At 42.9% G+C, this 72089-nt stretch overlaps 2 protein-coding genes across 2 annotated transcripts in view; both read right to left on the bottom strand.

The window, feature by feature from the left end:
- Positions 1–46313: 46313 nt before the first annotated feature.
- On the bottom strand, positions 46314–47131 carry LOC138369258 (uncharacterized). The gene is made up of 2 exons (XM_069332196.1): positions 47038–47131; positions 46314–46615 (listed from the first exon to the last, which is right to left on the bottom strand). Exons 1-2 carry the CDS (start codon positions 47129–47131, stop codon positions 46314–46316), a joined length of 396 nt encoding a protein of 131 aa, XP_069188297.1.
- Positions 47132–70799: 23668 nt separating this feature from the next.
- LOC138369145 (uncharacterized) overlaps positions 70800–72089 on the bottom strand; it is an 80865-nt gene continuing 79575 nt past the window's right edge. Inside the window, exon 6 of the mRNA XM_069332080.1 lies at positions 70800–72089. This exon is cut by the window's right edge and continues 99 nt beyond it. The gene's annotated coding sequence lies outside the window, so the exon portion shown is untranslated.

Genomic DNA, 72089 nt, shown 5'->3' with positions numbered 1-72089 from the left:
TCACTGCTACCACTCCTTATCCTCTCGCCAGAGTCCACCTGGATTGTCCCTTCGTGAACGGAGAAGTCCAAGTCGCCGTCAGGGAAAAGCCTTTTCCCATGCCTGGAGTGCAACTTCTCCTAGGCAACGACTTGGCAGAAGACCTGCAACCGACCAACCTGATCGTCATGGACAAACCCCAGGTGTGTACCTCTGTGCCAAATAACCCTATACTTGAGTATGTTCCAGCAAAGGTTCAAGAGAGTCATGAAGTTTCTCCTCCAGTTCTAGTGACCACCCGTGCACAAGCCGCACGTCCACAGCCAGCTGACTCTTCTGCTACCGCTGTCCCTCAAGACCCTCAGAAACTACCCCCGAATCTGACCAAGTTGGAGTTCCGTAAGTTGCAGAGGTAAGATCTTACCTTAACACCATTGTTTTTCCAGGCTGAGACTCAACCCGACAGTATTCTTGGGTTCTTCCTAGAGAACGACTTGCTCTACCGCAGATATAGACCCAGTAAACTGAAGTAGGAGGACGATTGGGCCAACATCGAACAACTTGTGATTCCTACCAGCCTGCGGCCCACTATTCTACACCTGGCCCACGGAGCACTCCCCCACTACGGATTCAACAAGACTTACCATGGAATTCGTCAAGACTACTACTGGCCAGGTATGGTAAATAGCGTCAAACAGTACGTAAAACAGTGTCATACATGTCAGATGGCAGGCAAACCGAACATCTCCATTCCCAGAGCGCCACTGATTCCCATACAGGTGCCTGCAGAACCTTTCCACAGACTTATTGTAGACTGTGTTGGTCCTTTACCTCGGACCAGTTCAGGTAACGCCTATATCTTAACCATCCTGTGTCCTACCACCAGATTTCACATAGCAGTTCCAGTGAAGAACATCACGGCTGCTACGGTTGTAAAGCATTTATTGAAGATCTTCACTCAATATGGATTTCCCAGGGAGATTCAGAGCGACTGTGGTACCAACTTCACCAGTGATCTCTTCAAAAGGACACTGGAGGAGTTCAACATCAAACAGGTATTGTCCAGCCCCTATCATCCTGCTTCACAGGGTTTTCTTGAGCGTAGTCATCAGACTATCAAAGCACTCCTGAAAAAGTTTTGTAGTGAAACCTCTAAGGATTGGGATAAGCAAATTGATTTGATAATGTGCATATATAGAAGTCTTCCCAATGAGTCCCTAGGAGTATCTCCTTATGAGATGCTCTACGGCCGTAAGTGCCATACTCCCCTCAAGGCTTTCAAAGACTCTCTACGAGATGCCACCTTCAGTGAGCATCAGAATGTGCCCCAGTTTCTTCAAAACCTTCAACACATTCTAGAGAGAGTCCACTGTTTTGCCCATGATAATCTATTGAAAGCACAGGAGAGGATGAAAACTCATTACGACCAGACCAGCAAAGTAAGAAAATTTAAGCTGGGAGACTTCGTGCTAGCATACTTCCCTATCCCAGGTTCTCCTTTACAAAACAGGTTTTCAGGACCCTACCGCATCAAGGAGTGCCGAAACAACCATAACTACGTTCTCGAGACTCCAGATAGGCGGCGGAAGACCCAGCTGTGCCACGTCAACCTCCTGAAGCAATATAATGGTACTCCTCCCACTGTCATGATAAACTATTCCACCTTCACAGAACCCTACATCCACAGTGAGACCTTCCCAGCTTCTCCTCCCGAATGCACTGACAAGGAGTCAGCGCTTTCTAATTCCGAAATCCTTAATGATCTTCCCAACTACTTTCAGGACAATAATAGTGCACCTCTTGTCAAGATCTTCAGAGAACATCAGGAGTTGTTCCGAGATGACCCCCAAGAGTGTAATGTTACCCAGCACGACATCCAACTGCTCCCCGACACCCGGCCGATTCGTCAACCCTTCTACCGAATCAGCCCTAGCAAGAAGGAAGTCATGCGTGCTGAGGTGCAGTACCTCTTGGATCATGGACTGGCTACACCTTGTGAGTCCCCCTGGGCCTCACCCTGTATCTTGGTGCCCAAACCCCAAGGTAAGGTGCGGTTATGTACTGACTATCGTAAACTAAATAACGTAACTGTCAAGGATGCATACCCCTTGCCAAGGATAGATGACATTATAGACGCCATTGGCAATGCCCGGTATTTGTCCCAAGTGGACTTGCTGAAGGGGGTACTATCAAGTGTGTCTAACGGAGCGAGCTAAAGAGATATCTGCCTTTATCACTCCTTTTGGGCTTTTCAGATATGAACGCCTTCCTTTCGGACTATGTAATGCCCCGGCCACCTTTCAGAGAGCTGTCAACCGTGTCATCCAGGGCTTGGATAACACATACGCCTACCTGGATGATATCGTCGTAGCATCCAACACCTGGAGTGAACATCTGCTCCAGCTGCGACGTCTGTTCTCCAAGCTCCTGACAGCCGGCCTCACCATCAACCTGGGCAAGTCCACCTTCGCGAAAGGTAAAGTGCGTTATCTGGGTCATGTTATTGGGAGTGGCAGCCTAGCTCCGTTAAACTCACACACTCAAGCCATCCAACATTATCCACAGCCTACCACCAGGAAGCAGCTCCTGCGCTTCCTTGGTCTTGCCTCCTACTACCGTAGGTTTGTGAGAAATTTCAGTACAGTCGCCACACCTCTAATTCTATTAACCAGTCCCAAGCAACGGTATAAGTGGACCATGCAGCAAACCGTTGCTTTCCAACAACTCAAATTCCTCCTCTGTTCTAATCCGATTCTCGCCTCGCCAGATATCACCAAGCCTTTCGTCCTTCATGTCGACGCCAGTGGTACCGGCATTGGTGGTGTCCTGATGCAGCAACGAGGCGAGGAGGTTCTACCTGTCAGCTACTACAGCTACAAATTGAAACCACACCAGAGGAACTACAGCACTATTGAAAAGGAGCTACTATCCATCGTCCTGAATCTCCAACACTTCGCTCCGTACCTACAAGGCGCCAGGTCTACCACCATCTTCTCAGACCACAACCCTCTCCGCTTCCTACAACAAGCCCAATTCACTAACCAGCGTCTTCTACGATGGGCTTTGTATTTACAAGATTTCAACCTGGAGATCCGCTATATCAAGGGTTCTGACAACATCATAGCCGATGCCCTCTCTAGAGTTTATGAAGTAGAAGCGACTCCATCTATTACTCCACCACATAACGACGTACTTCTTCCAGAACCGCAGGCTTCGGGGGAGAGTTGTGACGATAATCTCCTTCAAGAGAGATTGAGCCTGCTCTTCCCTCCTAAGTACGTCCCTAACAACAATACGACTAATATAGAAGATATATCCAACAAGTACAACACCAAGGTTTGCCCAGAGAGCAAACGTATTCGGCACCAGGAACACCTGCTCCACCTCCGCCACTCAAACCACCAAACTACCTGTACGTCGCCTGCTCATCGCTGATTGGCTGGTGCTAGTCGCACCTGCTCCCTCCACTTGCCACACTAGTTGATGTCTGAGCCACCACGACCTACAGACCTCAGAATATCCCGTGCTTTCCACAAGTTAACACGTCTCATTGGTAGACTAAGCCCTGGCTTACGTGTACTAAGGGAGGTGGCAGCTTGAAGCCAATATTCCTGCATCCATATATTATTCACTTGTATTAACGTAACTTTTCATTTTGCCAGTGATTATTCTTATTATTTTATTTGATTGATTTATGTTACAATTTTTATGTCCATTTTATTCATGTTTTGCTTTTCTAACGTAATTAAAATCTCATTGTTAAATTTACTTGTGTTTTGTGTGTCTTCCCATTACCTTACCACAGATGAAAGTTCCAGATTTTCTCTTTTTGTTTCTTTATGTGACGAGGCCATACCCCTAGCTTTTGAAACAGCCGAACACCAACGCGTTACCGTCACAATATATATATATATATATATATATATATATATATATATATATATATATATATATATATATATATATATATATATATATATATATATATATATATATATATATATATATATATTGGTGTATACTGGCAGCAGGTTTTCTTTCAAACATGTTTCATTGAATATGACCGCATATTCTATATTAATTATTTTCTGGTTTAGGGCTTCTATCCCTCTAACTATTTTCTTAGCATCAGGGCTTAATTGAAATAGGAGTTCTCCAAAACTCATTTTCGTACTTTTAAGGTGAAGAAAAGAAGTGATTTACTATAGAGTGTATTACACTTATTTTGTATAATTTGCACGACGTTTCGAACCTCCATGGTTCATTCTCAAGTGAACAGATCTTACAATACTAGTTGATTTTATACCCGCATTAGGTCAGGTGATAATACAATGAAGGTGAAAAACATGGGGGGATACATAAGGGATAAACATAGGGGCTGCAGAAGGCTTATTGGCCCATACGAGGCATCTCCTATCCAAACACAAAGATTAATCCAGTGTAATTGGCCTGTTATGTTGGACATTGTCTTCTGTGTTGGCATCGATATGTTCTTGTCTTGTCCTTACTCTCATGGTGGGTAGAGTAAATAGTTCCGTGATTTGGGTGTTCATGGTAGGTCGCTCTATTCTTATGTGAATTGCCTCAAGAATTTGTAATCTTCTTGAATCTTGGGTTTTGTCTATTATGCAAGTATTCTTGTTCAACATTTCTCTTGTTAGAGTAATGTCATGGGCTTGTCTCATGTGATTCCTAGGGGCACCAGATTGAAGATGGCATGTCAAACGCCTCGTCAGCTTGGTCGACGTCATACCTATGTACTTACATTGAAGGTTACATCCTTCGTGGGGGCAAGTGTACATGTATACAACGCTTGACTGCTGTAGAGGGTTCTCCGTCGGCTTCGGGCTGTTTTTGATAAGGAGTTCGGAAGTCTTCTTGGTTTTGTAGAATATTATCAGGTTTATGTTTTGGTTAGGAGTAGTGCTTTTTACTCCTTTGCGGATTATTTCTTTCATTATTCTTTCCTCTTTTATATGTTCACTGTGCATGGCTGATTTGTAATATAATTTTATTGGGGGTGTTGTGGTTTCTGTTCTAGGTTCTGAATTATACCAACGGTCCAAGTGTCTTCTTATAGCAGCGTTTATTTCCGCGTTGCTATATCCGTTGTTCACCAATACCTGAGTTACTCTTTCAAACTCTCTACTCACGTTGCTCCATTCAGAGCAGTGGGTAAGCGCTCGACGAATAAAAGCATTGAGAACACTGGCTTTGTATCTTTGGGGGCACTCACTTCTACCGTTCAGGCATAATCCTATGTTGGTGGGCTTGGTATATACGTTGGTGCTTAAAGAGGTTCCTGTTTTTGTTATTAGTACATCCAAGAATGGCAGACTGTTATTTTCACTATTTTCATGTGTAAATCGGAGTACTGACTCTCTCTCTAGGTGTCTTTTTAGGTCAGTTAGTTCATCTGAGTCTTTTACTATTACGAATATGTCATCTACATAACGGCAGTATACAGTTGGTTTTTGTCTGCTACTGAAGACCCTATCTTCGATGGTTCCCATATAAAAATTACCAAATAAAACTCCTAAGGGGGAGCCCATTGCTACTCCGTCTATTTGTAAATACATGTCTCCTTGTGGACTGATGAAAGGGGCTTCCTTTGTACATGCTTCGAGAAGACTTTTCAAGTGTGGCTCAGGTATGTCTAATTTGGGGGTGCTCTCGTCTCTGTATACTCTGTCCAGTATCATTCCTATGGTTGTGTCGACTGGGACGTTGGTAAAAAGGGATTCAACGTCCAGGGAAGCGATGATTCCATCGGGCTGGGTAGATTTGATCAATTCTAGGAAATCTGCTGATGATTGTAGACTAAACTTACTTGGAGTGTATGGAGTTAGGAGTTCATTAAGTTTCTTTGCCAGGTGATAAGTTGGGGTTGGTATTTGGCTGATTATAGGGCGTAGTGGGTTACCTGGTTTATGCGTCTTAACATTGCCGTAGGCATATCCTAAGCCATAGTCGCCTTGAAGTTTATTGAAATGCACACTACCTTTCTTTGCGTTGATTGCTGTAATTGTTTTGTTTACTTTCCGCTTAAGGTCTTCCACGGGGTTCCTCGTGATTCGTTGAAATTTGGAGTCGTCACTTAGGATGTCGCTAATTTTGTTCATGTATTCATGTATAAAATTATATTACAAATCAACCATGCACAGTGAACATATAAAAGAGGAAAGAATAATGAAAGAAATAATCCGCAAAGGAGTAAAAAGCACTACTCCTAACCAAAACATAAACCTGATAATATTCTACAAAACCAAGAAGACTTCCGAACTCCTTATCAAAAACAGCCCGAAGCCGACGGAGAACCCTCTACAGCAGTCAAGCGTTGTATACATGTACACTTGCCCCCACGAAGGATGTAACCTTCAATGTAAGTACATAGGTATGACGTCGACCAAGCTGACGAGGCGTTTGACATGCCATCTTCAATCTGGTGCCCCTAGGAATCACATGAGACAAGCCCATGACATTACTCTAACAAGAGAAATGTTGAACAAGAATACTTGCATAATAGACAAAACCCAAGATTCAAGAAGATTACAAATTCTTGAGGCAATTCACATAAGAATAGAGCGACCTACCATGAACACCCAAATCACGGAACTATTTACTCTACCCACCATGAGAGTAAGGACAAGACAAGAACATATCGATGCCAACACAGAAGACAATGTCCAACATAACAGGCCAATTACACTGGATTAATCTTTGTGTTTGGATAGGAGATGCCTCGTATGGGCCAATAAGCCTTCTGCAGCCCCTATGTTTATCCCTTATGTATCCCCCCATGTTTTTCACCTTCATTGTATTATCACCTGACCTAATGCGGGTATAAAATCAACTAGTATTGTAAGATCTGTTCACTTGAGAATGAACCATGGAGGTTCGAAACGTCGTGCAAATTATACAAATAAGTGTAATACACTCTATAGTAAATCACTTCTTTTCTTCACCTTAAAAGTACGAAAATGAGTTTTGGAGAACTCCTATTCCAATTAAGCCCTGATGCTAAGAAAATAGTTAGAGGGATAGAAGCCCTAAACCAAAAAATAATAAATACAGAATATGCGGTCATATTCAATGAAACATATATATATATATATATATATATATATATATATATATATATATATATATATATATATATATATATATATATATATATATATATATATATATATATATATATATATATGTCGTACCTAGTAGCCAGAATGCACTTCTCGGCCTACTATGCAAGGCCCGATTTGCCTAATAAGCCAAGTTTTCCTGAATTAATATATTTTCTCTAATTTCTTTCTTATGAAATGATAAAGCTACCCATTTCATTATGTATGAGGTCAATTTTTTTTATTGGAGTTTAAATTAACGTAGATATATGACCGAACCTAACCAACCCTACCTAACCTAACCTAACCTATCTTTATAGGTTAGGTTAGGTTAGGTAGCCCAAAAAGTTAGGTTAGGTTAGGTAGGTTAGGTAGTCGAGAAACAATTAATTCATGAAAACTTGGCTTATTAGGCAAATTGGGCCATGCATAGTAGGCTGAGAAGTGCGTTCTGGCTACTAGGTACGACATATATATATATATATATATATATATATATATATATATATATATATATATATATATATATATATATATATATATATATATGTCGTACCTAGTAGCCAGAACTCACTTCTCAGCCTACTATTCAAGGCCCGATTTGCCTAATAAGCCAAGTTTTCCTGAATTAATATATTTACTATAATTTTTTTCTTATGAAATGATAAAGCAACCCTTTTCTCTATGTATGAGGTCAATTTTTTTTTATTGGAGTAAAAATTAACGTAGATATATGACCGAACCTAACCAACCCTACCTAACCTAACCTAACCTATATTTATAGGTAAGGTTAGGTTAGGTAGCCAAAAAAAGCTAGGTTAGGTTAGGTAGGTTAGGTAGACGAAAAAACATTAATTCATGAAAACTTGGCTTATTAGGCAAATCGGGCCTTGAATAGTAGGCTGAGAAGTGCGTTCTGGCTATTAGGTACGACATATATATATATATATATATATTGTGATGGTAACGCGTTGGTGTTCGGCTGTTTCAAAAGCTAGGGGTATGGCCTCGTCACATAAAGAAACAAAAAGAGAAAATCTGGAACTTTCATCTGTGGTAAGGTAATGGGAAGACACACAAGACACAAGTAAATTTAACAATGAGATTTTAATTACGTTAGAAAAGCAAAACATGAATAAAATGGACATAAAAATTGTAACATAAAATCAATCAATCAAAATAATAAGAATAATCACTGGCAAAATGAAAAGTTACGTTAAGACAAGCGAGTAATAACAAGTGAATAATATACAATGAAATATATGGGTGCAGGAATATTGGCTTTAAGCTGCCACCTCTCTTAGTACACATAAGCCAGAGCTTAGTCTACCAATGAGACGTGTAAACTTGTGGAAAGCATGGGATATTCTGAGGTCTGTAGGTCGTGGTGGCTCAGACGTCAGCTGGTGTGGTGGGTGGAGGAAGCAGGTGCGACTGGCACCAGCCAATCAGCTATGAGCAGGCGACGGACAGGTAGTTCGCTGGTTTGAGTGGTGGAGGTGGAGCAGGTGTTCCTGGTGCTGAATACGTTTGCTCTCTGGGCAAACCTTGGTGTTGTACTTGTTGGATATATCTTCTATATTAGTTGTATTGTTGTTAGGGACGTACTTAGGAGGGAAGAGCAGGCTCAATCTCTCTTGAAGGAGATTATCGGCACAACTCTCCCCCGAAGCCTGCGGTTCTGGAAGAAGTACGTCGTTATGTGGTGGAGTAATAGATGGAGTCGCTTCTACTTCATAAACTCTGGAGAGGGCATCGGCTATAATGTTGTCAGAACCTTGATATAGCGGGTCTCCAGGTTGAATTTCTGCAGTTATCAAGCCCATAGTAGAAGACGTTGAGTTTAGAAGTGGGCGAGCTGCAGGAGGTGTAGGGTGATGTGGTCCGTGTTGATGGTAGACCGAGCACTTTTCAGGTGTGGAGTAAAGTGCTGAAGCTTCAGGATGATGAAGAGTAGCTCCTTGCCAATTGTTCCGTAGTTCTTTGTAGCAGTAGTCGCTGACAGGTGTATTCTCCTCGCCTCGTTGCTGCATCACGACACCACCAACGCCGGTACCACTGGTGTCGACATGGAGGATGAAGGGCTTATCGGACGAGGTGAGAGTGGAATTAGAATATGGCAAAGGAGCACTATTAGGGTTCTGAAAATGTTTGGGAATATCAGTATGGATTTTTGAATTAGAAAGCGTGGACTCCTTGTCGGTGCTTTCGGGAGGAGAAGCAGGGAAGGTCTCACTGTGGATGTATGGTTCTGTAGAGGTAGAATAATTTAACATGACAGTGGGAGGGGTACCATTATATAGCTTCAGGAGGTTGACGTGGCACAGCTGGGTCTTCCGCCGCCTATCTGGAGTCTCGAGAACGTAGTTATGGTTGTTTCGGCACTCCTTGATGCGGTAGGGTCCTGAAAACCTGTTTTGTAAAGGAGAACCTGGGATAGGGAAGTATGCTAGCACGAAGTCTCCCAGCTTAAATTTTCTTACTTTGCTGGTCTGGTCGTAATGAGTCTTCATCCTCTCCTGTGCTTTCAATAGATTATCATGGGCAAAACGGTGGACTCTCTCTAGAATGTGTTGAAGGTTTTGAAGAAACGGGCACATTCTGATGCTCACTGAAGGTGGCATCTCGTAGAGAGTCTTTGAAAGCCTTGAGGCGAGTACGGCACTTACGGCCGTAGAGCATCTCATAAAGAGATACTCCTAGGGACTCATTGGGAAGACTTCTATATATGCACATTATCAAATCAATTTGCTTATCCCAATCCTTAGAGGTTTCACTACAAAACTTTTTCAGGAGTGCTTTGATAGTCTGATGACTACGCTCAAGAGAACCCTGTGAAGCAGGATGATAGGGGCTGGACAATACCTGTTTGATGTTGAACTCCTCCAGTGTCCTTTTGAAGAGATCACTGGTGAAGTTGGTACCACAGTCGCTCTGAATCTCCCTGGGAAATCCGTATTGAGTGAAGATCTTCAATAAATGCTTTACAACCGTAGCAGCCGTGATGTTCTTCACTGGAACTGCTATGGGAAATCTGGTGGTAGGACACAGGATGGTTAAGATATAGGCGTTACCTGAACTGGTCCGAGGTAAAGGACCAACACAGTCTATAATAAGTCTGTGGAAAGGTTCCGCAGGCACCTGTATGGGAATCAGTGGCGCTCTGGGAATGGAGATGTTCGGTTTGCCTGCCATCTGACATGTATGACACTGTTTTACGTACTGTTTGACGCTATTTACCATACCTGGCCAGTAGTAGTCTTGACGAATTCCATGGTAAGTCTTGTTGAATCCGTAGTGGGAGAGTGCTCCGTGGGCCAGGTGTAGAATAGTGGGCCGCAGGCTGGTAGGAATCACAAGTTGTTCGATGTTGGCCCAATCGTCCTCCTCCTTCAGTTTACTGGGTCTATATCTGCGGTAGAGCAAGTCGTTCTCTAGGAACAACCCAGGAATACTGTCGGGTTGAGTCTCAGCCTGGAAAAACAATGGTGTTAAGGTAAGATCTTCCCTCTGCAACTTACGGAACTCCAACTTGGTCAGATACGGGGGTAGTTTCTGAGGGTCTTGAGGGACAGCGGCAGCAGTAGAGTCAGCTGGCTGTGGTCGTGCGTCTTGTGCACGAGTCGTCACTAGAACCGGAGGAGAAACTTCATCACTCTCTTGAACCTCTGCTGGAACATACTCGAATATAGGGTTATTTGGCACAGAGGTACACACCTCGGGTTTGTCCATGACGATCAGGTTGGTCGGTTGCAGGTCTTCTGCCAAGTCGTTGCCTAGGAGAAGTTGCACTCCATGCATGGGAAAAGGCTTTTCCCTGACGGCGACTTGGACTTCTCCGTTCACGAAGGGACAATCCAGGTGGACTCTGGCGAGAGGATAAGGAGTGGTAGCAGTGAGGTCAGTGATGAAGACAGTTTGTCCGGTGTAGGCGATGTTGGGCACAGCCGACTTCAAGATGATCGATTGAAGAGCCGCTGTGTCCCTCAAGATCTTCAATTTGAAACGTCCCTCCGGATTTGAACCGTTGGCAGAGACAGTTCCAGTATACAGGTGGTTACTGAAAAGAGAAAGATCATTAACATTAACACCAACATTCATCACAGGCTTACCGGACTTAGGAGGAGTTGGTTTGGGTTTCTGTGTGTCAGTGGTTCCTTTGTATTGAGACTTACCACACTTGTCTATGGTATGTCCATAGAGTCTACAATACTTGCAGTACAATTGCGAGCCAGCTTGATCGGTACTCACTTTCTCGTAACTGTACCACGACTTCTTACTGGAGGATGGTTCTGGTGTCAGCCGGTGGATGAGGCTGTAAGTGTCAGCCGACTTAGCACACTTCAGGTAGTCGGTTTCTTCTTTATCTGCTAAATATAGACGGACAGGAGGCGGCACACGCCTCAAGAATTCTTCAACTAGCATCAGGTTGACGAGTTCTGTAAAAGTAGAGACATGTGCTGCTTCCAGCCATTTCATGAAATATCTCCGTTTTGTGTTAGCAAACTCGAGGAAGGTGGTGGTACTTGCCTTCAGGTGGTCACGGAATTTCCTTTGATAACTTTCGGTGGAGAGAAGGTAGGCGTCCAACACTGCTTGTTTCAGAGTCTGGTAGTCATTCTCAGACGCCAGAGTACTGAGTGTGACTGCAGCTCTACCTGTAAGATGGACTCTGAGAAGTGTGGCCCATTGGTCGACAGGCCAACTGAGTTGATTAGCAAGGGTTTCAAAGGTGGTAAAAAACACGTCAACTTCTGCTTCTACAAAGGATGGCATTAACTTACTTGCATGTGATATATTAAAACTGACGGGAAGATTGGCAGTAGCTTGCTGGCGTTGAGCGAGGTGTGAAGTTTCCAACGCGAATTCTCGTTGACGACACTCTAGAGCCAGAGTCGCTTGTTGCTTGTCATGTTCGCGTTGCATCTCCAACTCGCGTTGTTTGGTTTCAAGCTGTACTCGTTCCCGCTCCTGGAGCATTGCAACCTCACGTTCCTGGAGGGCGAGTTCACGTTCGTGTTCTTCTTTCTTCAAGGCAGTTTCACGTTCCTTGAGGGCGAGTTCAAGTTCCTTGAGGGCGATTTCTCGTTCGTGTTCTTTCTTTCGTATGGCAGCTGCTTCCCTTTGCTGCTCGAGGGCTTCCCTTTGCTGCTCACGTTCAATCTTGGCCAGCTCTAGTTTGAGTTTCATCGTTGCCAAATCAGTTTTATCTGCAATATAGTAAGTTTCATGAGTTTCAGAGTCTATCTTACCTTGCTCTAAGAAGTGATCCAGCAACAGGTTGTGTATGTCATTTTTGTTGGCTTGGTAGGGAACTTCTAGTTGATACTCCTGTGCAAGAGTTTGTAATTCAGCCCTCTTGGCACGATTTAAAGTCCCTATTTCACCTGCTGGATCTGGACGGAAAGCTTGGAGACGAAACGTGGTGAAATTAGCAAATAAATGTACAACGAATATACCGTTGTGATATAGTGAATGTCAGAAACAGGACAACGTGGCAACTGGTACCTATCCTGTGGAATCGTTAACAATTAAAGTTGAATACAAGATGTTAAATGATTAATTTAAATCAAGGGCGCAGGAAATCTTGTACCCGGTACTCATGTAAGAGGATAAGGGCAAGAAAATCCTCCTAAACAAGTGTGTGACGATAATCTCCTTCAAGAGATTGAGCCTGCTCTTCCCTCCATAATTACGTTGTTCAAATTATATAAAACGACTATGGAAGACATGTCCAACAACGACAACAACACCAGCAAGGCTTGCCAGAGCGCAAAACGTTGCAGCCAGACACCTGTTCGGACTCAAACCGCCAAACTACATGTTGATCGCTACCGGCTCCGCTGATTGGTCGCCGGTCTGGCTGCACCTGCACTCGCCCCCCCCCCATACTACTTGATGTCTGGGGTCGCCACGACCTCAGACCTCAGAATATTCGGTGCTCTCGTTGTTACCACTCCTCCCGGCTAGACGCTAGCGTGTACTGAGAGAAGTGGTGGCTTAAAGCCAATATTCCAGCACCTCCCATTTAATTTTGTATTGCACTTCTTGTTATTTTGCCTTAACGTAACTTTTCATTGTGTCATTTAAGTATTCTTATTATTTTGATTGATTGATTTTATTATAAGAATTTGTTTGTCCATTTTTTCATGTTTTGATTTATTTAACGTAATTAAAATTTCATTGTTAAAGTTTACTTGTGTTTTGTGTGTCTTCTCCTTACCTTACCACAGACGAAGTTCCAGTTTTTATATTTTTTTTATAACTATGTGACGAGGCCATACCCCTAGCCTTAAACAGCCGGACACCAACGCGTTACCGTCACAAGTGAAACAGAGTTTCGAAAACAAATGAAACAGTTAATTGCCTCAAAAGTAAAATTGGTAGTCCAAGGATGTAGGCATACCTTGCCGAGTCTCTATAGGACATAAGCAAGTCTTTCCTACTGAAATTAATATGATACTTACAGAATTAGCGAACTTTTGTGCTCTGAAAAAGTAAGCTAATTCCCTACCATTGTATGTATCATCATCTCTGACTGACGTGTAGGGGTGCGAGGTGTCAACTTGGTGATGAGAACTGCTGCTGAGGTCCCAATTCAGCAACTAAAGTTCTAGCTAGAGGAACTATGGCCCTCTTTGTCCTCCTACAGTCAAATTGCAGAAGATTAGGTGCACTTGACCCGGGGGCAGACCACAGTACCAGGGTACCAATATGATGATCTGTCGAAAATATGAGAAATATCCAAGGGACAAAAGATGGTAAACACGAGTAATAACACGGAGGGAGAGATGACCAATTAAGAGTATGACTGAGGCCTACAGTCACCACGTAATCCAAAGTTGTCTCACATTCACCATATGCTACTCTCGTAATGCACAATACACACCGCACCATATAGAAATGAAATTGAATATGAAAAATAGTAAAACTACGTTACCAAAGTTAAATACGCTTACCATAAATTACTACTTGGCACCAGTACCTGAGTGAAGCTCCTAGGACAGGCCCCCACTTAATATGTGACGGTAACGCGTTGGTGTTCGGCTGTTTCAAAAGCTAGGGGTATGGCCTCGTCACATAAAGAAACAAAAAGAGAAAATCTGGAACTTTCATCTGTGGTAAGGTAATGGGAAGACACACAAAACACAAGTAAATTTAACAATGAGATTTTAATTACGTTAGAAAAGCAAAACATGAATAAAATGGACATAAAAATTGTAACATAAAATCAATCAATCAAAATAATAAGAATAATCACTGGCAAAATGAAAAGTTACGTTAAGACAAGCGAGTAATAACAAGTGAATAATATACAATGAAATATATGGGTGCAGGAATATTGGCTTTAAGCTGCCACCTCTCTTAGTACACATAAGCCAGAGCTTAGTCTACCAATGAGACGTGTAAACTTGTGGAAAGCATGGGATATTCTGAGGTCTGTAGGTCGTGGTGGCTCAGACGTCAGCTGGTGTGGTGGGTGGAGGAAGCAGGTGCGACTGGCACCAGCCAATCAGCGATGAGCAGGCGACGGACAGGTAGTTCGCTGGTTTGAGTGGTGGAGATGGAGCAGGTGTTCCTGGTGCTGAATATGTTTGCTCTCTGGGCAAACCTTGGTGTTGTACTTGTTGGATATATCTTCTATATTAGTTGTATTGTTGTTAGGGACGTACTTAGGAGGGAAGAGCAGGCTCAATCTCTCTTGAAGGAGATTATCGTCACAATATATATATATATATAATATATATATATATATAATATATATATATATATAATATATATATGACAATGTCAGACCACGGAGGAAAAATGAAACAGGAAATTTCCTTAAGTACTTTCGTATATTAAATACATCTTCAGAAGGTCACAAAGACCTTCAGAAGGTCATTTAATATACGAAAGTACTTAAGGAAATTTCCTGTTTCATTTTTCCTCCGTGGTCTGACATTGTCACATTCTTAATCACGTGTTTATTTTCGTGATATACACACTTAATATATATATATATATATATATATATATATATATATATAATATATATATATATATATATAATATATATATATATATATATATATATATATATATATATAATATATATATATATATAATATATATATATATATAATATATATATATATATAATATATATATATATATATATATATATATATATATATATAATATATATTATTAAATATGACCGAAAAAGTAAGATTAATAATTCTAACACAAATTTTCTTGATCTTTCTTATGTTTCTTTTCACTGTTGATGGTAATTGAAAAATCAATTCTCCATAATTATTTTTTTTTAGTCTGACGCGACACTTGAACGCATTTCGTAATAACTTATTACATTTTCAAAGACTTATTACATTTTCAAAGTTTACACACACACAACTATTACCTGCAAACACTAAACAGAGTTCTTACTTATGCAATGATTTAAACCGCTTTCATTTTTCATTTTATACCCGCATTTTGGGTGAGGTGATATGTTACAACAGTTTTGGATGAGGTGAACAAAACTTTCAACACAGGATAGAACACGAAACAATGGGTATTGAAGGTAAGAATGGAAGTAATTGCAGAGGGCCTATTGGCCCATATTTCTTGATGCTTCTATATTGGAGCGGAGTCTTGAAGTGGGTAGAATATAGTTGTGCATTAATTGGCTGTTGATTGCTGGTGTTGACTTCTTGATGTGTAGTACCTCGCAGATGTCAAGCTGCCTGCTATCGCTGTATCTATCGATGATTTCTGTGTTGTTTGCTAAGATTTCTCTGGTGATGGTTTGGTTGTGGGAAGAGATTATATGTTCCTTAATGGAGCCCTGTTGCTTATGCATCGTTAATCGCCTGGAAAGAGATGTTGTTGTCTTGCCTATATACTGAGTTTTTTGAGGCTTACAGTCCCCAAGAGGGCATTTGAAGGCATAGACGACGTTGGTCTCTTTTAAAGCGTTCTGCTTTGTGTCTGGAGAGTTTCTCATGAGTAGGCTGGCCGTTTTTTCGGTTTTATAGTAAATCGTCAGTTGTATCTTCTGATTTTTGTCTGTAGGGATAACGTTTCTATTAACAATATCTTTCAGGACCCTTTCCTCTGTTTTATGAGCTGTGGAAAAGAAGTTCCTGTAAAATAGTCTAATTGTGGGTATAGGTGTTGTGTTAGTTGTCTCTTCAGAGGTTTCATGGCGTTTCACTTTCCTTCTTATGATGTCTTCAACGAAACCATGGTCACATTTATCAAAAGCTTTTGCGAAATCTGTGTAAATTACATCAGCGTTTTGTTTGTCTTCCATAGCACCTAATGCCATATCATAGTGGTCCAGCAACTGCGATAGGCAAGAGCGCCGTGTTCTGAAACCATGTTGTCTGGGGTTATGGAGATGCTGTGATTCCATGTATTTTGTGATCTTACTTCTTAGCACTCTCTCCAAAAATTTTATGATGTGCGATGTTAGTGCTATCGGTCTGTAATTTTTGGCCTCTGCCTTATTTCCTCCTTTATGAAGTGGTGCTATCTCTGCTGTTTTTAGTACATCAGGAATAACGCCAGTATCTAGGCTTTGTCTCCAGAATGTGGAGGGCCTGCGATAGTGGTTTTTTGCAGTTCTTTATGAATATGGAGTTCCAAGAAGCCGGGCCTGGTGCAGAGTGCATAGGCATACTGCTTATGGCTTCTTCAAACTCCAGTGGGGATAGGGTGACGTCTGATATATGATTTGATGTTGGTATCATATCCATGAAAAATTCATTTGGGTTATCAATCTTTAGTGTGTTTAATGGCTCGCTGAAAACAGAGTTGTACTGCTTCCTCAGTAGCTTGCTCATTTCTTTGTTGTCGTCGGTGAAAGTTCCATCTCCCTTTCGCAGGGGCCCGATACTGGATGTGGTTTTTTATCTTGATTTTGCATGGGAGAAAAAATATTTCGGATTTCTCTCTATTTCACTGATGGCCTTTTGCTCTCTTTGCCTCTCCTGGGTTTTGTATGATTCTTGTAGCTTCCGTTCAATTGTTTCTATTTCTTTACCTAACCTTCTTCGCCGTTCTTGAGATAGGGTGCGACTCTCAAGTTGTTCCACGATTCGTTTTCTTCGCCAATATAGGGAACGACGTTCCCGTTCCAATCTGCATCTCTTCCTCTTTTTTCTTAGAGGTATGCGGTTTGAACATATTTCTAGTGCTACTGAGCTTATTTTTTCCAGGCACTGGTTCAGGTTTCCATTTTCTAGCTGTTCTTCCCAGTTTATTTCTGTTAAGTCCTGGTTTATTTGCTCCCAGTTTATCTGTTTATTATTGAAGTTGAATTTGCTGAAATCTCCTCCACCGGGAATCTGGACTGGTTTTGAAGGTCTACTCCCCATGGTTGTCATAACTTCAATTAAGTTGTGATCTGAGTAACAGGTATTTGTAATCATTATGTTCCTGATCAATTCATCATTATTAGTGAAAATGAGGTCCAGCGTGTTCTCCTTCCTAGTTGGTTCTACTATTTGCTGGTTTAAGGCAAACCTGTCGCACATCCGTAGTAGGTCATTTGCATGTGCCTGTTCATTTAGGCTACTTCCTGGTATTCTTTCTGATATTACTGTATTAGCCAGGTGCTTCCATTTCAGGTGCCGTAGGTTGAAATCCCCAAGCAGGATGATGTTCGGAGCTGGATTTGTGAGGTTTTCCAAGCAGTGCTCTATTTTCATTAGTTGGTCTTTAAACTGCTGAGGGTTTGCCTCCAGTGACTTATATACAAGGACAATAACTACATTTAAAATCTCTATTTTGATTATCAGCACTTCCACCATATCATTTGAGGTGTTTAGCAGCTCAGTACAGATGAGTGTGTCTTTGATGTAGAGGCTGACCCCACCCTGAAGTCGGTGTTTCCTACCACATCTGAAAAGATTGTACTCTGAGATCCATATTTCACCATCATGGTAGTCCTTTGTGTGGGTTTCTGTTAGGGCTGCAAACACTGCATTTGCCTCATGAAGGAGACCATCTATGAAGTGAACTTTGTTGGATTTGCGTGTTTTTATACCCTGGATGTTGGCAAATATAAATGATGTTATCGTGTTAGTGGAAGTGCTGGATGCTTTACTTGGTGTTAATATCTGAGGCTCTGGTAAGGAGGCCACTGTGTTTGCGTCCAGGGTGTGTCGTTTTGGAAGTGATTCGTCCAGTTTTGGTAGTAGGACGGGTGTTGTCTGGTGTAGTACCTGTGTGCTTGTTGATGATTTGAATTCCAGTCTTGTGAGTATCTCCGTTCCCCTCTGTAATCCTGTAGTGTATCCATCTGACTGTTCCTCTCTCTTATATTTACTACTCTGTTTCTGCCTTCCTCTAAAAAATTTCCAGTAGTGTCATATTGATCTTCCGTCTATAACGCTCTGTACCTCTCACATGGAATTCCGGACACTGAAGATTGTAGCATTTTTTGTCCCTAATTGAAAATTGACATAATTTAGGGTGGTAGTATCTACACCCTGTTCTAAAACGGCATGTACCCCTCGCCAACATGTTCCTGCATTTTCGAGGATGCAGAAAATGGCATTTTGCTCCTAATTTTCCATATTTGCATATTCCTTTAGCGTAGAATTTGCAAATGTGTTCCGGTTTTGCGTTTTTCAAGGTATTTATATCTGTGTCTGTCTTGTCTGCCTCTTTATTGGAGCCATCTCCGTTTTTCGTCCCAATTCCTTCATCTATGCACTCTGTTTCACTGTTGCTCTCATCGTTTATATTATCTGGCTCTGCAATATTGATGTTATTTTGTACCACAATAGTCTCCTCCTCCACACTACTGCTGCGGTTCTCTAAACTATCTGTTCCTGAGTTTTGTTCGTTATCCAATGTTGACTTTTCCCAGTCCGCATATATCACTGGTAGCCTGTCTGTGAATGATAATCTCTGTGACTCGGGAATGTTTCTCATCAGTTTAGTTATGTTCTCTAACATTAATCTGTCATCTTTGCAAACCCAGTAAATTCCTTGCCTTTTTGTGCATCCTGGAGATACTTCTGTACAGCCCTGGGGAAATCTTATGTTACAGATGCAACACTTGATGCCTACATTACGTTTTCCCAGTACTCCCGAACACTCGCCACACCTCTCCATTGTCTGATGTATTGTATTGTATTTGAGATTCACTGTATGGATCACTTGTTGATGTCAGTCCTTTTAACTCTTTATAAAATTATATGTATATATTTATATGTTTAATATTTATAATATTATATGTATACCGTATATTAGTAATATTATGTATGTTATTTTGTTCAAACTTTATGGCAGGTACTTAGCGTAGGTAGCGAGGCTGGTCCCCCGGTCAGTACAGGTGACCTATTGTGGCCCAGGTTGATGTCACCAGTTTCCAGTTACCCGATTTATAACCACTGATGCCGCCTCTGGCCACTATTCTATATTTCTAGTATTCTATATTTATAATATTCTATGCACGATTTTCCTTCACTTCCAACTTATATGTTGTTGTGATACCCGTTCCACATCACTGTTCCACGAATCACCGTTCACTATTTTTTTTCCTAATACACGCATGTACACAAAGCCTCGTTCACTGGCTCACACGTGGTCTCCCGTTTATTCTCTATTTAACACAAAGTTCTATTGTTAATGATCATTTTCAATTTTCCAGCGGGTCACTATGCTCTTTGTTATGTCTATAATCAGTAATCCATGGCAGTAGTCCTAAGAAATCCCGGTTAATGTCACGATTTTAACGGAGCCCGCACGTTACATCTTCCCCCTCCCTCGACCTGACTCGACCCTCAGCGACAACAGAAAATTAGGTACCCAAGTCAGCAAGAAAATTGAAGAGGGCAATACAGTCGGGGCACTCGGGTTGATCACAAGTGAGGACAAAATTTTACGCAGGGATGAAACCACAGCCCAAGCACTGAGAGAAAAACACACCCCTTACGGCCATTGGGGGGACCGCCATCTTGCAGGTCAGGGTCACCCCTAACCAGGAACCTCTTGTCCTCCGGGAGTCAGAGGTTTATAAAGCAATTGTTTCATTGCTCTCGGGCTCCTCAGGATGTTACACGGGTAATACTTCAACGTGTCAAGGAAATGGTGAACCCTATTCTTGGTCCAGTTGCAGGGGCGTTGCTGGCAGAAATAACAACGTTTGTCAACTGCCTCGCCGGGTTAATCCCTAATGAAATCAAACCATTTTTCTTTGGTGCATCCCTATGTGCCCTGAAAAATAGGGGGTGGCGCGGGGGGGGGGGAATCGAATCCCATTGCCGTTGCAGATCCTGCGCCGCCTTAGTGCAAGGGCTGCTGTCAGAAGTATCCGAATGGAGGCAGCCACCATGCTGCAACCCAACCAGCTGGGGTTTGGAATCCCCCAAGGCTGTGAAGCAGCGGCCCATGCTGCACGAGCCTACATTAGTTCTCTTACTGAAGACTAGACAGTAGTAAAATTAGATTTAAAAAAACGCTTTCAACTCTGTCAAAAAGGAAGCATTTCTCACCACAGTCCAGGAACATTGCCCAAGCATTCTCCCCTTTATGTCAGCAGGCTACAGCATAGACTCAACCCTCCTTGTTTGGCAAACACGAAGTCACCTCAGCAGAAGGAATTCAACAGGGAGATCCCCTTACACGCTTCCTCTTTGCATAGCAATTCGATAAATCACAACCAGACTGTCCAGTGAGCTCAACATCTGGTTCCTGGATGATGGCACTCTGGCAGGCACACAAGACTCCCTGCTGGAAGACCTGCAGCTGGTGAAGACACGGGGGGAGTCCATGGGTCTCGTTCTTAACCCCTCCAAGTGCGAAATTATTGCATCCAGTGAGGTAGTCATTAGAGCAGTGAAATCGGTTTTACCAGAAGCCTCAGCCATTAAACCCACCGGCAGTACACTACTTGGAGCGCCTCTGGGCCACAGTGCCATTGCTACAGTTCTTGACGAAACGTTTAATGACCTAAAGAGAATGGAAGATAGAATAGGGGACTTGGACTCTTATGATGCCCTCTACCTTCTCACAAAGTGCTTTACCTAGCCCAGGCTACGTCCTTTTTAAAGTGTGCACCCATTTTTGGCAACCCACTTCTAAGTTAATATGATGAGCTCCTCAGGTCAATATTCAGGAAGGCGCTTAACCTAGATATAGATGACCAAGCAACACTACCCGTGGTATTTGGTGAGGATAGGCATACGAAAGGCAACTGAGGTAGCACTACCAGCATTCTTATCCTCAAGTACAGCAGCCAACGTATTAGTAGGGCAGATCCTACCAGAGCGTTTGAGAAACACAGTGGGAACTCATGATCGAGAGTTCATCGAAGCAGTCAGACAATGAGAATCCATTGCACATCCTCTACCCCGACCACAAGCCTCAAAAGACGACAAGCAGGCCCACTGGTATAGCCCCATAATAGAAAAGACCTTAACAACAATGCTTGAAAACGCAAATGCTGAAAACAAAGCCCGCCTCCTAGCGGTAACAGCACCCCATGCAGGGTATTTTTTATTTGTTGTGCCCAATGCAGCCCTGGGAACTCGCCTCAGAGATGATGCTCTACACATTGCAGATACCCTTCGCCTTGCCGCTTCCCATCCTCAGCGAACATAGGTGCATCTGCAGAAATGCGATGGCAAACGAATATGGTCGTCACGATCTGGTATGTCGTAAATCGCAGGGTAAGATTGCAAGACATGAAGAAGTCAACGACATCATCAAGAGGAGCCTCGCCACAGCCCGCTGCCCAGCTCAAAGAGAACTACACTTATTCAGGCCCAACGAACCTCTGAGGTGCCCAGATGGGTCACCTTGCTTCCTTGGAAGGATGGTAATCAAGTGGTGTGGGACTACACGTGCGCTTCCACACTGGCCAGAAACTACCTCCACTTAGAAAAGGAGAATAGAAGAACAAATCAGTGAATCTGTATGCTGGTACAATGTGATTGCAACAGGCAATCCAAATCATTATTGACGAAGAAGAGGTGGCTGCAGGATAGAATCAGTAATAGCAAGCATTTGTCTTGGATAAAAATATCCATGGAGATTCGGAATGGAAGCAACAGTTGAGCAGAGGAGTTGCTGAATCTGTGGTGAGGGTGATGGATACCGCTTGAGAGAGTGTGAACATCTAAGAGTCATTAGAAATATGTGTAGAATAATAAACCCCACATTGTTTGAGTTAGGAAAATACTATTTGTCAAATATAGATACTTTTCTCAAAGATTTCCCCATTTTCCACCTGAAAGATTGCGTAAGATTTTAAGGATTGATGAATGATTATCTTCTTGTTTGAGGAGCTGTTCACTTGAGACAGTTAAGCAAGTCCCAGCTGTGTCTGGGTACGAGTGACAAAATGTACAACCCAGCGGATTTTATTCCTATTGGGGAGTGTTGTACATGCTGCTATGGCTGTATGTCCACTCACAGGATGAGTGGCGCTGCCCAATAAACTCACTCCTCAGGGCAAAATTAAAAAAAAAAAATTATCTTCAATAATATAAGACAACAAAAATTTTTAAGAATATTTCACACATCAATAAAGCAACATTTACAATTATATAAACTATTTCATGGAATAATACATAAAATTATATTTAAACATGATTTTAGTGTTTACAGGGATACATTTTCAGGAGACAAAAATTTTCCAGCTCTGAGAATTCACACTGAAATGGATGCACAATGCAAGCATGCACAGGTCCTGTGCACTATGATTCACTTTTCGAATTGTAACTTCTAAAGAGTCGTGTTGGGTCTCGTTGGACTGCCCATGACGCCAGCTAGTCATTGATGTCATTCTGATCGCTGTATGAGGTCTGTGGACAAAGTTACAGTAAGGCGTCGATTTCTGTGAATTTGTGTACAAGTCAAGTGCATGTGAGGGGGGGGGGGGTCTTGGGGGGTTAACGGTTGTAGGCAGACCCCCATCACGTGTCCACCGCGTGAGAGGGGGTAGCGTGTTCATTGCAGGAGCGCCATTGGCTACAGCTCTAGGGCCTCAGGAATGCTGAGCCGTGATTGGCCAAGAAGCTGGGGGCACTCGTATTATAGACTGTGGGTTGGTTGGTGTTGTCGTCGTTGATCCTTCTCTACGGACAACCCAACCCACAACTCGGTAGAGTGCTTATACTTCACTTACAGATCACCCTTGGCGCTTCTGGCTCTTGGAGAGGGGCTCAACGTCACACATTTAGGGGATGCGGCTCCCACACCTAGCCTCGTTGTCACGTGCACACACCCACTCGAGCCGCTGTGACTCCCCACTCTCTCTTTAGGTAATATGATCTCCTCGATCCCCTTTTGGCTTATTAGTACTACCTTCTACCCTGTCCACAGCAGTGGTTCTTGGTTCTTTCTCTCTCTCTCTCCTTCTTTACTACTTCCTGGGAAGCCTCACTAGGACAAGGGCAAACACCGGCAAATTGGGATACATTTACTGGACAAAGCACATACATGATACATACACACATATAATAATAATGAATCCTATACTCTATAATATTACAATCAGGTTGCGCTCCAACACCATCAGAACTCTATCATCAGCTTATCAAGTGGTATCCTATCTCCTGGTTCACCACCTGATACTATCAACCTCCTCAAGTTGATCAAGTCTACATACACTGTTGCACCATCAGCAAGAGAATATATATATATGTATCTATAAATGTGTACAAAGAAAATCAGCATTTGAATGCAATAACATATCAGTATAAATGTTCATTGATACACAACAATGATTAATCGATCAATATCAGTCCTAGAACGCATACATCTGTAGGTAATCCAGCCTACGACTGTAACTCTAAACTTCAGTATAAAACTCCTTGACATAAGAATGCAAACAAGCACTCACCTCTCACTGCGTCTTGCACGCTAATGACAACCAAACACTATCAACTCCCTACAAGTAATCCACCAGAACTTCCCCTTCCACCTCTGGAAGTTCACTACCCTAATATCCTTAGGTTCTTCCGGGCTTCACTACCAGGATCCTCTGCAGCTCCTCCAGGCTGCTATCATGAAGTTTCCTTGAGCAACTATGGTGCTCTACTACTTCTGCTAGGTTCCTCCACAGCTCTCTTGGCTGCTACACCATGAAGTTTCCTCGAGCAACTATGGTGCTTCTCCACCTCTACAGAAGCACGTGACACTCCTCTTCACTGCTTCTTCTCCTCACAGCTCGAGGTCCTCTGCTCCACTATCTTGGAGTCTCATCAGCTACTTCATCTGCTGGCTTCGAAGTTCTCAGCAACTTCTTCCCCAAAGACAAACCTGCAACCCATCGACACTCCAATAAAATGTTCCCCATTACCACATGAACAAAAATAATCACACAATATGTTTGCCTCCAACCTCTATCTGTCCTCTATATACAGTGAGAGTGGACTCCCCCGTTTTGGGCGGGTCCATACTCCACCTCGCCTGGCGGCGGTCCTCACTCGCTGGGAGGGTCTTCCTCCATCCGGAGCCAGGCTCCCTCAGTCGTCCGTCAGAGCTCAGAGGGGATGGACGTCACTCCGTGCTCCTCCCTCTTCACTCTCCTATTTCAGGCCTTCTGCCTTATTAAAACATGTCTAACTTATAAATAAACATTGCTACTGTCGCTGGGCACACGACCAACTACAAGCAATCACTATGAACTGGCGTATATCGTGCTTACCACAGATTAACTGATCGAGGGCGCTTTCCCTCTGACGGCGTCTGGTCAGGGCGCTCCACACAGCCCACGAAAATGCCTCTGAGTAGCTTATTATACTCTGCTCGTCGACCAGGACTTGATACCACAACGTTCCCAGCTCGGTTCCACAGCTGGCACGTCTACACACTTCTCTTCTCTTCGAGATATATCACTAGGGGTTCCCTTCTGACGGGATCTCACGGAGCGCAGCTTTTCCCTGCGATGTCTGGCACTCAAGTGAGGTCAAAGCCCTTCCAGAAGCGAGCCTCACGCCTCCAGCAAAATGTCCACATCTCCTAGCCAGTCATTTATCTGTTTTCTCCTTCATTGCCCATAATCTCAAACTGTTATACATATCCAAGCAACTATTTTACATATGGGTTATCACCTCAATATTTGCTAGACCTTCTAATCAGGTCGGGCTTGACGAATAACTCTCAAGGAGGGAGACTCGTTTCTCCTGTAGGCTGAGATCATAACACTCGGGTCCTACCTGCGGCTTTCTCTAGGCTGGAAAATAAAAGAAGGATGTAATTCACGTGCTAAGGCCAGACACCTGAAATATCCACCTGCAATGCCACAATAAGTCAAACTCATCGACGTGCATTCAATCCGATACTGTGGGATGTAAGAATTCAGTATCGAACGGATGGAAGATTCGACGATATCAGTGTGAACTTTGATTTGTACCTAGCCGTGTGATCGTGGGACGCCATCCCAGAGCAACTGGACTGGGAGTGTGGCTGTAATCGTCTCGTGGTAGTGTCATCCGCCGTCTCTCTTGTCTTAGCTACAAGGTGTTGTAGGAGAGACGATCTTGAGAAGGTTTCAGTGTTATGTGGAAATCTTAAATTCATAATTCCGAGGAATTAGCAGCGAGCAGTGAAGGACTCTGTCATTCTCAAGTGTAGTGCCGTGTACTGCCGTATACCGTCGTACCCCAGTGAGGAGGGCGTGACGTGCTCCCTCGCCGACCTTGGGCTGAGCGTACCGTGTCACCCTGGACCTAGATTCAGGAAGCTCTGTGTATTTCTTCGTAAGTGGGTTTGCTACGAAGGTTCCTAAGTGCGCCCTAAGAAGATGCTTAGGTGCGATTCAATAAGGTATACTTAGGAAGAAAATTGTTGGTTCACCTGCGTGCCGATAGAGGTCACTACTGTGTTTCGTTTGGCCAATCAGAGAGCAGCAACATTCTTCATATTGAAGATTTAACGCTGGCTTATCGGAGCTCTACTGCCTCCTATTTACGTCAAATTTTCTTATAAAATTAGTATATTTCGAAGTAAAACAATGTTTTTTCAACTTCTACAGCCAGCACCTACATTGTAGTAAACAAATATGTTACATTTGTTGTTTACCTACGTAATTCTAAGAGATACTGTGTAGCTGTCCTTGTTGCTCGGAAGATGCGCTGACAATTATTGTATATATTTACTGAATTTACCCAAGGGCTAGTTACTTACCCAACTAGTTATTTACCCAACTATCTAGTGACCTCGAAGAGGACAGAAAGCCGGCGGCTTGTTAAAGGGCCCGCCAATTGTCTTAATGATATTTTTTAGCTGGAATTTGGCCTTTACGGCTTCAGCGGGTAGGCGGTTCCATGGGTTTATAGCCCTCTTGGTGGAAAAAAAAACATCTGTTTTCAGTCCTACTCCTACAACACTATATCTGTGATTGTCCTGTTATCAGTGACTTCATACCAAATGGTATGAGGTATTTTGAGCTCTGTAATTACTTCATACACTCAGGAATATTGGAAGATATTCTTGTGCTGCACGCAGATTTTGCCAGTGGAGGCTAATAGATCAGCATTAAGTATTTTGTTCTCTCCTAATTCCATGTATGACTGGCCATCTTGTGAGGTGAGGATGTTGGGTGAGCTTGTAGCTGGTTTTTGATCTACACTGTGTGGTCCTTTATACAGAATAGGGAAGCAGCACATTGCTGTGTATACCTAAACATGTTTAAAAATACATTTTTTGAGAGGAGTTTTGTAGAAACTGGTAAGAGTAATTATAATATAATGTTTCCATGATTCAGTGCTTACCTCTTGTGAAAATTGCTTAGAGTTGTTTAGTCAGAGTTGATTTGTTTTTTGTATTGAGGCTGGTATTTTCTAAATTGAGTCCATGTACAGTATGTCTAACCATCCTGTGAGATGGGAGTATTAGATAAACTTATAGCTAGTTTTTTATCTACACTGTAATATTCCATATAGAATAGGGTAGCAGCACATTGCTGTGTATACCTAATCTTCTTAATAAAAAAAATCAGTAATAAAGATGTTAAATTATAGTTTGTATTATTACAAATACAGTACTGTATTATCCTTATTAAATCATGTTGACCATGGATCATTAAGATCTCATGTTGATATGTAATACAAGTCATATTTCTTTTGAACTGCTAATCCATGCTAATCATTCATTAAATTGTGCATTATGTCTCAATTTTTCACTTCCTTGGATATACTGTACAGTACAAAAAGATAGGATAAAAATAAACCAGTAATATTTCTTTCATTATATTTTTCATTTAAATAACTGCATCAATATTTTTACAGCTGACAGGATTTGTTTTACCATACAGGTGCATTATTTGTTAAAAAAAATTTGGTTTATTGTTACTCACAATGGTGCTACATAGCCTTCCCAGCTTGGTGCTTCTTTTAATACTTACTAATTAAAAAATAAATAATAAATACATTTTATTCAGGAAAAGTACATACAGTTGATTTACAAACATAATGTTGGATTTATAGGCAGAGCTAGTACATACAATACCTAAAGCCACTAATACTCATAGCATTTCGGGTAAGGTGTGGGGGGAAAAAAACACAGACTAAAACTTAATAGTAATCGGGATTAGGTATAAATTGTGTTGAAAGAAAGAATAAAAAATACAAAAAGGGGGTTAACATAGCATAAATCAGCAATTGCACATGTTGGTGAACAGAGTTGTTTAAAAAATAGCAAGACATGGGTTGACATTTAGGAGGTAAGTTAGGTTACATGGAGTTAATTAGGCAGTACAGTACTTGGTTTAACTCTTAAATTGGTTGAGAGAGGTACAGCCTTTGACATGATTCGGGAGGTCATTCCACATTCTGGGTCCCTTGATTTGTAGAGCACTTCTAGTTTGGTTACACACAGCCAAATTGAGTAACAGGATAGGTCTTGGACACAAATTTGTTCCATGCTAAATGTAGAAGAATCAGCTGAGTATTCCTCAAATAAAATAAGTTGCCTCAGCTTATAAGGTAAATAAAATAAGCATTTCTCAAATAAGTAGCTGCCTCACCTCACTGCCTTACTGCTACATAGCCTTCCTGGCATGATGCCTTCTTTTGATAATTACTTGTTCCACACCCAAATTGTATAACAGGAAGAGGTCTTGGACCCCTACTTCCTCTTTCTTTTTTAATAATCTATATAGTCATAATTATAGCTTTAAGTATTCAATGAATAAAGTTTTTGACATTTTTACCCTTTTCCTTACCTAACATCATTTGTGCAGCATATTTTTATTTTATGTCTCACCCAGATTTAATTTCAAAATAAAACCAAACTAAATAAATTAGAAATGGGTATGTATAGCTAAGGTACATCCTTACTACTAGGTGAACAGGGGCATTTGGTGATAGTAAATGATCCCATCAGGCAGGGCTCATCACCTCTCATATTTCATGTTCACCAGTGTGTATTTACTTAATAACTACTGGTATAATATCTTGCTATTATAAAACTAATTCTACTATCAAACACATATTTACTTCAAGTTTCAAGCAGAGAATGCATATATAACTAACACGAAGGACTCCTCTCCACTAGATTCACCAGCTATAATATTTTGGTCATGTTCCATTATCATAAATCGATCCCAGTGTTATGTAGTAGAGAAAAAATTACTTATATCCAGTTTACGTAAAGCTACGAGTGGTCGAAACCACACTTAAATCCCGGAATGAACTTACGAAGGTTTTTCCACTTAGGGTAGTTAATTGAATACGGACGTAGCCGCCACGAAGGCGCTAAGACGGAAAACGCTCTTAGCTAAGAGGAAAAACCTTCGTAAGTACCTTCCTGAATCCGGCCCCTGGTCTCTGTGTGTAGTCCATCACCCCGTGCCCCACCAACCCGTGGTCCAGCTACCCATGGTTCAGCCACCCCGTGGCCCAGCTGACCACGTGTACGAAGTAGTGAGGATGCCTACTTCACCAGCAGCAGCAGAGTGGGGAATGGTAGATGTATGTGTGTGTGTATATATGTAACGGCCGGTGAGATTAATGTAAGAACACTGTCTTTTTTTGGTATAAAACTCTGAAGCTGATTTGGCACCCAGTGTTCCATCTATGCTTTGTCCCTCTTGACCACCTGGTGAGGTGATGGGAATTGGAGACGTGTGAGTTACCCTGTTTGATGTCATCAAGTTGTGGTTGAGCCCAACTGTGAGGAGTGACGTGTGAGAGGTCACATAGAGACGCATTCAGTTGTGTGGTTATTTTTTTTTTATTTTTACATGCAAAGCACGCAATTTAAATACAATAAAAATATCACAGAATACAGAACAGAACCAAATATAACAATAGACCACCGGCCAGAAGGGCCGACAGCATAGCACAACAAAACACAAACACGATAAATGCATAGAAAAATACAGCATACATCAAGGCACAAAACATAATATAATGGCAAACAAGCAATTACAGTAACATCACAAAACAAAGCCTTCATAAAACAAAATATACATCAAGAGACATAACAGAAAACATAACAGGACAATCACAATACATTCCAAACAAAACATAAAGAACAAACACGTACAACAGGTAAAGCAATATGAAAACACCAGGTCAAACGTACAGCACAGAAACAATACAGGAATAAAAACACTCACACCAAACCATCCGCCCCGTTACAAACAAAGGGCGAGGCCAAAAGAAACAATAATAATAAACAAGCAAACCACGCAAACCAGAAAACAAAACAGGTACAAACACAACAACATACATGCACTGGCCTGAAGGACCGAGAATAAAACACAACATAAAGTACATCAAGAAACATAACAAGACACTTCGCACAGCACCCAACTAGCCAAGAATACCAACAAAAACAACAACTACAGTAACATGAAATCAGTGTACATATTTGCCCGGGAACAAATCCGGTGGAAACCGCACATTGAACGCCTCCCAAAGAAGCCACGTAGTCCAGGAGGCGTGACCTAACACCGGGGGCGCCATGTGAACCGGAACCTCGGAAACAAACACCCGCAGACGTGGAACCCACACGGTGCCCCTCCGGATGCCATTAGCCAGCACCCGATCCCATAAACCCGGAACCCGCCCACCAGAAAAGTCCTCCGGCCATTCAAGCAGCAGGAACTCGGCAACCCGGGCCTCCAGGTCTTCAAGGCACAACACCGCAGGAGGGGGCTCGACAGAGGGCTCAACAGAGGGCACCAGCGGCCACGGGCACACCACCAGACGACTGCAGAGAATCATGGCGGTGCGTATCCTTACGTAAAGTCACCACCAGGCCACGCCCAGCACCAGCATCCGCACCATCCCTAGCAGCGGAAGCCACCACACCCCACTGCAGAGAGCCCCCGGGCGAGGAAGAAACAGGAGACACACCCGAGACATGGGCATCAGCACCAGCAGGCACATGAACCTCCGCCACCACCAACCGCAGAGACAACGACTCGGCCGGATCCACGCCGTCAACACTTGAAGACCCACAGTCACTAAAGTCCCCAACATCAGCCCAGGCCGTAGACGAACGCCTGGAATGTTTGGGCTCTGGCCGGATATCGTCAGAGCCGGAAGCAGATCCAGAGGCACGGGCACCACTAGCCGGACGAACCGACGCCCGACGCAGAACGGCAGCAGCCTCTACCACAGGGGGAACCGGACCACACAAATCAGGAGGTTCCACAGCCACCCCATCACCCAGCACAGACGGCGAGGGTGCAGGGACCAGGACAGACGCAGCAGAGGAAGAACTGGAAGACGAGGGGCCCGAGCAGACGGCAGACGGAAGAGGCTCAGGGACACCAGCCGGAACAGGCTGAGCACTAGGTGAGGACACAACCACCGGAGGAGAGGCGACAACAACAGGGGGCGCAACAGGCGGAGCAACAGCTGAAACAGAGGGCACCTCCTCAGCCGAAGAGACGTCCACATCCACCGAATCATCCCCCACAGGAAGTGGCGGAAAATCCTCCTCACTGAAGAGATTCACTGGTGCAATGGCAGGCGCAGAACAGGCAGCAGCCTGATGGCCCAAAAGACCACAACGATAACACGTTCGCGGCTGGCGGGCGTAAAACACCCGAACGTTATACCCCATAAGGCTCACAGAGGACGGAATATCCGCCCGGAGTCTCATGCCCAGGGTGTGAATGTTAGTCCTCACACCCTTAAGAGGACTGGAAGACACCATGTTCACCCTCACACTCACTACTGCGCCAAACCGGCCGAAATACCACCATAGCAGACCCTCTGGAAACGCCAAGAGAGCCCCATGCACACTGACGTAAGTAAGTGCACCACTTCTATCAGAGAGGGTCACAGTGCCCGCATCATCCGGTAGGGGTAATGTCCGCCCCTCGTATCGCCAGAGAAAATCGCGATACGCCACCTCCTCTGTGAACTTCACAATCGCCCTACGGGCCGTTACCAACTCGACCCCATAAATCTCAAACACAGGGACAGAGAGGATATCACAAGCCAGCGCAATCTCTTGGTAACCGGCCCACACAGAGAACTCTAGTCCCACAGACTGAGCCAGGACGACAGGGGGGAGAGGGACCCCCATCGCAACGCCACGTCAGCACAGGTGGGCAGAGACACACCCGCCCCCAACCGGTTGAACTGGTAAACACCACCAACTCAGTTGTGTGGTTATTAGTGTTTTACTGTATCTCCAAGAATGGAGTAAAGTGTTTTTAATTGTTTTCATTTCTCTATTGTGCTGTGTATTGCAGAGAGAATTCCTGTTCCAGCAGTGAAGTGGTAACGGAAGTATTTCCCTTGGTTATTTGATAATTTGATTGTTATATTTGGCCAAGCGCTTTATTTTACTGTTCTGTTGTGTTAAAGCTGGTAATTATTTGTGGTATAATTTACTGGGGAAGTCTTTTACAAGGGTTGCTGTGAGTGGCAAGGGTGTACTGTGTAGTACTGTGTTGTACTGGGTTGTACCGTGTTGTGCCGTGTGAACTGTGGACAAGTTGTGTCCTTGGTGGAATGCATTGTGTACTGTGAAGGATTCCGTGAGAATTAAAGTCAGTTAACGTCACTGGGGTAAACGATTGCTTAATGAGGTTATTGTTGATTGTTGTACAGCATTGTGATTAATGTAGAGCCGTGTATTTGCAACAGTCACAGAGATTTCACGCAGTGGAGGAATTGTCAAGCGAAGACTAACGTAGTGTTAACGAATTAACGAGCTGTCGTTAATTTTTATTTTTTTATTTATATAAAATTCCAAAGTACAAACCACATAACAAGGAAAGAACATAGAAAATAATACAAATCGGCATACGACATAACATATGGCACAGGAAACAGATAAACTACATCATGGAAGAGGCAAAAAAAACAACAACAAATTGGAACAGAAAGACAAACACCCTAATAACATAAAGGGGTGGAAAGCAAAATACAATCCCGGGTTCCCCAAACCCCACACAGAGGAGCACAGTAATACACAAAAGGCATGAGCCAGATACATAAGAGCAATAAGCACACATAAAAAGGCACAAAGAATAAAATACGTACAGAACAAAATAAGGAAGCACACACACACAACCCACGTAACAAACACAGAGAAGCACAGCATACACAACCCACAACCATACTATATCTCATTTATAAAGAAACCACAATGTACAAACAAAAAACGCATACAAAGAAAACAAGAATACATATAGGACACAGAAGACATGAACACAACACGTAAAGAAAAACACACGAATAATCAAAAGGAAATATACACATGAACAAAGCATATAAATGGGTACACAATACATGCGAAGGCAGAACAGGACACACGCGCAAACGACCAGAAGGCCGGAGGGACGTAAGCACATAATATAAGCCACACCAAACACACCACTACATCAGTTCAATAGTACAACCAGCCACGCAAAAGACACACACAGCCGGATGCATAAAACCACAAACACACACGCAAACACAAGCAAACCCAGAAACAAAAATCCGGAACACGAAGAAACCGGGAAAACAAAAACATCCCCCACCCAGACACACACATGCAACCCCACCCCACACCCACGCACAAGCAACACCACAACACACAAAAATCAACGAGAAGAATATTTCTCAGGGAACTTCCACGACGGATACTTCTGCTTATAAGAATCCCAAATCAAAATCTCCAGTTCGGTAACGAGACGGCCCTCACGACGCCGCGGGACCTCCATATACTCAGGGATCTCCACACCCGGCGTAAGCTGGTACTCCCAACTACAGGGCGCCGAAGACGAAGAACCTGTCAGGGGAGGCCAGAACACCGCCGCCGAGAAAGCAGGGGACACCGGAGCAGCTGGCGGAGGTTGCCGAGGCGCCAACACTGCCCCCGACAAAGCAGGAGACACAGATTAAACGGCCGGAGATGAAACAGGGGACGGGGAACGGGGCACGGAACCTTCAGCACGAGCAGTTTTCTTCAAGACCACCACCAGGTCTCCACGCCTACTCTCAACCTCGCAAGGGGGAACCACCCCCCCACGATTAACCGGAACCATCCGACACGGGCGACGCACCCGATGCATGAGACACAGGCCCCCACACGGGCCCCCACCCCCCACAGCTGGAGCCACACCAGGGCCCACACCAGCACCAGACGCACCATGATCACACTCCACAGAGGAATAGCTCTCAGAAGAAATGTCAACACTCGCTGCATCCTCACACACCTCCACCCATGCACAAGGGGGCGAAGCACCCGTATCCGTACGTGATCGCTTGGGAACAGGCCATTGGTCATTGGAGCTGTCACCCCCTGCAGGAGGCACCCGAGAGGAGCCGGTGGCAGGCTGCCCCACTACCGGGGGAGCACGTTCTCGCAGAATGTCAGCCCCAACAACATGGGGGAAGAGACCACCACTCACAGAGGAGACAGAAGAAGGAACAGGCGCGACTGGGAGAGGAAGGGACCATTACAGGTGAAGAAGCCCGCAGGGCCGTCGAAGGAGACAGAAGTGCAGAGTCAGAAACAGGAGCAGAAGCCGTCAGAACTGAAGAGACAGACTGCACCACGGAAGCAGCCAGATGCACCTCTGCATCCGTCGAAGGCGCGTATCAGGGACCCCTAGGTCCGCAGAGCATACCGGAAGGCCAGACAGATCAGGCCAGACAGAGCGACAGCTGGAACCGCCGCAGGAACAACACCAGGCACCTGCACAGAGCGAGGATTCGCCGGGGAATCCCCACGCACAGACAAGCAGGAAAAGTCAGCCTCCAGGAAGACGGAAGGAGCCTCAGCACGAGGAGCATCACAACCGGCCACCACGTGGCCCTCACCACCACACCGGAAACACGTGCGGGTTTGACCTTGATAAAATATTCGCATAGAGAGCCCACGAAACGAAACTCAGGAAGGAATAGGGCTCGTGATCCACATGACGAGCGTGCGTGCACCCAGCCGGCCCGCACTCAAAGTGTTGAATTGGTGCTTCACCACCGCACCAAACCGCGTAAACAACGACATGAGGTCCGCCTCGGGAAGGGTCACCGGCACGCCGTGAACACTCACAAATGTCAAGGGCCTCCAGGAATCCGAGATCTCCTCAGACACAGCCGAATCCGGAAGAGGAAGCAAGCGTGCATCCCAGCGAGCCACAAACTCCTGGTAAACAGGTGACGTGGCAAACAACACCGCAACACGGGTAGGCAATATCTTCTCTAGTCCCAGGAGATCAGAGACATCGATACGGAGCACGTCCCGGAGAGCAATCTCCACAATGGGCCAGTCCACAGCAGCAGAAAAATCCAGCCATACAGAATTCACCCGTCGAATACGGCTACCACCAGTCACCTCCATACCACCAGGCGGAGCCCCGACTAGTGGGCGCTCCACACCTCTCACAGCAAACCACCACTCAGCAACGGCAAACGATGACTGACAGCTCAAGCCCTACGTCTGCAGTCTCTGGCGACGAAGCCAGGAATCAATTAAGGAGAATTAGCACCCTCCACTTAGTGAATTCACATATTTGTTGATGTTGTTGTATACACAGGGTGTCTTGTGGCCTTGTGTGGTAGTCGAACCCTCGTTAAGGTAATATTGTCGTAAGACTGGAAAAGACCTGTCAGTTGGTTGACAGTAGGCTTTGTCAATACTTGTTTGAATTAATAGACTTGTTTTCAGTAATTAATTGGGAATTGCTCACCGAATGCTTGACTTTCAAGTATGATGTAATTATTTGATTTACGAGTTATGGCTGCCATTTAAGTGTCGTTGAGACACGAGTGTGTTAACGTAATTGTTAAATTCAATTAGTGTAACTTTTGTTGTTGTTGTCCTGAGAGACAAGTGTTAACGTAAGACTTTTATAGGGGGTAATCATTCTTGGATCACCCGCCTTAGCGAGCACCAGTAAAGTTTTGTGATTATAATATTTGTTCACTGTGAAGCCGTGACAATATTGATTGTAAGCTTGCGTCACCAATGGGCACCACTTTATTCAGTTAGTGTCATTATTCAGTGCTCGACGACGGGAAAGGATACAGTGGGTCCATCAGGCTGTTGAATAGCTGTTCTTGCATGTGCCGCTGGGGTGACAGTAAAGTAACGTAAAGTCGAAGTTGCAGTAGTTCTAGTTTTGTTGAATAAATTGTTATGTTTCTAGAAGAGTGTCGTTTAAGTCAAACCTTCCAAGATTATTGTCCCACATTTCATGTTCTGCAACGCTTTGCCTGATTATGTCAGTTAAGTCTGTATCTAAAGCTAGAGTCCATTGTGCAGCACCACACATCAAATTTAAAAATTTGGTGTGAGAATCCGTCGGATACTCTCTATTAGTTTTTAACTAGGAGAAGCCAACGACCTAAGTGACAGGTTCCACCCATGTGGTGGCGCCTGGCGGTTTACTCCTGCTTGTCCTATAATCTTAGGCTTTAAGTTAAAACATCTGCCTGTGGCAGTTATTGCTGTTTAAGGTCTGCCTGTCTTGTGAGGTAGTTACGATTAACGTAAAATCAATAGGAATCAATTCTTTTGATAACGTCAAAGAAAAAATCTCACATACATAAGAAGTCAAATTGGTGAGATTTTTAGCAAAATTATTAAAACTAATTTTATCTGATCATAGAATAGCTAAATGTTTTTTGAGTGTTGTATAAAGCCATTAAATATCATTCACAATTTATTAAGGGACTTTACCAGAACACAATAATTTCTTTATTTAATTATGTAACATATATTTGTAATACATTAGTAATAAAATAGTTTTAGAAAAAACATATATTATGAAACTTATATGAATAAATATTTGTAACATATTTGAATTAAACGTTGTCTAAATGCTTTCTGCACCATTTTTATTACAAGTCATTTCCCCAACCTCTTGGAGGTTTCTACAAAGTTTTGTGTTTGCTGGGATAGGATCGATTTCAACGGGCAGCAGCGGCTGCTCTCTCAATTATAGTGTTAACTGCCCTGTTTCTGACATACTCTTGTCTGGGGTCTTCTGTCATTTGGTGGTGGTTATATCTCACTGCTACTACTATGCTTGGTCCTCCCATCATCATGGTGCCTGTTATGAAGTCTCTGAATCTTTCGCAGCACAGAATGACCATCACCTCGAAATTTCATTCCTTTCTCATCAGTAGAGCCACTCTGCCTCATCCCCTACCTTTTCTCTCTTTTCTTATTACAATGTAGTTTTGGGGAAATGCAGCATTCGTTATGATCCCTGAGAGTTTTGTTTCCGTGAGTTCAATTACATCTGGGTCCACTTCTTGTGCTCTTTCCCTACGTTTGCTTGTCTTGCTTGTAATCCCATCTATGTTCGAGTACATTACCTTGAAGTGGAGTTGCATTCAGGGTGGGGTCAGTAATTCGACCTGAGGAGGGAGGCCTATTCGATATGAACCTAACGTGTATGAACACACTCTGGCTGCTTGTTCCCCAACACAATGAATTAAATAATTAAAAGTTATGCACCCAACATAGAAAAACAATATATTAGAATTAGTTCTATCTAACAGGAAGACACTAGTAAATGACTGAGAAATAGAGAGCATGTTATGGAACAAAGACAATAAGGAAATTAAATTTAACTTTACATGGGAAAGTTGCGCAAGTGAAAACATTGTAATTTTACCAGGTTTCTATAAAGCAAATTATGCAGTATTAAAATGTTACTTGGGAAGGGTTGATTATGCAGACATGAACATGAGAAAAGGGCTGTCTGTAAGACGTGACGTGAATTTGGAGGTGTGTGAAAAGACAGTGAATTGGAATGGGTTTCATTGTAACCAAAATGCTGTTGCAATGTTCCTGCTACATTATACCAGCCCTGTAACCACAATGGTGTTAAAACATTGCGTTTACATCATAAGAACATTTTAATCAAGTAACAACTGAAAAAAATATCTTTACGGTTATATTTTGTGTTTTCTGGGAGGGAATAATGCTTGTTCTTAGAGGAGGGGGGGGGGGGCTGAACAAGTAGAGAGAGTGACATGGAAGAAGGAAGAGTTGGAGGGAGAAGGTAAGTGTGGTGTTCTGTGTTGCTGTGGATGGCCTTGGTTGTAGGGTTGATGTAAAGCCATTGCTTTGTTACTGACTTAAATATTAAATATGATACATGACTAGCAGCCTCCAATCGTGAACGGCGTCATGCACACTCCCTGTTGTTTATTTACTGCTGGTGTATGAAATGCAGTGCTTACAAACGGATGGTGCCGTTTGCCATGAACATGAAATCTCTCCTTTTCTTTTAAAGCAATGAATACCGGATGTCCATCATGCTTGTAGCACAAAGCAAAGATATTGACACAAAGTAAGTAATTAACATATCAAAATATGTTGCATAGATTTTATTATTAATTAAGCAAACAAAGAAGCTATACAAATTAATCTTTACCACACAGTGTTTCAATGTTTAAAACATAATTGCAGTGTTAAACAAATATGAGAAAAACTGTATTACAATGTTACAAAATATTAAATGAGAGATCTGCAATATTCAATTTAATTTAGCATAATAAATCAAATACTTTGCATTACATAGGAACACAATTAATCATCAAATCGCTGAGGGCGTTTATAATTACGTTTAGGACGAGAGTCCTTTAACACAAGAATCTCCCTTGATGAATTGTTTGTTGAGTTATAAACCATTTTTTCCTTTATCGTTTGTGCGACTTTGCACTTCATAATTTTCTACACTAGTTGGAATCACTTTAACATAATATGTGTTATACCATGATCGCTATTACTCACTGTTACCATAGTCCCTTTTACACTAGTCACTTTATATGGTTTTGTATCTCATGGCATATCTAGCTTTCCCTTTTTTTTAACAAGAATGGTGTCTCCTACCTTAAAGAATTGTTCATTTGCACGTTGATCATGAGCAATTTTCATTTTGCCTTTGGCTAGTGCATACTTGAGACGTTTATCCGTTACCTCAGCTGGCATGACATGTAGTGTGATCCTCATAGGACGTCCAAATAAGAGTTCACCAGGCGACTTACCCAGTGTTCCATGTGGTGTTGAACGATAGTTCCTGAGAAAAGCATACATACCTTGCTTCTAGGATCGTCCTTCGGCATGAGCACAGCGTACCGCTTTCATGAGAGGTTGTATGAATCTCTCAACTTCTCCATTTGCTTGAGGATGTAGTGACATCAAACAGCGGTGTTTGAATCCAATATGCTCAACATTCTTGACGAAATCTTATCCATTGAATAGTGGTCCACTGTTTTTATTTATTTATATATTCAAGAGTTCTTACATTCTTGTACAGCCAGTAGCAGGCATAGCGTTTCGGGTAAGTTCTTTATCCAATGTTTCCCGGAATAAGACCCGCTAAATTATTTAACAGCCAGGTACCCATTTTACTGTTGAGTAAACAGAGGTTAAGTTAAGGATTGTTGCCCAGTAAATCCTCCCCGGCCAGGATACGAACCCAGGATAAACCGCTCGCAAAACGCTAGGTGAGTGTCTTACCACTTCACCATGGGGAACTGCAATCAGTCATATCAACTTCGGGAATGGCAAAATTTTAAAATATCTTGTCGACTTTTGGGATAACAGTCTTTGCAGTTGTGGAAGTGAGGATTTCCACTTCTAGATAACGGGAGTGATCATCAATGACCACCATCAAGTACTTTTCAGCTGGTAACGGTCCACAGAAGTCCATCGATACTTCCGTCCATGGTGCAGCAGGTAGTGGTGAAGGTTGTAGAGGTGTTGGTCTTGAAGTATCCACTGTAGCTTGGCAAGGGACACAGGCATCATGTATGTCCTTTGTTTGACGATCAATGCCAGGAAACAACACCTTTTCTTGTAGCAGCTGTTTGGTCCTAACAAGACCTTGGTGTCCTTGATGTGCTACTTCAGAGTACGCTGCTGGAGAACTGCTGTAATGATGATACATGTATCTCGCATCACAGTGTTGCGTTGTTGCATAACATATTTATTGTTTGGATGCGTTCAAGTGCTTTGAATGCTTCTTAGTCAACTCCTGAGGGTGGGATGCGTGGAAAACTTTTCTTGGACAATGCATTCATTGTTGTTTGCAGAGTTGGGTCCTCTAGGGTTGTAGTACGGATTTCATCAATAGTGAGAGCCTTAGGGACTGCATCACAGGTTACAGAGTGTACATACCTCGGCAACTTGCTGATGCTTGGTGATGGTGAAACTGTTGGCAGGATGTCGACTGATGTAATCAGCGGGATTGCCTGCACCCCGGTTGTACTTCACAGTGAAGATATATAGTTGCACACGAAGAGCCCATCTCTCAATGCGAGCTGGTTGTTTGGACATCGGATTATTGAAGATGGTTTCTAACGGTTAGTGGTCAGTGACAATTGTGGTGAAGGGTTACCTTACCTTGAGGTTACTTTACCTTGAGGTGATTCCGGGGCTTAACGACCCCGCGGCTCGGTCGTCGACAAGGCCTCCTCGTTGTTGAACTAGTCAACCAGGCTGTTGGACGTGGCTGCTCCCAGCCTGATGTATGAGTCACAGCCTGGTTGATCAGGTATCCTTTGGAGGTGCTTATCCAGTTCTCTCTTGAATACTGTGAGGGGTTGGCCAGTTATGCCCTTTATGTGTAGTGAAAGCATGTTGAACAGCCTCGGGCCTCTGATGTTGATAGAGTACCTGTTGCACCTCTGCTTATCAACGGGGGTATTCTGCACATCCTGCCATGCCTTCTGCTCTCATGTGATGTTATTTCTGTGTGCAAGTTTGGGACCAGCCCCTTTACTATTTTCCACGTGTAAATTATTATGTATCTCTGCCGCCTGAGCTCAAGAGAATACAGATTTAGTCTCTTTAGTCGGTCCGAATAGTTTAGATGCTTTACTGAGTGAATTCTAGCAGTAAAGGATCTCTGCACGCTCTCCAGGTCAGCAATTTCTCCATCTTTTAAAGGGGCTGTCATTGTGCAGCAGTATTCCACTCTAGAGAGCAATAGCGTCTTGAAAAGTATCATCATCGGTATAGCATCTCTAGTGTGAAAAGTTCTTGTTATCCAACCTGTCATTTTTCTTGCAGTTGTGACGGTGACTTTATTGTGTTCTTTAAAGGTAAGGTCTTCCGACATGAGTACACCCAAATCTTTTGCATTACCTTTTCGTTCTGTGTTACGATTTGAGTGCGTTTTGTTCGTAGTTTCCGTTTTTATATTTTCCTTTTTCCCGTAGTGCATGAGCTGGAACTTATCTTTGTTAAACACCATATTATATTCTGTAGCCCATAGAAAGACCTGATTTACATCTGATTGAAGGTTTGTCATGTCCTCTATACTGTATACTCTCATAAAAATCCTAGTGTCATCTGCAAAGGATGATACAGTACTATAGGTTGTGTCTGTTGGAAATTTCCAACAATTATTCTCATCCCTAATACAATAGGATGTATTTCCTGTATTAGACTTCATTATTATTTAATACTCATTTACTAATCCTTAGTACAATGGGTTGTATTTCCTGTACTAATTGTTATTATTAACTAATACTACTAGTCCGTAGTTTAGTATCATAGAATTCATTACATTAGGATGTGGTACATCATGTAATTTCTCCTAGAATTGTGCAGTGTTGCGTCAGCCACCCACGGAGAATAAATTTCCACATATCTGTAGATCTAATAAAAGTACAACCATTCAATTTCCTTTAATAGGGATAATTATTTAGTAATAGGTTTACTTTATTTAGTATACAAAAGTTTACTGGAATTCCTTAACCCAGCTTGATAGCTGTTCTAGTAAATAATATCATAATCTAAAATAAATTCCACCTCCAAAGGATTCTCGATTTATTTGTGCAGTCTACATTAATTGACCTGCACTGTGAGAATCAAACATCACAACATAAATTATTTGATTAAGATATAAACAGTTTTCATAAACACTTCCTTCCTTATTTAGCTTTAATGAATAAAAATAATTTATGCTCGGGCCCTCCACTGGGAGTTATGCGCATGCGCGACTTTTGAGCAGCAAGGAGACTCTCGCAATATTAGATACACTGGCAGCACGGTGTTCTGAAGCAGTCCTTACACATCTTACAATCTAGCAAGCATCCGTACATCATTGGGCTTCAGATTGAGGACGCAGCTTACCAGAATCACGGACATCAGATCGGCAGGCATTTATACCTCTTTTGTTCTATTTAACGAGCTCTTAAATATGTTCATGTAGGTGCCCTGTCGTAACGCTGCAGGCGATAAAATAAACCCCATGTAAGTGCTGTTTCCACCCCCTCCAAATATTTAGATATTGCATTTATGTGTGTGAATACTAATTTGGAGTGGAAATTATGGAATTTAATTATTGCAGCATGGTGCAACACCACTGAGGAAGCGTGTCACTGTCACATACTCACGTGTTCCTAGGATCACTATCTCAAGCTGTTTTCAGACTTGTAGAGATTGGACTTCACCTACGTTCCTCTGTCACAACTGAGATTTAATCAGCTTTCATTGTTGCTAGTACCTTTTAATTATTGAGAGTCAAAGCATTTTTAATCATTGCATATTAATCAGATAAATGATTTGATTTTTAACATGCAGTAGTATTTTATCCATTACATTTTTGTTCATTATCTATGTGTGTGCATAATATCATTATTATTATCGCATAATATATGTTGCACATAGATTAATCTCATAGAAAAACCCCCCAAAATGTGTCATGGGAAACTGGTTCTGGAAGGTATAGAATATACGGTTCATTGTTTAATTGCTTAATAGAATAATAGAATTTAATTACATATAATCATAGAGATCCATAAGCCACTAGTTCTCTCATTTAACAGTGTCCTTGTCTCTGTTCGATATGAGGATGAGAAAAAGTACTGGAGCAAGCACAGTACCCTGGGAGACTGAGCTCTTCATGGTTGATGGGCCAGATTTGATTTTGTTGACTATTACACATCGGGTTCTATTAGTCAGAAAATTGTTAATTCATCTGCCTATTTTTCCGGTAATTCCTTTTGAATGCATTTTATGTGCAATAACACCATGGTCACATTTGTCGAAGGCTTTTGCGAAATCTGTGTAAATTACATCAGCGTTTTGTTTGTCATCCATAGCATCTAATGCCATATCATAGTGGTCCAGCAACTGTGATAGGCAAGAGCGCCCTGTTCTGAAACCATGCTGTCCGGGGTTATGGAGATACTGTGATTCCATGTATTTTGTGATCTTACTTCTTAGCACTCTCTCAAAGATTTTTATGATGTGTGAAGTTAGTGCTATTGGTCTGTAATTTTTGGCTTCTGCCTTATTTCCTCCTTTATGGAGTGGTGCTGTCTCTGCGGTTTTTAGTATGTCAGGGATAACGCCAGTATCTAGGCTTTGTCTCCAAAGAATGTGAAGGGCCTGCGATAGTGGTTGTGACGGATTTCGGCGCCATCTACGATCTGGGTGCCGAACTATGCAAGTCGACCCTCCCAGAAATCATAGCTTTCCATCTTTTAGTCTGCCAGACTGAAAGGTGACGAGGAACCAGAGGCAGGCCAGGGAAGGCAATTAAGTCGGGACAGTGGAAGACAGAGGTCGACCTGGATGGACTAGGCAAGTGGGCTGGTCGAGCGTTGTGGACTTTACTCCTGGGGGTGCTAGCTAGTGGGGCTAGAAGAGCGCTGTTGACTTCGGTTCTGGAAGGTACTAGCCAGTGGGGCTGGTAGTTTGCTGGCTTTGTTGCTTGGGCGTACCAGCGAGTGCGCAAAGAAGACCCCGGCAGAAGCAGTTTGTGATTGTCAACCGTGAAGCAGGCTAGCATAAGGGCAAACAACGCCAATCCGTTTGACCTTTCATACTGTTGTATATATTATATATATGGATTCTTATGGTGATGGGGAAATAATAATGGGATATTTTAAGTCTCATTTAATATTGCCTTTAAACATTACACTATATTTCCACCAAGATTAGGGTCCTCTGAACTAGAATAGGATCACAGTGTATAAAGAACCCGGTTACGAAGGGTTCGTAACAGTGGTTTTTTACAGTTCGTGATGAATATAGCTCAAAGAATCGGGGCCTGGTGCAGAGTACATAGGCATACTGTCTACGGCTTCTTCAAAATCCAGTAGGGATAGGGTGACATCTAATATATGATTTGATGTTGGTAACATATCCATGAAAAATTCACTTGGGTTATCAATATTCAGTGTGTTTAGTGGCTCGCTGAAAAGAGTCTTACTGATTCCTCAGTATTTCGCTCATTTCTTTCTTGTCATCTCTGAAAGTTTCATCTCCCTTTCGCAGGGGCCTCATACCAGATGTAGTTTTTTTTATCTTGATTTTGCATAGGAGAAACAATATTTCGGATTTCTTTCACTGATGACCTTTTGCTCTTTGCCTCTCCTGGGTTTTGTATGATTTCTGTAACTTTACAGGAACTTTACCTAACCTTTTTAGGCCTTCTTGAGATAAGGTGCGACTCAAGTTATTGCTCCCAAGTTGTTGTTCTTCACCTATAGAGGGAACTACGTTCCTGTTCCAATCTGCATCTCTTCTGCTTTTATCTTAGGGGTATACGGTGTGAGCATATTTCTAGTACTACTGAGCTTATTTTTTCCAGGCAGTGGTTCATGTTTGCATTTTCTAGCTGTTCTTCCCAGCTTATTTTTGTGACGTCTTGGTTTATTTGTTCTCAGTTTATCTGTTTATTATTAAAGTTGAATTTGCTGAAATCTCCTCCACTGGGAATCGGGACTGGTTTTGAAGGTCTATTTCCCATGCTTTTCAGAATTTCAATAAAGGTGTGATCTGAGTAACAGGTATTTGTAATCATTATGTTCCTAATAAATTCATCATTATTAGTGAAAATGAGGTCCAGCGTGTTCTCCCTAGTTGGTTCTACTATTTGCTGGTTTAAGGCAATTCTGTTGCACATTCGTAGCAGATCATTTGCATGTGACTGTTCATTTAGTCCCGGAATTCTCTCTGATACAACTGTATCAGCCATGGTGTTCCATTTCAGGTGCTGTAGGTTGAAGTCCCCAAGCAGGATGATTTTTGAGGCTGGATTTTTGAGGTTTTGCTAGCAGTGTTCTATTTTCATTAGTTGGTCTTTAAACTGCTGAGGGTTTGCCCTCGGTGACTTATATACAAGGACAATAACTACATTTAAAATCTATTTTGATTATTAGCGCTTCCACCATATCATTTGAGGTGTTTAGCAGCTCAATACAGATGAGTGTGTCTTTGATGTAGAGGCTGACCCCACCCTGAAGCCGGTGTTTCCTGTCACATCTGAAAAGACTGTACTCCGAAATCCATATTTCACCATCATGGTAGTCCTTGGTGTGAGTTTCCGTTAGGGCTGCAAACACTGCATTTGCCTCGTGTAAGAGGCCATCTATGAAGTGCACTTTGTTACATTTGCGTATTTTTTATACCCTGAATGTTGGCAAATAAAAATGTTATGTTTGTGGAAGTGCTGATGCTTTACTTGGTGTTAATATCTGAGGCTCTGGTAAAGAGGCCACTGTGTTTGCGTCCTCTCTAGCATTTGAGAGTTGGAGGTAGAGTCTGGACATTTTTAGCCATTCTTCTCTTCCTTCTCTTGTTAAAAAATCATCCTGGTAAATAGTGTTGTGGCTGCTTTCATCGAGGTGGTTTGTTGGTCTTATTTGCTTTGTACGTTTTATATGAAAAACTTGAAACATTCTTTCTTATTTAAAGAGTTCTTGCACAGTTCTGGGTGAAAGAGATCACAGCTTTTGGTACATTTACCAGTACTAAAAAGGACCCTGCTCTTTCTGGGATGATCATATTTACAGTGTCCATTTGTTCTCCCTGATATCCTATGCTTACCGATACCCCATTTATAATATCGGCAGATTCTGGGTCCTTGTTTTGTTTTAAAAACCCTGGCGCAAATATCGCGCCCGGTTTATGCGCCGATACCGCGCCCGACCCCAACGTCGCGTCCGGCGTCGTCGCATCCGGTCCCGACGCCAACGTCGCATCCGGCCCCGACGCCAACATCGCATCCGGTCCCGACGTCAAGGTCGCATCCGGCTCCGACGCCAATCCGGATCCCGGCACGCTGAGATGTAGCTTCAATTCTGGTTTTGCCTGCGGTGTCCTTGACAATTTGTTTGAAAACATTGGAGATTTCCGTGCAGGCAGTTAGAAGTGATTCTCTGTGTTCTACTGGAGTTTTATAAAAAAATTACGATCATCTTCAAGACAGTAATATTGTTCATTTCACAGAACCAGTACACCGAATGGTCTCTGGGACCAATTTTCCTGGCATTATTTGACATGTTTGCACATATACTGTGTATGGCTGCTGAGCATAGTTGGCACTCGAAGCTCTGGTGGTAATCTACTTCCTTGTTGCATTTTGTGCACATCTTTACTAAAGTCATTCTGACCATAATGCTTCTGGTCAGTGGTGGTGGTGGTAAGGCAGTGGTTGTTGACCAGTGGTAAAGGTGGGGGGGGGGGGAGCGACCCTTCACAGCCTACCGAGTGTGTACACAAGCCTCGTGGCCCCTGTACACAGTCTGGTGTGTGTGTGTGTGTTGCCTCACTATTCACTGAATTATACGTTCTAAGTTTTCCACGTGGCAATTTTCCTACACTTTAAAGCCATTATGCCTGTTTTGCTACCGTTCACTGTTCACCGTATCACTGTTCACTATTGTCTAAGAAGGGTGCACCAAGCAGATACACATTGAAGTTTTCACAGCCCCATACAAGAGCTTCCTTCTCTGTTTGACTGTATCGTTGTTCAATATTTGTGAAAGAACGGCTGACGTAGGTAATTACTACTCGGAACTCTCGTTAACCCGGTTTGTGTTGGGTTTAAATAGCACCTAAACTAACATGACTAGCATCCATAGTTAGCTCGGTGTACATTGATGGGTCAAAATATGCAGCAGTCGCATTCTCTACTAGTGCATCTTTCACAGCATCAAATGCATTTTGCTCGATATTACTCCAGTACCATAATGCATTTTTCTTCAGGATCTCACGTAGAGGCTTCGTAATGGTAGCAAAATCTGGAGTAAAGCGAGAACAGTAGTGAGCCATTCCCAGAAAACTATGTATTTCAATGGAAGTTGAAGGTGGTGCGGCATTCTTGATATCTGCAACTTTCTTAGGATCTGGAGACAATACTTTTGTCACTAAAAACAAGTTCAATGAATTTAATTTTATGTTGATTGAACTCACACTCTGATCGGCCTTGCGTCAGATTTTCTCGTATGCGTTGCAATGTTGCACGAAAAGCGTTGTCGTGTTCAGATTAGGTACGGCCATAAACAATTGTCATCACATGTTGTCAGCATTACTTATATCTTGCAATACCCGGCTGATTATATACTGGAATACCTCAGCAGCACCGTTATTACCAAAACTCAGGCGCTTGTACCTTTGCAGACCTCGATGTGTCGTAAACGTTGTGAAGAAGCAACTCTCATCATGAAGTTTAAGCTGATGTTAACCCTTGTTTAAATCTAACTCTCTGAATACAGTTGCACCATTCAGGCGGTAGATCATAACATCGTGGGTGTAGGATGACGTTCACGCATTATTGCCTTGTTGGGAACACTCATGTCCACACAAATGCGTATCGCATCTGGATTCTTTGGCTTGGGCTTGTGACAATTGGGCTTACCCATGGTGTTGGGCCTGTTACTGGTTCAATGATATCTAGTTCCATTAGCCTATCCAGTTCGGCATCGACTTTCACACGAGTTGTCTACCCATATGGCTGTCAGCGATGTGGTTGGGCAACTGGAATTACATCTGGGTTGATGTGCAGATGTACTTTGCTATCAGTATAACCACCTATGGATTAAACGGATCAGAGAATACAGCATCAATAGCATCAACATTGTTTGCAGATTCCACTGCTACAACATTAGGAAGCTGAAGTAGCCCCAATTTAGTTGAAGTCTTGTTTCTGAGCAGACTCCTTTGCATTCCAAACAACATGGAATGTTGCAGTGAGCATTGCACTCTCTGACTTTATATCTGCAGTGAAAGTTCCAACCCAGGAAACAGTTTTAGGTTGCCACAACGTATCTGGAAAGTGTTTGAAAGCAGTGACAATGTTTGTTTGTACATATTAGATCGTAATTGTGTGTGGTTGTAAATGGGTTTCTACAACTTACTGCACTAAACGTTGGCAAAACAAAATTTTGAGACCTTGTGGCAACCTTAAATGCTGCATAAAAGTAGTTTTGTGTGATTGCTGTTATATATAAAAATGTAAAAATATATATAAAATATATTTCTACATTTAGTAAAATAAAACAGGATCATAATAAAGGTTGGCTCAATATTTTTATTTTAAATATTATTTATTAACATTGGCTCGCATCTCAGTGTCATGCCTTGAGATGCCAACATGTGATGGTATCCAAAGGAGTTTAATTTCAAATTTGTTTTCTTTAGCAGCTAAAACATTCATTCGAATATCACTGACTATTTTCTGGGTGTCACTACTATGTGCGTTCAATGCCTGGAGTGCACTCTGCGAGTCACAGTATATAAGTTCACTGCCTTTGTCCTTTAAAAATTCAGTGGCAAGGTATATGCCTGCAAGTTCGGTTTCAGTTGTACTTGCCCAGTCATTGACGTGCTTCATTGCTGTATGTACGAGAGAAGATTGTTCAAATATATTACATGCGCATCCGGTACATCGTCCACCTTCTTCTACAGAACCGTCGGTATAGCACTGATACACATCGTTACCCATACCCTGAGTACTCTCAATGATGCTTTTCAGTGTTAACTGTTTTAAGAGTGTAGAGTGTACACTATCTTTCTTGGGCGCATTTACAAAATCAACTGATAGATCCCAGTTATCCCATGGAGGAATTGGTTGATTAATCATTGCGTTGGGTACATATTTAATATTTTGATGGAGTTCGCTATCTTGTAGAACCAAAATGCAGTATCAGATTTCGTTCTTCTTTTATAGACCTCAGGTGAGTGTAGCATATTAGAAAGTTTAGCTTGAAATTTCATGTGATGCCGAGATCTACTCAATGCGTTAACGCCGAAAACTGTGCTAATAGACAAAATTCTCTCACTTATGGTAGGTAATTTTAACTCTGCTCTCATATTAACTATTTTTGTGGACTTTGAAGCCCCAAGGATGAGACTCATAGCTTCATTTTTCAAGGTTTCAGGAGATTTCAGCTCTTTGTCTGTATACTGTGTGAGATGTTGAGCATTGTAGTCAATCACAGAGCGTATAAATGATACATAAAACATTCTAGGAAGTCTCACGTTAATTCCATGATTGACACCAACAAGGACCCGCAAGGGCTTTAATCTTTCCCACAGTCTCCTCTTGAGGGAAGAAAGGTACCCAGGGTCGTTAATGGGGACACCAAGGTATCTGTAAGACTCGCAGTTCTCAAGTGTTCGCCCATCTATATGATAATTGGCTGGTGGAATACCACACGGAATGAGGGCACGAGTTTTCTGTACAGAGGTAAGGAGGCCACATTCCTCAGCTCTAGTAGCAAAAGCATCGAGCAGAACTTGCATTCTAGGCTCGGAAGCAGGCAGTAAACATATATCAGCATAACAAATGAACGTGTCTTCACTATTAGTTGGAAGAACTTTACGTTTGTGCATCAGAACGTTAAACAACACGGGGCTGAGGACCCCTCCTTGTGGAGTTCCCAGTTCAAAGTGTTTGCTCTCTGTGCTTTTAACACCATTAAACAAAACCAACCCGTTCTGGCACTTTCGTATAATCAATATTGACTTATTAAATACGTGCATATGTGACATACTAAACATACTAGTTTACCTTGAAAAGATTCATAGAAAACACCGACCTTACCTAACCTTCTTAGTATGTTAAGATAAGCATCTTATTGCTTCGCAATTACAATTATTACTTAACCTATTATAGGTATAGGTTAAGTAATAATTGTAATTACGAAGCAATAAGATGCTTATCTTAACATACTAAGAAGGTTAGGTAAGGTCGGTGTTTTGTATGAAGCTTTTCAAGGTAAACTAATATGTTTAGTATGTCACATATGCACGTATTTAATAAGTCAATATTGACTGTAAGAAAGTGCGAGAACGGGTTGAACAAAACATATGCTGTTCGATTAGACAAATAGCCCTTTATCCATTTAAGTAATTTTCCTTGTATTCCCAGCTCGGCAAGCTGTTCTAGTATGAATTCTCTGTTTGCTGTATCAAAAGCTGCTGCTAGGTCGATGAAGACTGCTTGAGGGGAAGCGTCAATATGAGCGAAGTATTCAGCAAAACAGTGTTGTGTACTGAGCCCAGGCATAAATCCAAACAGTTGGGGTGACAAGTGCCCCTGTATACAATACATGAGTTGGTTAAGGACAATGCGTTCAAGCACTTTATAGACACACGATGTTAAAGATATGGGTCTATAATTATCTGAGTGTGGTTTGGGGATAGGAACAATGACACTCTTTGCCTAAGCATCAGGTAATACTCCTTCACGTAAACTCATTCTGTACAACACTAATAGTGGATTACCTGGTACGTGTGAGACTAATCTCAGTAGACTGTAAGTAATACCATCCTCTCCAGGAGCAGTTGATTTGCCCATCTTTAGTCCATGATTTAATTCCCATTCAGTTACATCATTAAGGTCCGACTCGTCGATAGCTGTACAGGAAAGATTGATGGTTCGTTGTCTGTTGGGGCGTGTGTCATTAACTTTGTGCTGTATGTTAATTGGGAGTGAGTTGCAGCTTGATGTTAGTGCTCATTGATCAAGGAGGATGTTTGCTTGTTCTAGTGGGCTGTGGTGCAGTGGTTTGGTTGGGCTGCTTCTAGAGATTTTTCGTATCTTCTCCCAAACTTCAACAAGTGTTATTTGCTCATTTATACTTTGTAGGAACTCTTCCCAATGTTTATTATGTATAACGTTGCTCATGTCTCTCACCTCTCTATTTGCGACAAGAAATGCATGCAAGTCACCTTGTGCTCTGGTTCTTTTGTATGTTGTGACGGTAAAGTGTTGGAGTGTTGATGTTCGGCAGTCCTCCAATGGCAGGTGGCAATGCCTTGTCACACAGAAAAAAAAGAGACTGCTTGCATATTTGTCTGTGGTAAGGTAATGGGAAGACACGCAAAACATAAACAATGAAATTTTAATTGCTTTAGAAAACAAGATATGAACAAAGACAATCCCTAGACTTACGTAAAATTCAAAACAAGTCAACAAACAAAACATGAATAATTAATAAATGTGAAATTTAGTCTAAAACAAAATAATGTACAAGACAATAATAATAATCAGGTGCTGAGAATATTGGCTAGAGCTGCCACCTCCCTTAGTACACGACAGCCAGGGCTTAGTCTACCAGAGAGAGATGTCAACTCCTAAGAGCACAAAGATATTCTGAGGAGGACGGCATGAGCTGGCCCAGACATCGACTCAGGTAGAGGGCATGAGTGCAGGTGCTGTCGGCGATACACCAGCCAATCAGGAGCAGGCAGGCGGAGAATGGGTAGTTTGCTCATTGACGACGGGTGGAGAGCCAGTGTGTCTGGTGGTGCAAGGTACGCTTTGCTTCCTGGGCAAAACGTTTTGTGATACTGGTGGACGTATCTTTAATGTAGTATCTTGTACTTGTAGAATGACGTAAATGATATAGGGAAGAGCAGGCTCAATCTCTCAAGAGAGATTATCGTCACAATGTATCTCCCAGCTGTTTTACTCGTTCATGTTCTTTAACAAATACAGGGTCAAGGACCCACTTGGGTAGTGGTAGGTGTTGTCCACTTTGGCTAGGCTCACGGCTTGTTTCCCAGCACACCCATGTGTCATAGAGATTGGAGTGAGGAAGTGTTACCTGACCTCTCTGGAGGTTGGTCGTGGCTTGCCGCTTTGATCGCCAGGGGGTGTGAGTGTTTCTGCCCTCCCTGCATTTGCTATCGAGTGGTGCTTGGGTGTTTGTCGGTGACTCTCCATGATGGGGGGACCTCTTCCCCCTGTTGTGTGTGTGCACTCTGTAGGCCTGGAATTTTCTGGTCGTGTCGGGTATCCTGAAGTTGAACTGGTCATGTGTGACATGCTCTCTGTCCCCGTGGATGTGATTTATGGCACTGAACTGGTTACCACTCATCGAGTGATTGTCAAATTTGTTAGTTATGCAGAGTACTGTGCGTTTCTCCAGCGCTTCGAGGGGCAATCCTTGCTCCTACCGGGTGGTGCCGGCACTGTGGAGATTTCCGATCGAAGTGGTGCATTGACGTACGTGAGTGTTCATGGGGCTCCCTTGGAGTTTCCCAAAGACCTCCTGCGGCGTTACTTCGAGTGGTTTGGAGCTGTCAACAGTGTGAGGCTGAACAAGCTTTCCTTGAGGAAGTTCTAGGGTTTGCGAACGAACATTTGGACCCTGGGGATGCGCCTGAGGGCGGACATTGCGTCCTCCGTCCGGCTCCTCGGATATTATGCTCGGGTGTACCATTCCCGACAACCGCGGACGTGTTTTCGGTGTGGCCTGCTGGGGCATCAGGCTGCCAGGTGTTCTGGGGCTGCCATCGCCCCCGTAAACCAATTCCGTGAGGAGGATTTTCCGCCACTCCCTGTGGAGGAGGATTTGGTGGGTGGGGATGTGGCCGTCCAGTTGGCTGCTTGGGGCCTCCCTTTGGCGCCCAACGTGTCTCCTGCTGTTGTGACCCCTCCTCCAGAGGTTGTGGTGCCTTCGGATGTTCAGCCTGCTCCCGTTGGTGTCCCTGATGGTCCCGTGGGTTTTCCGGTGGATCGTACGTCATCTTCGTCTTCTCCAACTGCTGCGCATGTTCCTGTGCCCTCGTCATGTGTCTGGGCTGTGCTGGGTGCTGGGTGCTGGGGTGGATACAGGGACCTCCTACTGTGCTCGGCCTGGTACCCCATGTGGTTGAGGATGCTGCCGTTCTGTGAAGAGCGTCGGTTCACACAGGTGAGGCTGAGACCTGATGATGCGCGGCCAGAGCCCAAGCGTTCCCGGCATTCTTCTTCTGCCTAGGCTGATGTGGGAGATTTCGACGACTCTGGATCTTCTGGCGATGGCGGAGTGGTTCCGGTTGCATCACATTCTACGGTGGTGAAGTACACGTGCCTGCGGCTGACGGTGGTAACTCGGACTTTCCTTCTGGTGTGGTGCCTGTGGATCTATGCTTCGGGTGCGTCATCCGTGTCGGATTGTTTCTGTTCTTCGTGGGGGGGGGGGTTAGTTCCCCTTGATGAGGTTCATGGTGAGCGTGGTGACCTGGTGATGGTGTTGAGAAAGGCTGCTTGCTCTGGGGGTTCCGTGCCCCCGACCTTAGCCTCTGTTTAATCGGCAGCGGTTTTACCGCCTCTCCCGTCTCCGGCTGTCTCTTCTGCATCTCCTGCGGTTTTTAGGAGTGGTGTTACCGTCTGAGCACCCTTTGCTTTCTTCTGTGCAACCGGCGGTGGGGCTGTCTCGGCGGCCTACGGCCTATCTATGAAGCAGAAGATACCAGAGGCTTCTCTGGTATCTTCTGCTTCCACGGCGGAGGTGGTTCGCCAGCCCCTACCTCGTTATGTGACTTCTGTCGCCCAGCTCCAGGAACGGCCGTTTCCGCCTGATTTAGTGATTCCTGAGTTTATGCAGCCCCCCTGAAGCAGGGGAATCGTTCCCCTACCGACGTGTAGTATTTGATATGGGAGGCCTATAAGCAGAAATATCCTGTGTTTGAGTTCCCTGAGAAATATTCACCTCCCATTGAGGTTTATTCTCCTTTCAAGTGATTAATTTGTTTGCTACGTTTTGTGGGGTGGTGTTCGGTTGTGTGCGTGGGTGTGGGGTGAGGCTGCGTGCGTGCATGCGTGCGTGCGTGCGTGTGTGTGTGTGTGTGGGTGGGCCGGGTTTGTTTTCCCGGTTCCTGCGTGCTTCATATTTCCGGTACCTGGGAGTTCCGGGGTGCACTTGTTTGTTGAGTGATTGCGTGCCTTTCGGGATGCTTGTGTGGCCGTGCCTGTTTTTGTTCCCATTATCATGAATTGCTGATGTTAATTTCCATTTGTTTGTGTTGTATTTTTCTGTTTTCTTTCTTCTTATTGTCATTGTGTATTGGTTCCTCTCTGTATGGGGGTTTCCGGGGCCGGTAGGCTTGCTTTGTGTTGGACAGTTTTCTGTCCAACTAAGAACTTAGGTGCGGCTAAGTCTCTCGTTGTGACTACTGTGCCTTCTGACCCCTCTCTCTCTCTGGGGGTTCTCAACGCTGTCCGCGCCATGGCTGCACTCGCTCGATTCCTTTCCGTACTGATGTGTATCAGGCCTTGTTTGGTCCCGCTTCATGGGCCAAATACTTTGATCTCCTCCCTCTTGATTCTGTGCCTCCTGACGATTTCTCCCTCCATCGGCATCTCGTTGATTCCGTGGATGCCTGTTACCTTCAACCCCACTCGTCTCGGTACACGTGTTGCTGCTCCTTCTCAGGATGCAGCTTCCCACTTGGCTGCCTTATCCTGCCTTTGCGAGATCCCTGTTTGGGTCTCAAAGAACGCTCGGTTGAATGCCAGTGTTGGCACTATTCTCCTCTCGCCCCATGTTGTGACCGGTGTTCGGAATCTACAGGACTGCCACGATGACATTCGGCATATCCTTGATGCCCAAGGCCATTCTGTCCTCCAGGTAGATTCGTTTACTCGTCCCCCTCGTGGTCGTCGCCGTGAGCCCCTTCGGGTTGTGAAGATCACCTTTGATGGTAGGACCCTTCCACCCTCTGTTATTCTTGCTGGTGCCAGGTGCTCTGTCCAGGAGTATATTCCTTCTCCTCGGCTTTGTAACAAGTGCTGGAGGTTTGGGCATGGTGCCCTCCACTGCTCTGGGACTGTCTCTCTCTGTCCTTTGTGTGGGGGCGTAAGTCCCTCTAAGTCGGAGTGCACTTCTCAACAGGTTCGCTGCCTCAACTGCGGTGAGGCCCATCCTACCTTCTCCCGTGCCTGTATCCATTACAAGCTTGAGGCAGCCGTCCTTAACCTGAAGCACCGGGAGCGTTTATCTTTTCCTGAGGCGAGGCGCCAGGTTTGCCGGCTCCCGCCTTATGCTAATGTCTCTTATGCTCGCGTGTTGCGCTCTTCCTCTCCACGTCCTTCCCTCCTTCCTCAGACTCGCAACTGCTTTCGGGCCTTGGACCCTGATACACCCACTGCCCCCTCCTCTGTTCCTTTGTGTTCTGTCTCGAGGGGTCCCCCCTCCTGGTCCTCTGTCTGGGGTTCCCCTTCTTTCTACCCGGTCTGTCATATCTCCTGTGTCTTCTTCCTCGTCTCCCTCCGATCCTCCTTCCCATCCTTCTCCTCCATCTATTGACTCTCCCCGCCGCCTGTCGGTGCGGGCTGATGTCCATCGCTCTCCTAACGGCCGTCGTGTGTGCTCTCGTTCAGCTTCTCCTGTTGAGACACTGGAATCCGTTGCCCGGTACGTAGTTGCTGGGACACCGGTCTCTTTAAATCAGAACCGTAAGCCTGGCTCCTCTCCTTCCTCCTCCCCGGCGGGTAAGAAGGCTTCGCTTTCTTCCTCGGCTCCTACTACTGGCTCTATTGCTCCTTCCCCTCCCATTTCAGTGGTTGTGCCCCCTGTTCCTGCTATGGATGTTTCTTTTGCCCCAGCTTCCCTTTCGGTTACCTCAGCGCACCTTTGCTGAGGTGCGCTCCCCTCTTTCTACTCTCCCTCTTCCTGCTGCTGTCTTTGACTGCTCCTCTCCGTTGTCTCCTCCTCTTCCTCCTCCTCCTCCTCCTCCGGACCCCGACCACCCACCTCTGATCTGTTCTCCCGTTTCCTTCCCTCCGTCTTTGCTCAGTTTACCCATGCCCCCTAACCCTGACTTTGCTGACCCTGATCCCGACCCTGATATTCTTTAACGTGCTATGTTTCTCTTTCACCTTTGTTTCTTCCTTGTTCTCTGTTGTTGGTTTTTCTCTTCTCGTCGATGTCTATTCTTCAATGGAACGTTCGAGGTTATTACGCTAATTTCCTCGAACTCCAATTTCTGATTTCGCGGTTTTCGCCCCTTTGTGTCTGTCTCCAGGAGCCAATGCTTGGTGCTCGTCCTGGTCGTTTTCGTGGCTATTCCTTTCTCTCTCCCCCCCCCCCCGGCTCCTAATTCTTCTGCTCTCTTGATTCACTCTGATGTTCCCTTTGTCCCTTTACTTTTTCCTTCGCCTCTCCACTGTTCTGCTGCTCGTATCTTTGTGGGGAAATGGTACACTGTTTGTTCCATTTATCTCCCCCCGAGTGTCCCGCTTTCTCTTCCTGATCTGAAACACCTCCTAGTCTCCTTGCCAGAGCCTGTGCTCCTGCTAGGTGATTTCAATTGTCGTCGTTCTCTTTAGGGTGACGTTCTGACGAATACCCGGGGTCGCCTCCTTGAGCCGTTTATCCTCTCTTCTTCCCTGTCTCTCCTGAATTCTGGTGAGCCCACTAATTTGGACTCTCGGTCTCGCACCCTTTCCTGTCTTGATCTTTCTCTTTGCTCTTCTTCTCTTTACTTAGATTTCACGTGGCAGGTTCTTGATGACCTCCATGGCAGTGACCATTTCCCCATCCTTGTTTCCTTTTTCTCTTTTCGCCCTTCCCTCTCTTTTCCTAGGTGGCAGTTTGCTAAAGCAGACTGGAACCTATTTACCCTTAGTGCTGCTCTCTTTGACCTCTCCCTTCTGCCTCTCCCTCACGCTCTCCTCCTTTTTCATAACACTGTCTTTGACGCTGCCCTCCGCTCTATTCCTCGCGCTTCCTCTCGGGGTTTACGGAAGTGCGTTCCCTGGTGGAATGCAGACTGTGCTCGGGCTGTGCACTGTAAGGGTGCAGCCTGGAAGAGGCACCGCCGTCGGCAGACGGCCGATGTTTTTCTTTCGGAAAGCAAGTGCGGTGGCCCGTAGGGCCATCCGTACAACTAAACGTGAATGTTGGGCATCTTATGTCTCCACCATTACGTCCGAAACTCCTCTGCCACAGATCTGGAAGCGTATCCTCAAGATAGCAGGTAAGTTCGTTCCCAATGTTTCACTGGTCCATCACCTCCATGGTACTCTTGTGGCGGACCCGTTGCAGGTCGCTACCAAACTGGGTTCCCACTTTTCTTCTGTTAGCTCTGGTCTTCATCTTCCCCAATCTTTCCTTCTTCGTAAACCTGTCCTTGAGTCTCGTCCTTTAGATTTCTGCACTCGTCTTCGATTCCCCTATAACGATCCCCTCTCTCTCTCTGAACTTCGTTCTGCCCTGGCCCTCTGCGGTTCGACGGTGGCGGGCTCTGATGGTATTCATTATGAGATGCTTCGCCATCTCCTTCCGTGCACGTCTCAGTATTTACCGAGTCTGTATAATCGGATCTGGGAGTCGTCGTCAGTCCCTGAGGACTGGCTCGATGCCGTTGTCCTCCCTGTTCGCAAACCGGGGTCTCTGGGTACTTCCCCTAAGGACTTTCGCCCTATTGCCCTCACAAGTTGTGTCTGCAAACTCTTTGAACGTATGGTTAACGTTCGTCTGATGTGGTTCCTGGAACACCATCACCTCAATCTCCCCTTCTCAATATGGTTTCCGCAAGTGCCGCAGCACGACAGATGTCCTGGTGAACTTGGAGGTCTATATTCGTACTGCTTTTGCTGCGAAGACCTCCGTTGTTGCCGTCCTTTTTGACCTGGAAAAGGCTTACGACATCACTTGGCGATATCATATTCTATCCCAGCTTCATTCTTTTGGCCTTCGGGGTCATCTCCCTCTCTTTCTCCGCAGCTTCCTCTCTCGTCGTTCCTTTCGGGTGCGCCTTGGTACCGCTCTCTCTGCCTCTTTTCAGCAATACGAAGGCGTGCCCGAGGGTAGTGTTCTGAGCAAAACTCTTTTTTCTGGTTGCCCTCAATGGTCTTCTTTCTTCTCTTCCTTCAGGCGTCTTCTCCGCTCTCTGTCGATGATCTTACCCTTTGCTGTCAGGGTGATGATTCGCCTCTCCTTCAACGCCGGCTTCAACTTGCGACTGATGCCGTGTCGTCTTTGGCCACCGAGCATGGATTCAAGTTCTCTACTACTAAGACTTGTGCCATGACGTTTACTCGGAAATGGGTTGTTCTTCGTCCCCCTTTGTCACTTTATGGTCATCCCCTTGAATACAAAGATTCTGCGAGGCTTTTGCGGTTATTCCTTGACACCCCTTTGTCTTGGTCTCCCCATATCTCTTACCTCCGTGTTGAGTGCTCTAAGGCCCTTACCCTCCTTCGGGTATTGTCCCATACTTCTTGGGGAGCGGATAGGCGCACTCTCCTTGCTTTACATTCCTCTCTCGTCCTGTCTAAGCTCGATTATGGTTGCCCTGCTTACTCGTCTGCTTCTCCTTCTACTCTTCGCCGTCTTGATGCTTTGCATCATACTGGGTTGCGCCTCAGTTCTGTGCCTTTCGTTCGACTCCCGTCCTTAGCTTGTATGTTGACACTAGCTTCCTGTCTCTCCAGGACCGCCGTGATCGCCACTGTCTTTGCTATCTTGCACGGTCCTTACAACATCCTTCCTCTCGCCTCAGTCTTGCTTTAACTTTTACCTCTCCTGCAGTTCCTGTTCCTCTTCACCACTTCCCTCTTTCTGTCCGGTTATCTCGCTTACAGGATTCTCTTTCCGTTCGTATTTCTAATGTTTCTCATTGTGTTGTTCCTTCTTTGCCCCCGTGGAGAGTCCCCCTTCCGCAGTTTTGTACTTCCTTGACCTGCATCACTAAAGCTTTTACCCGTCCTATGGTTCTAAAACGCCTTTTCCTTGAGCACTTTTCTTCTCACTCCCGCTCCGTTTCTGTCTTCACCGATGGGTCTAAGTCTGCGGACGGTGTTGGCTACTCTGTTGTTTTTTCTGATCGCATTTATGTGTCGGTTATCTCCGGAGACTAGCATCTTCACAGTGGAACTTTATGATATTCTCTATGCTCTTCGTATCCTGCTTTTTCGTTGTCAGTCTTCCTTTGTTGTTGTTGTTGACTCTCGTAGTGCCCTCATGGCTGTCGGGGCCTTTAATCCGGTTCATCCAGTAGTTGTCGAGATCCAGTATTGGCTGTTTCTTGTTCACAGTAAATTTAAGTCGGTTGAGTTTGTTGGGTTCCCAACCATATTGGTGTGTCTTTAAATGAGCGTGTGGATGCTGCCGCCAATGAAGCAGTCCGCTCTTGTCCCATCTCTCGTAAAGGTATTCTATATTCCGACTTTTACCCGGTTATCCATTCCTTCATTCTTACCCGTTGGCAGGCTTCTTGGTCGTCTGTTACTGGTAACAAACTATGTACTCTTAAATGTTGTGTTTTCTCGTGGCCGTCCACCTACCACTGTAACCGGCGGTGGGAAACGGCTCTGGCGTCGTTGCGTATTGGCCATACTCGCTTAACCCATGGTCACTTGATGGAGCGCCGCCCTGCTCCTTATTGTCCTAATTGCATTGTCCCTCTTACGGTCATGCATGTCCTTCTTGAATGTCCTGACTTCCAGGATGAGCATGTGTCTTGCTTTCCGACCGCCCCTCGCGGTCACCTGTCCCTCAATAGAATTCTTGGCGACTCGGATACTTTTGATATCGTTCGCCTTGTGCGTTTTTGTTCTCATATTGGCATCCTTGGTGATATTTAGCGCCCTCTGATTATTCCGCACATTTGTTGGTGCTACATAGCCTTCCCGGTTAGGTGCCTTCTTTTCACAATTACTTACTTGCTTTGTGTTGTTTCGATGGTTGGGTGGTTGGGTGCACGTTTGGGTACTGTGTATTATACTGTTGTTATTTTTGTAATGTTTTGCATTTTGTGCCTTTTGTTGTGTGTTTGCTGTTGGCCCTTCAGGCCGGTATTTTATGTCTTTATAAATTTGTACTTATGTGCTTTTGTGATTTGTAATTTTTGTTATTCAAATTCAAAATTCAAAATTCAATTGTTTATTCAGGTAAAGTACATACATATAAGAAGTGACACAAAAATTGATAGATTTATAGATAGAGCTAGTACATACAATGCCTAAAGCCACTATTACGCAAAGCGTTACAGGCAGGAAAAACATTAAAGGCTAAAACTTAATACTAATTGAGATTAAAGTATAAAATGTGTTGAGAAAAATAAAAATTAAAAAAAGGGGGAATATCACGGGGCCGTGTCTTACTGATGTTATCAGTAGTGATACGTTTTTTTTGTCATAGAGAGCTAGTGAGAATTTGGTGGTGGTGGTCCTTACAATGTTGTCTAGGGAGTATAAGGAGTAAGGGAAACAGCCTAGTACACAAGTCACAAATTTATACGTACAAGTCACACAGGAATACATTTAACAAGGCGTTTTCCTCACAACATAAGATCACTATGTATTATACACTCAAGTGGCTCTGACCACCCCACGGCTCACTGTCCCATACCTGGTGTCGTGCACCCAGCCACAAACCGCGATCATCCAAGGACACATATATTTTAGCCTCTAGGAAACCTGGACTCTTATAAAACCTCTCCAACTTCTGTAATATTACTCTACCCAATCTTGCAACCCTGGATATTGACAAGAATAGGCTTATCTGACTGAACGGCCGGAGAAAACCCCTCAAATAGCAGGAACGGTCGGCAGCGATACATCTCCCCCTTCAGTCAAGATGGCGTCCACCTCTCTTGCATCATCGCCCCTTAATACTCTATTCCTTACGTATGTTATCAAACACATTAATGATTTTATTTACTATATTCCCCATGCATACTTTTCTATAGAGTCCATTTTTTCCCTTACATAGTTAAGCTATTCCAGTTCATTATTTCTGATGATCTCCAGCTGAAAAGGCACTACTTTACTGGGCGGAGTAATAATGGTGACTCGCGGCCTCTCTGATCTCAGCTGGGGATTTATACTAATATACACTCTCCCTGTGTAGACCAATATTTTACAACCGAAACCAACCTCCACAGGAGGTAAGGTTCATAACAGGGAACATGGTAGAAAAACAGCAAAAATACAATTAGGTCGACAAACAGCATTGTTTAACAATTACAGACATGGATTGACAATATAGGGGTAAGGTAGGTTACAGGGAATTTATTAGGTAGTGCTTAGTTTTTATCTTAAACTGGTTGAGAGACATACAGTCTTTAATATAATTGGGAAGGTCATTCCACATTCTGGGTCCCTTGATTTGTAGAGCATTTCTAGTTTAAATCGTACTCTTGGAATATCAAAACTGTATTTGTTTCTGGTGTGGTGCTCATGGGTTCTGTTACAACCTTCAGTGAAGATTTTGAGGTAAGGATTGGCATTACAGTTCAGCGTTTTATATATATATAATACACATGAGAGGATGTGCAGTGACTTAATATCTAACATATTCAGAGATTTGAGTAGGGGGTACCGAGTGATGTCTGGAGCCAGAGTTGGATATTGTCCTAATAGCAGCTTTGTGTTCAGTAATTAGAGGACGTAAATGATTTTGGGTAGTAGAACCCCAAGCACAAATACCATAGTTGAGATATGGATAGATGAGGGAGTAATAGACCGTCACCAGGGCAGGGCGAGGTACATAATATCTGATCTTAGAAAGAATGTCAACAGTTTTTGAAACTTTTTGATATATTTAGAATGTGTCCTTGGAAATTCAGCTTGTGGTCAATGAGAACTCCAAGGAATTTGCCATCTATTTTGTTACAAATTTGGGAATGGCTTATCCTGAGATTTATTTGATTAGAATATATATTGCCAAACAGAATATAGAAAGTTTTGTCAATGTCGAGGGTGAGTTTGTTGGCAGTTAGCCAAAGATGGACTTTATTTAGCTCAGTATTCACTGTGACATTTAGAGCAAGGGGGCCAGGACTGGAGTAAATGAAAGTTGTGTCGTCAGCAAATAGAATTGGTTTGAGAGGTTGGGAGGCATTTGGAAGGTCATTAATGTAGATAAGAAAGGGGAGAGGGCCAAGTATGCTGCCCTGAGGAACACTAATGTTGATGGGTAGGGTGGGAGAAATTGAATTATTTACAGAAACATACTGGAGCCTGTCAGTAAGGTGAGATCTGAGGTATTGCAGGGAGTGACCTCTGACTCCATAATGATGTAATTTAAGAAGAAGGTTTTGGTAGTTGAGTGTCAAAAGCCTTACGCAGGTCCACAAATAACCCAACAGGGAACTCATTTTTATCAAGAGCTGCATGAATCAAGTTAATCCTACTAATAAGTGCATCGTTAGTGCTTTTTTGGGGCCTGAAGCCATATTGACAAGAGCTAAATATATTGTGTTTGGCTAGATAAAACTAAAGCTGCTTGTAGATTAGTTTTTCAAATATTTTTGACAAGTTAGGCAGGATTGATATAGGTCTGTAGTTAACATCAGTGAGATCACCACATTTGTGGACAGGGGTTACTCTTGCTTTTTTAGAATATCTGGAAAGGTTTGGAGTTCAGGTGACTTGAAGAGCAATGCAATAGCAAGGGCTAAAGATCTGGAGGCTTTTTTGTAAATTAAAGTTGGTATCTCCTCAAGGGCACTAGACTTGGTTTTAAGGGAAAGGATTATCTCATTAACATCAATGTAATTTGTAGGTTTTAGGTACACAGACTATGGATAGTTACCTGTAAGATATTCCTGAACATCAGTACTGGATGATGGAATATCATTTGCAAGGGATGACCCAATGGAAGAGAAGAACCTATTGAGCTCACTAGCATTATCAGAGACTGTAAGCTGACCATCGTTATTGGACCGGAGTATTGGTTTGTTATTTAAATCTTCTTTGATCCCAATATTTGTGAAATTGTGCTCCATGTTTTTTTAATGTTGCCCTTTGTTTGGGTAAATTTATCCTCGTAGTATTTAGTTTTGGCTCGTCTAATTATTATAGATAGCAATAACGAGTAATTCTTTGAGAATTCTTTGGAGACGGTTCCTAACCTATACTTCTTCTCAAGGTCATGTTTTTTATTAATGGATTTAAGTATTCCCTTTGTAAGCCAAGGATTGTTTAGCCTTTTGGTTGTGACTTGTTTCGTTAGCATAGAACAGTGGGTGTTATAAAGGCTGAGAGTTTTTTGAAGAAAAGATTGCACTGCTAGGTTGATGTCCCCTATGTTACTTAACTCGGACTCCCAGTTGACATTAGCAGCAGCAGCTATAAAATTGCCTATAGCAGTTTCATTGTGCAGCCTAAAGCTTAACTCCCTTGTCTCTAGAGGTGGTTTGTTAATGTTAGTTAAGAGAAATGTGGGGTAATGGTCTGTTGTGCTATCGATGATTATACCTGAAGTAAGCGGAGAGGTTATGTTGGTCCAGATGTGATCTAGAGTCGTGGCAGTACTATCAGTGATTCTAGTAGGTCTAGTGATTAAGGGTATGAGGAAGCAGGAATTCATACAGTTGAGGAAGCTGGCAGCAGTAGGGTTTTCAGGCTCGCAGAGGTCAATATTAAAGTCCCCTGCGATATTTAGATGGTTTTTGTTCAGTCTGTTATCTAGTATTAGATTTCTAAGGCTTGAGTTGAATTCGGACACATCAGTGTTAGGACTTCTATAGACTGCACCCACAGACAAGGCAGACTCGGCACCCTTGACTCTGAAACTGGCGAAGATAAACTCCCCACAGTAGTCTCTAGTTCTAATTACTTTTAAGCATGTTAATTCTTGGTGGTAGTAAAGAGCAGTACCACCACCTCTCTGAATTTGACGACAGTTGTGAATTGCTGAGTAGTTAGGCATGTTAAAGAGTTGAGTAGTATCCTCTTTTAACCAGGTTTCAGTAAGTATAATAAAAGAGAATTTGTTGTCAATAGTTTCCATCAAGGCACTAACATCATCGAAGTGTTTACTTAGAGATCTAACGTTCAAGTTAATTACAGAGATATTGTGATTATGTGTTAACACATTGTTTACATCATGTGCTGTAAAATATCTGCAATTATGATCATTAAAGTGATTATTGTCATAGATAGTGGATAAGAGGTTTAGTTCTGGGTCTATACTTGTCTGCATAAAAAGGCTGGTTGTAGGTAAACAAGGCAAGAATGGCAATTACAAAATAATTTTTTTATATAAAAGGGGGGGGGGATATAAACAATACTATACAAAACAAACACAAAATTAACAAAAAAAAAAAGAAAAATGAGGTAGATTGCTTACAAGTACTCTCAGGTACACTGTAAGTAATAATTTGCATTTTGAGACACAGGCAAAGCCAGGGGTACAATGGAGTAAGGGAGCATGGCGAGGCTAGGCAACCTAGGTAATAAATGAAATCAAAGAAAAAAGTTGAATAATAAACATAGGCAAATTTAAGCTAATGATTATTAACTATAAATAGTTTAGTTATGATCCTATAATTAATAAGAACTAAAGAAATATTAATGCACTCAATTAATTAAGTCCAATAAATGACTAGTAAAAATTAAATTAAAATTTAATTTAAAAAGTGTAACAAAGAGACTTAGGATACCTGGCCCGCACTTATGTTTGTTTTGTTCTCGGTTTATTGTATTTATATGCATGCGTGCGTATCAGGCTAACATTACCCTCATGTCTTCTACTGTTATTTCTATAACTGTATTGCATTGTGTTTGTGTTTATTGTTGTGTTTTTGTTGTCGGCCCTTCTGGCCGGTGTTTTGTGTATTTGTTATTTTGTACTTTTGTGATTCTGTAATTTGTGTTTTGTTATGTTTGTTTTCTTCTCGTTTTATTGTATTTATACGCATGCTTGCATGTAAAAAATATAAATAAAAGAAAATGTGTCGTAGTAGGAAATAATTGTATCAACGAGATCTCTGGAGAAGGCTTGTACATTCCTTATTGTGTAATCTTGATACCATTTTGAAATACAATTAATAAAGTGGTCATGCAAGCCATATGGCATATTCATTTTCCGTTTCTGATGTCTATTAGGTACATCACACTGTACCTCAGAGGAAGCAGAAACTGCATAGTGATGTGACGCACTAGTGACACACAACCACTGGTGGTGGTTGTAGTGTGTGTTGCTGGTAGTGGAAGTTTGAAGTTTGTGGTGGTAGTAGTAGTGTGTGTGGTTAGGGTGGTAGTGTGTCGTGGTGGTGGTGGTGGTAGTGTGTGGTGGTGTGTGGTGGTAGTGGAAGTTTGTGGTGGTAGTAGTGTGTGTGGTTATGGTGGTAGTGTGTCGTGGTGGTGATGGTAGTGGTGATGGTAGTGGTAGTGTGTGGTGGTGTGTGGTGATGGTGGTTGGGGGTGGTAGTGCGTGGTGGTGGTATTGGTAGTGGTAGTGTGTGGTGGTATTGGTAGTGTGTAGTGGTAGTGTGAGGTGGTAGTGGTACTTTGTGTTGGTGGTAGTATGGGGTGGTGGTAGTGGTAGTTTGTGGTGGTAGTAGTATGGGGGTGGTGGTAGTGGTAGTCTGTGGTGGTAGTAGTGTGTGGTGGTGGTAGTGTGTCGTGGTGGTGGTAGTGGTAATGTGTGGTGATGGGGGTGGTAGTGCATGGTGGTGGTAGTGGTAGTTTGTGTTGGTGGTAGTATGTGGTGGTGGTGATAGTGTGTGGGCGTGGTGGTGGTAGTGTGTGGTTGTGGTGGTAGTGTGTGGTTGTGGTGGTAGTATGTGTGGGTGGTGGTGGTGGTGGGAGTGCGTGGTGGTAGTGCATGGTGTTGGTGGTAGTATGTGGTGGTGGTAGTGTGATAGACAGACTTACTGAAAATCATGTGGCTGATCAAACATTCAAGCAGACGAATTTGAAAAGAAGTTTTAGTCAAAGCTGCTATTGGTACACAAAATGTTATGAGGCATTACATTCAAGAAATGTATTTTATAATTAATCCCATACATTGAAAACTCTGTTCAACAAAAACTAAATCTTCATTGGCTTTATAAAACTAAAACTTGTCCACGTTCATTTAACTAGGAATAATTACGTTTTTGCAAATCATCATTTGCGTGCCATTGGATATAAATCATATTTTATTCACCATCTTAGAATGTTGAGTAAATTCGGGTACTACAAAATGATTTGTTAATATTTTCGTCTTAGTTTTGGGCCGATTATTGTCACGCTCACCACACAACACTGCTCAATGGGTCAATACAGATCATCAAAAATGCTCTCAACAAATATGCAATATTCTTGAATATGATGAACGAACAAATTTTAAGGAATATTTTATTAAATACTAGCTGTACCCAGCCACAGCAACATTCCCCTGTCTCCTAGTCTTCCCTACCATTCCCCTTCCCCCATCCCTTTGTCCTTCCCACCATCCCCCCACTCCAGCGTCCTCTCGTCCTCTTAACTATTCCCCACTCCACCTTACCCTCGTCCTCCCCACCATCACTCACTTCCCCCGTCCCCTCGTCCTCCCCATCATTCTCCATTGCCCTGTCCCCTCGTACCCACCGTGGCCAACTCCCTCGTCCCTTCGTCCTCCCCACCATTACCCCTTCCCCTTTCCCCTCATCCTCTTTACCATCTCCAACTTCCGTCCCCTCGTCCTCCACACCATTCTCCACTCCCTCGTTTGATGCATTCCCAAATGATCTGATGCTTCCATCAGAAAATTGGGAACATTAAATGATCTGATGTTTCCATCAGAAAATTGGGAACATTAAATGATCTGATGTTCCCATCACTGAAATATAAGGAAAACAGTGGTAGTGTATATGAAAATGAAAAATGAAAATAAAATGAAATTAAAAACAATAAAAAATAAAAGAAAATAAACTATACTCATGAAAGCAGCTCAATTCCAACTCAATGTCACACAAAATAATTAAATCAAAATGAAAATAAATCAAAATATAGGAAAATTCAAATTATCAATGAAATCTGAAACATTGAAATTTAATCGTAACATATTTAGTGTGTGTTTCTCTTATGTACAACAGATGACACTGTTTAAAAAAAAAAGCATATTTTGACCTGTCACAGGTGTGGCATCTATACATATACTCACGAAATAAATGGTATGGCATAAACTGTATGGTAAACACAGCTCATTTCCAACGCAATGTAACAAAATAATTAAATCATTATGAAAATAAATCGAAATCTATAAAAATTCAATTTGTCACTGCAAGTGGAAACATTCAAATGAAATCGTAATTTATTTTGTATAGCATGTGTTGTTCTTACTTGCAACAGATGGCAATGTTTCACAAAAAAGAATGTTTTACCTATCATAGGTGTGGCATCTATACTTACAAAATGAATGGTATGGTAAACAACACAGCTATATTCCAATGCAATATCACGCAAAATAATTAAATCAAAATGAACATAAATCAATCTATGAAAATTCAATTTATCAATGCAATCAGAAAAATTGAAATAGAATCGTAACACATTTACTCTAGCGTGTGTTGCTGGTGCATGCAACAGATGGCACTGTTTTAAAAAAAAAGTAAGTTTTTACCTGTCACAGGTGTGGCATCGATATGGAAGGTATATAAAAACATTCGTGTATTCAAATGGAACGTTATTTCAAAATTTCAAAGCAATCGGTGAAGAACTTTCGGAGATTACAGCATGTGTTGCTCTTACGTCCAACAGATAACCCTGTTTTTTTTTTTTAAAAAGCATGTTTTTTCCTGTCATAAGTGAGATATATATATAGTAGGTATATAAAAACGCGCCTGGGGGACCGTGAGGACTACCTCCAGAAAGCAAATGTCTTGCTCTCTGACTCCCGCACATATGCCCCTCTGACCTCTAACCCTTTGGATCGCCTTGAAACTTCCTTCAACCGCAAACTAAAACAGCTCTCGAGTCTTTGTCCTCCTGACTTCGATCTCATTAAACGTTTCCGTGTCATCTGCCCTTCTTTTCCTTATTTCTATGGTCTACCTAAGACTCAAAAACCTAGTGTTCCTCTTTGTCCTATCATTTCATCAAGGTGCTCTGTCGGTTATACTCTTCTTGCTTCCTGGCTAGCTAAAACACTGACGGCTTATCTTGGCACTTTTTCTGCTGCCCAACTTCGTCACTCTCATGACTTCATAGAAACAATGCGCCTGCAGCCCTCCTGTAAGATTCTTTGTCTTGATGTCGACTCTCAGTTTACTAATGTTCCCCTCGATGACGCTCTCTCTTTCCTTAGACAGAATGCGACTGAGGGCCTTCTTCCTCTCCCGCTCCCCACTGACGTCTTTCCCCTGTTCTTGCCAATTTCTACATGGAATACTTCGAAACTGTTTGTTTTCCTTCTATTGATAATCGTCCCTCTCCCTGGCTTTGCTATGCGATGACATTTTTGCTTTATGGCCTCATGACCTTAGTCTTTTCCAGCCAATCTTCTCCTCTCTTAACAATCTGGCTCCTTCCATCCATTTCAAAGTTGAATGGGTTTCTAATTCCCTCCTTCATTTTCTTGACGTTCACAGCTCTGTGTCTGGGTTCTCTTTCTCTGTACATTCACTTCTTTTCCTACCATCCTCCTTCTGTTAAGAAAAGTGTCCTCGTCTCTCTCTTCCTCGTTACTCTACGCATCATTGACCCTCGGTTTCTTGATTCTCAAATTTCTTTTATCTACAAATTATTCTCTCGCCTTGGTTATCCTTTATATTTTATCAACTGTGCCTATTCTCAAGCTAAACGTAATTTCTTTTATCCTAAACCTGCTTTCAACACTAGTAGCACTGTGCTCTGCCTTTCCTTCATATCTGAACTAAAAACCTTTATTAATACTCTTCGCTTTCTTGACATAAAGCTCGCCTTTCGACAAACTAACATTCTTCGTAGCAATCTAGTTCACACTGCTCCTGCTGCTGGTGTCTACTGTATTTCCTGGTCGTCTTGTCCTCTCTAATACTTTGGCGAAACTGGCCGTACACTCAATGACAGACTTAATTAAGGAACACAAAAGAAGTGATAAATCTGCAGACACAAACAATGCTCTCTTCTGTCATGTTAGGTATTCTAATCATCATATTGATTGGTCTTCCTCCAAAATAACCTTTCCTGCCTCACAGACACCGTCTTGTCGAATCAGGTCTGATACAAAACACACCCAACATGAACCTGAATCCTGGCTTTGTTGCTGTTGACTCTTCTCTGTCACAGTATATACTCAAATGTTCTAAACTTTCTAACAAACGTGACCTAACATAAGCCTACCCCTTCCTTTTAGCTTTCTTCTTTTTCTTTCCCTTCTTTTCTCTTACGATCCCTTTCTAATTCTTTTTTACCCCCTTTATTACACCTTACCTTTCGTTCCTGATGCCATGCTTTTTCTTCCTCTAAGATTTCCTTCTCCTCACCTCACCCTGGGAGCCGGTCGGCAGAGCGGACAGCACGCTGGACTTGTGATCCTGTGGTCCTGGGTTCGATCCCAAACGCCGGCGAGAAACAATGGGCAGAGTTTCTTTCACCCTATGCCCCTGTTACCTAGCAGTAAAATAGGTACCTGGGTGTTAGTCAGCTGTCACGGGCTGCTTCCTGAGGGTGGAGGCCTGGTCGAGAACCGGGCCGCGGGGACACTAAAAGACCCGAAATCATCTCAAGATAACCTCTCTCTCTCTTGCCTATTTATTGTCATTGCCTTCTTCCTCTAAGCACAATCGACTTGATAATCGTGCAGGACGGACCGAAACGTCGTCGTCCCTTCACTTTCTAGTGTGTGGTTTGGTCAACATTTTTCAGCCACGTTATTGTGACTCCTTGTCTGCATGATCAGTGAAATTATTACCAAACAAAATATAGAAGGTTTTATCAATGTTAAGGGTCACTTTGTTAGCAGTTAGCCAAAGATGGACTTTTTTTTTTAGTTTTGTGCTTACTGTCTCATTTAGAATAAAAGGGTTAGGACTGGAAAAAATAAAGGTTGTATCATCAGCAAATCAAACTGGCTTCACGTGTTGAGTGGCATTTGGAATTATTGATGTAAATGAGAAATGGGGAATGAACCAAGTATACTACCCAGTGGAACATCAATGTTAAATGATTGGGTGGAAAAAGTAGCGCCGTATATAGAGAATTACCGAAGCCTGCACTGAAGTGTGCTTGCAAGTATTGAAAGGAATTTAAGAAGCTTAGTGTAGTTAATGGTGCGAAAGGCCTTATGTCGGTTAACAGATAAACCATCAGGGTACTTATTTTTGTCAAGAACTGTGTGTATCAACTCTTGCACACTAATTAGTGCATCAGTGATGCTTTTCGGGGATCTGAAGTAATATTGGCAAGAGCTAAGTATATTATGTTTAGCTACATAGAGTAAGGCTGCATGTACATTAGCTTTCCAAAGATTTTAGACAAGGTGGAATGGATTGATGCGGGTTTCAAACTTTTTATTTTAGTGAGATCAACACTTCTATGGAATGGAATTACTCCAGTATATTTTTTAAATTTTCAGAGAAGAGTCTTATCGGAGAAAAGTCCAAGTGATTTGTTGTTGAGCAATGCTATGACCGGAGGTAATAACCTTGAGTTTTTTGTAAATAGGTTTGGTATCTAAGCAAGAGTAGTTGAATTAGTTGCAAGTGAGAGGATTATTTCATTAACATCTGAGGAATTAGCTGGGGTTAAGTACAGAGACTCAGGATCGCTGCCTGTAAGAACGTCATTAGCATTAGTTAGGGATGCTGGGACTTCATTTGCACGGAATATGCCAATGGGTGAGAAGAAACTATTAATTTTAATAACAGTGTCAGTGATGGTACTCCATCGTCACTGGCTAGGAATATTTGTTTCTTATTAAAGTTCTAATTTGAACTTAATATCTGGGAAATTGTGTTCCCGGGTTTCTTCATGTTACCCTGTATTTTATTATATGTATTTTCAACGATTGTTTTGGCTTTCCTAATTATGGTAGATAGAAATGAGGAGCACCTCCTAGGTACCTCTTTCCAAGTGACTCATAATCTATAATTCTTCTTATATTCGTATGTTTTTGTTGATACATTTAAGTATGACTTAAGTAAACAATGGGTTGTTAATTTATCCTATTGGTTGTAAGTTTTTTGTTATCATTGGATAGTGGGTATTACACAGGCTCAGACATTTGTGATGAAATATTTGCATACGTAGGTTAATGCTTGTCATGTTACCGAGTTCAATCTAGATAATGTTACCAGCAGTAATAATAAAGTGGCTTATGGATGCTTCATTGTGTAGTCTAAAGCTAATCTTAATTGTGCCTAAATGCTGTCTAGAGAGAATGTGAGGTCATTAACTCAATATTCCTTTATTTTTGTGCATCTAATAATTATTGAAAAATTTAACACTCCACAACAACCTTTCTTTGACACAGCTGCAAAAACAAGGTTAGCAACACAGAAAATAGCATCATTCATAGCCATGCCTGCAGACGCGTCGAGTCCTTGTTTACAGCAGTCGCGTACTCCCACGGAGTCATGGCAACTTAATAATAATAATAATAATAATAATAATAATAATTTATTCACAAGAAGGTACAATCGGTTGGTGAGATTACATAAGACTGGTATTTTTACATTCTTACAAAGCCTCTAACATGATTAGCGTTTCGGGTAGGTTCTTAATTTAACATATCAGGCGAGAGGAAAAGGTCCATTGTTGCAAGGTTATATATCAACAAATAACTACAATAAAAATTGACAGTGGTGATTACACTGGTAAAGATATATGTCTTTAGTACTAATATTTGGGGAAGTGGATAGTACAAGATACATTGTGAGTTTGAAGCACAAGGAAGGAAACTATGAGAATGAAATTAGGGACTTTCACGACAAAAGTACCTCAACACACCTCACTAAATGAAACTAATACCATCTTACATCTTACATGAATATTACAGGAACCTGATACATTATTTATTATAATTGCAGCAAAATGTCTTCAATTTTACTCACTCTATCAACCCATTAATTATTAACAGTCTATCTATGGTACAACAGTTACGTGGTACACTAGGATAGCTTAACATATTTAGTATGAATTACTAACCAGTAAAAATAAACAAACAAAGGTAATGGCTAAATGTGACCTGACTATGTATTAGGTATTAATAATAATAGTTATAGACCAGTGTTAACTACTTGTTCATAACACATACCGGCCTAACAATATTAGTAATCTGAATGTCAATTAGACACTGACAATTTACAAGAATTACAACTGTCCGGTATGATCTGGATTCGATACCAGTCGTAGCTTGTAGTGACAATCAGTGAATAAGAAATCAATCGAATCAGAATGGAGTAGGCCTATTCAATCTCACCTGGCCCGTCTTGTGAGCTAAACAATAACTAGGCCCAGAACGCTATTAAACGGCTGATAATAATGTTCAAGAATTAGAGTATAAAAAATTCGCTGACTTAATATCCAATCTTGGAGAGAAACATCCACCCTCAATGGTGCTCCACGTGAGAAGTCTTAACATTACTAAAAATGTGATGGTAAGTTGGTCTCAACTTGAAGATTCTGCATGAGTCTGGAGATATTCACAAGAAACCATACTGATTTTGTTGAAATTATGTTGATGTGAGGAAACTAAGAATCTGCCTTTTGCTGTGACTGAAAGCTTTTCTGTGTAACACTTAGCCTTTGGTACACTGATAGTCTGGAATGTTCAACAGACTTCTAATGCTGTCCGGAAATATATATATATCTGCTTGATTTTAATTTCTGCTGGTCCAGGTAAGTCTTGAGTAAACCTGAGCAGCAGGATAACCTTTGCAATAGTAGCAGAGTGTGTACCGTATTTGGAATTGGGTGACCTG

The sequence above is a fragment of the Procambarus clarkii genome, chromosome 27 (genome assembly GCF_040958095.1).
Source record: "Procambarus clarkii isolate CNS0578487 chromosome 27, FALCON_Pclarkii_2.0, whole genome shotgun sequence".
Classification (NCBI taxonomy): Eukaryota; Metazoa; Arthropoda; class Malacostraca; order Decapoda; family Cambaridae; genus Procambarus; species Procambarus clarkii.
This window is presented reverse-complemented; position numbering and strand designations above follow the sequence as displayed.

Bases quoted from the DNA above. Each gene is read 5' to 3' on its own strand.
- LOC138369258 (XM_069332196.1), bottom strand. From the start codon at position 47,131: ATGGGTAAGCCCAATTGTCACAAGCCCAAGCCAAAGAATCCAGATGCG. The intron at 46,616-47,037 runs GTGAACGTCATC...TATTGTCTCCAG, and splicing joins TCCCAACAAGGCAATAATGC to ATCCTAAGAAAGTTGCAGAT.